This window comes from Rhinolophus sinicus, linkage group LG05 (genome assembly GCF_036562045.2).
Source record: "Rhinolophus sinicus isolate RSC01 linkage group LG05, ASM3656204v1, whole genome shotgun sequence".
Classification (NCBI taxonomy): domain Eukaryota; kingdom Metazoa; phylum Chordata; class Mammalia; order Chiroptera; family Rhinolophidae; genus Rhinolophus; species Rhinolophus sinicus.
In genome coordinates, this window is record NC_133755.1 from 95,261,886 (window position 1) to 95,322,833 (window position 60,948).

The window sequence follows — 60,948 nt, forward strand, 5'->3', positions numbered from 1 at the left end:
CAACAAGAATGGATTACAAGGCATCTGATTCCTCATCTGTATCAAAGACTCATATGACTGCACCTGATGGATACAGCCTAGGTCTCACAGGTTTATGCTCTAGATCAGGGGTGTCCAAACCTTTTTCAATGTTTTTCACCAAGGGCCATATGCGGTAAAATACACAAACAGCCAGGCCACTCACTCGAGGTGAAGTATGTATTGCCTCACCTGGTTTATTTAAGTAAACAAAATATATTTTTGGAATTTGCTGCGGGCCAATTAACAATGGATTGCGAGCCGCAGTTGGCCCGAGGGCTGGAGTTTGGACACTCCTGCTCTAGATGGTAGGAAGTAGGGAAAGTGTTTCTGACTTCCATGTTGAGAAAGCACAAACAAGCAACTTGTGAAATTCCCCAAAGATAGGCTTTTCAAAGGTACTGTTCACCTAAAAGCCTGGCACATCTCCACTAGATGGTCGTCAGCATATGCGTGGACACTGAAGTCACGGATTTAAATGCGATCAGCCAGGAAAAGTGGATGGTTCAATTATTCATCTTGCTTATTCACTGTGATTTGTTCCTTATGTTGTTCCTAACAGAGAACTTGTGTGTTACTCTATTTTTCAGGGCAGAGTCTATTTTTCAGGGCAGAAGTATGTGGAGAGATTCAGATAGAAAGAGAGATATCAATAGAGTTGTGACCCTGCAAAAAAAACAGTGCAAACATGTATTTTACATACAATGGTTTGAAGTCCTTTATATTCCTAAGAGCATCATTATAAAATAACTTATAAGAGGAGATAGAGTGGGACCTCATTTCTGAAAACACTGGAAACTAGAAGGTAAATTTTAATGGAGATTATACTTTTCAGATTATAGAGTTCAGGGGCAGATCCTGTTCTAATTGTTATTCTCCACCTCAGATAAGTTTCACATTGTGACAAAGGGAGTGAGTTTTTACAAGTAATATAGAAGGAAGGCTAAACACCAACAGTAACAACTCACAGGGGGAGAAGAAAGCAGTAACAATATTAACTTATCATCTTGACACTAGTTGAAGCAATGATACCTCAGATATGGCTGATTAGCATTGGGGGAATAGTTATACTTTTTTGTAGAGGTTTTTATTTTATAAATCTTAAAGAGAAAGCTACAGTGAGCAGTTGGCACACTTACTTCTGATGTGGAAAATAGAAAATATCCAAGATCCCCAAATAAAGAAGTTGCCAACTGCCCCAGGGCTCTCTCCTAGCGAGACCCATAGATATATTTGTTCTTTAAGGAAAATGAGCATTTATATACCAGGGATGCCCAAAAAATGTATACACATTTTCAGAGATGTTATCCTTGCTCAAGCAGTAGTTTGCTGTAATCAGAAGTGTCTGGACGCTGATGGTAACCACTATGAGCACCTCTTGTAATTGCAGACGTCAAATGTGACTTGTATTCATCTTTTGTTACTGGTATATATTGAGTATTACAATTTTAATACAGTTTTTTTTCCTTTCTTAAAAAGCATATACATTTTTTTGGCACACTCTGTATAAGGTGACATAAAATTAAAACTCCCTAGAACTTTATCATTCACTTTTAAATCTTTCATAGAAACCTCTGTAAAGAGAAAAAGAAAAGTCAAAATCTAACATGCAGAGTTTATTTATTTACTTGATGTTGGTGATGTTTCTATTTTGTTTTGTTTTTTATTTTGTGTTGGTTAGGTTATTTCAAAGACCACTGAGCTCTTTATCACACATATTGTCTTTCAATAAATTACCAAAATAGTACTTCCTGATGGGATGTGTCTAAAGCTGTCCTGGGCCTCTTTCTCTTCTCTCTATATATGATCTATTCAAGGAAGCCTAACTACTTCTATTTTAAAGGATATGTACATATTAATGAGCCCCAAATTATTCCCTGTAACGTAGACCTTTCATATATATACATATATAATCTTTCTAAAACTCCCCACTTCTAAATTAACATGGCAAAAAGGGAACTCCCGTCCTCCATCACCAACAAGTCTTTCCTTCTCAACAAACACTATTATAGCCGCATATGCTGTATTTTAGGTGAAATATGCAAAGATTGTTCTTGATTCTTCTTTTTCTTTTCCACCTTAATTACACCTGAATAACTGGGCTAGACTGCATAAGGAGTTCATGGACAGTTTTTGACCAAACTGGAAGTAGCCATCAGCTTAGATAAAAGTCATGCTGACTATGTTCCTTGGCTTATTTTCAGGCCAGTAATCTAGTATAAACTTTCTCAATACTGCCACCATGACATAAGTTTCAATAAATGAAGGCTGCAAGGAATATCACAGTAAGTGGAGAAAGGGAGTCCATTTGTTTTATCATAGGCTTATTCACTATAATATCTATCAATAATAATTCAATGTTTTATTTATGCTTCAGACAAAGTTTCATCTGGGTTAATGGAAGCCAAATGGACCTGCCCATACTTCCTGGTCTGGGAAGTAGAATGAACAAGTTTGTCTTAGATCACCCTAGAGAACAGAGCATGACATTCACATTACAACTCACCAACTATATCAACACATGCACACACCCTGTTAGTTTTAGTTTATTCTCTTTCAATGGGTATTTACTTTGTCTCTGGTTGTTTTGTGTGTTGGGGTGGTGGGGGTCATGTGGTTGCCTCAACAAGGGTAGTATAAACTCAAAACTATAATCAGTTGCTTTTTATTTTTCTGAGGTCTAAATTGTGCCTATTTGCTGTTCTTTTTCATTCTTATTTTCACGTTCAAAATGTGAGCTGTCTACTTTGATTTATGAGATACAACGTCCATACAAACTCTATCGACTTCAGAGGAAGGAGGTAGAAAACACATTGGAAGTCAGTTTGGCCCCTGTATAGACCCAACTGTTTTAAAGAATGCAATTCTGTTTCCATGTTTCTGCTTTCTTATCATTGCCTCAACTTTCACAGGACTAATGTGAAAATAAAAGAAAATATATAAGCAAAGGTGTCAACATAAAGATCTGTACTAAGATTTTCATGGGAAAGGGCAACATCTGTTTCCCTATCTTCCCTGAGTCTAAGCAGCCTAGACCTGTCCTAATTCTTCATGACTTTGGTTTTCTATTTGTATTTTAATTATTATATTTTATAAAGAATATACACATGCACACACACACACACACACACACTCACACACACACACCTCTTTGACCGAAGCCATTCTGAAACATTTTCTGAAAATTGGTGTAAGTTCTAATAAATTGACACAATAATATATTTAAGGCCAGGGTTTTCCTGATGAACAGAAAATGTATCCTGTAGCCAGCTTCCCTATTGCTACTCTCTATAATTTTCCATACATCTCTCTAACACAGGGATTCTCAACCAAGGTACTATTGACATTTTGGGCCTGATGAATCTTTGTTGTTGGGAGTTGTCCTATGTCTTGCAGAAGGTTTAGCAATTCTCTGGCCAGTACCCATCATATGCCAATAGCACACATACACCCCCAATTTTGACAATCAGAAATGTCTTCAGATACTCCAAATGTCACCTGAGGGGCAAAATCATACTGGTTCAGAAATATTGTTCTAACCGAATTAAGAATGGCTTTCCTAGGAGAAGACTTTCCTAACAGTTAAGAAATAAAATACGGAATTTCCAGTCAAGATGGTGGAGCAGGTAAATGCTGTGCTTACCTCCTCTCATGACCACTACAGAACAGCCATCGAGAATCTTTTGAAGTTTAGCTGAATAGAAGTCCAATAACTAAGGATAAACAGAAAGGCTACATTGAGACTGATGGGAGGGGCAGAGAAGTGGAAAGGGCTGGTTTAAAAACCACGTGTGGTGATTAAAAATTGAGAGGGATATTTCAGCTGCAGAGGTCACCCCTGATGAGCAAGAAGTTCCAGCCCCACATCATGTTCCCCAGCGAAGGGTTCCAATGCCAAGAAGAGAAGTCTCTATAATTTCTGGCCGTGAAAACCAGCAGAGATTGTGGCTAAATGAGGTGGAGGATGGCTGCAGTCTCAGGCATTCTTCTTAAGGGGACTGTACATGGATTTATTCACTGATGGACTCACTCACTCTTAACTCTAGCCCTGGAGCAGCACCTCGAAAGGTGCCAGGGACATACAGGGAAAAAATGGATTGTGTGGTTGCAGTGTGAGGGTTGGCGGGGGCAGCATTCCCCCACACAGAAGTGCTGGCAGAAATCATTGTTCCTTTGTTGTTGTAGGCTCCCTCAGCCAGCCTACAGATGCAGGTGAGCTCCATAGATGAGTTTCAATCAACCTAACACCATTCATCCCACCCTGATGATTCCGAGACCTGGTCCGACCCAAATTGAGGGCCCACCCCAACCAATTCCAGTGCCTTTCCCATAAAAACAGCCTGTCTTAGTTTGTGTTGGGGACTTTCTTAAAATCTCTCAAAGGTTCACAATCCCCAAACAAGCAGCATCTGACCTCCTTGTGCCCTGTACCTCTTACTAAAAAGCCCCAGGCCAAGCAGCCAACCTTGGTTTACAGCTTAGCCTCACTCTTCCAAGCCCAGCAAAAGTGACAACCACTTGTAGATCACTTTGTAGCTCATACCAAGTGGCCTGAGAAAGGGCACACTTAGTGGCTGACCTTGTCCTGCACTAGAGCCCCGCCCAACAGGCCACAGAATCAACATGCTCCATGGTTAGCTTCAAACCACACTGGAGAACCTGCAACCATGTAAACAACAAAATAAAAGGGCAGACTGGGCAGGCACCAGAGTCCTGCTAAAGTAAAGTAATGCTTCATAGGGTCAGCACCTGCACAACAGTTCCTCCGTTGTAGTCATGGCCAGTCCTCACAACCAATCAGCCTGAGGGTCAATCCTCCCCACTGACATGCACACAGCAACCAAGGCTCAAGCACAACAGGAGGACACAAACCCAACCCACACAAGAGACACATCTGGAGCACCAGGAGCAGATGACCAGGGAGTGTGTGTTACTGTGATCCACAGGCACCCACTATATAAAGCCACTCTACTAAGACTCAGTGACATAGCAGCTCTACCTATACACAGAAACAAACACAGAGAGGCAGATGAAATGGGGAGACAAATAAACATGTCTCAAATAAAAGAACAGAATATCACACCAAAAAATAACTAAACAAAATGGAGACAAGCAATCTACCAGATGCAGAGCTCAAAACACTGGTTATAAGGATGGTCAATGATCTCAGTAAGAACTTCAATAAAGAGATAGAAAACAAAAACAGAGACAGAAAACAAAAAAAGAACCACTGAGAAATAAAAAATACAATAACTGAAATGAGGAATATATTACAGGAACTCAACAGTAGATTAGATGAAAAAGAGGATCAAATCAGTGATTTGGAAGTTAAGGTAGCAGAAAACACCTTATCAGAACAGCAAAAAGAAAAAAGAATCCAAAAATAATGAGGATAATTTAAGAAGTTTCTGGGACAACATCAAGCATACCAAAATTCACATCATAGAGGTACAAGAAGGAGAAGAGAAAGAGCAAGGAATTGAAAACCTATTTGAAGAAATATGATGGAAATATGCCCTAACCTAATGAAGGAAATGGACATACAAGCCCAGAAAGCAAAGAGAGTCCCCAACAAGATCAACACAAAGAGGCCCACACAAGACACATTATAATTAAAATGCCAAAGCTTAAAGACAAAGAAAGAATCTTAAAAGCAGAAAGAGAAAAGCAGTTAGTTACCTACGAGGGAGCTACCTTAAGACTGTCAACTGATTTTTCAACAGAACCTTTGCAGGCCAGAAGTATTGAAAGTGACATGACGTATTGAAAGTGATGAAAAGCAAGGACCTACAACCAAGATTACTGTACCCACAACTATTATTTAGAAGCAAAGGACAGATAAAGAGCTTCTCAGACAAAAGCTAAAGGAGTACATCACCACCAAACCAGTATTACAAGAAATATTAAAGGGATTTCTTTAAGAAGAAGAAAAAACGTCAAAAATACGAATAATGAAATGGTAATAACTACATATCTATCAACAATTATTTTAAATGTAAATGAATTAAATGCTTCAATCAATAGACATAGGGTGGCTAAATGCATAAAAATAAAAACATGACTCTTATATATGCTGCCTACAAGAGACTCACTTCAGATCAAAAGACACACACAGACTGAAAGTAAAGAGATGGAAAAACCATTTCATCAATATGGAAATAAACAAACAAAAATAGCTGGGGTAGCAATATTTATAATAACCTGACAAAATAGATTTTAAAACAAAGGTTATAACAAGAGACAAAGAAAGAGTCAGTAATCCCACTTCTGGGTATTTATCTGAAGAAACACAAAGCACTACTTCAAAGTGATATGTGCATCCATATGTTCATTGCAGCATCATTTATAATAGGCAGGATATGGAGGCAACCTGGGTGTCTGTTAATGGATGAATGAATGAAGAAGAGGTGGTACATATAAAATGGAATATTACTCAGTCACGAAAAACAATGAAATCTTGCCATCTGAAATAACATGAATGGACCTAGAGGGTATTGTGCCAAGTGAAATAAGTCAGACAGAGAAAGACAAATGCTATGTAACTTCACTTATATGGGGAATCTAAAGAACAAAATAAACAAAGAAACAAAGCAAACAAACTCATATATACAGAGAACATTTTGATGGTTGCCACATGGGAAGAAGGTTGGAGGTTGGGTGAAAAAGGTGAAGGGATTAAGAAGTACAAATTGGCAGTTACAAAATAGTCATGCAGATGTGGAGTATAACATAGGAAGTACAGTCAATAATATTATAATAAGTATGCATGGCATCAGATGTGCACTAGATTTATGGGGATGATCACCTTGTAAGATATATAAGTGTCTATCATTGTGTTGTACACCTGAAATTGACATAAATATTGTATGTCAGCTGCAATTGAAATATAAAATAAAATTTGTAAAGAAATAAAATACATTTTATTACCAATTATATGTGTAAGACTAGGTAAATCTTGGGGACCTATTTTCAAAGCAGAATGGAAAAGAGAATCTAAGTGTCACTCCATCTATATGTTTCCTGTTCACCATCTTATTGAAAATAAATCAAAAACTTTCTATTGAATATTTATGATGAAATTAGAAAATTCCTAAGACCTGCATATGAAGTAAGATAAAAAGAAAAACTACATTTATTATTGAAACTCTTCTGTGGTCCAAGCACTAATTTGGTTGTTTACCTACTCAGTACAGTAGGTAGAAGCATGGGTTCTGTAGAAGACAAACTGGAGTGTGTCCCGTCTCAGCCACTTCCTAGTTGTGCAATATTGAACACATTGTTCAACTCCTTTGAGCTACAATTTCCTCATTTGTAGGTATGATTAATAATAGTTTCTACCATATAAGATTATTATGAGATTTAAATGTGACAATTCCTCAGCAAGTCAGCAAAATTCTATGCGGCAAATATTCCCAAATGTAAAATAGGAAACAGTAGTCTTCCATCATAGAAAAATAGGGCAATTTATAGGTCCTTTAAACTTCATCCCTGTTAAATAAAATTTTAATAATTTATTTTCTTCTGCTTATCTAATTTCTTTTTGCATACATTACTATTTTTCAAGTTTTTCAACCTCAGGAGATTAATGCTGTATGACAAATTCTGACAGAGTAAAAGTGATAATGCCCTTTGGTTTATTTGCAATAACAGTAATGAGCTATTTTGAATCCAATGTCATCTGTAAAAACAAAAGTCTGAATACTCAAGAGTGAATGTATTTTTAATGCACTCTATGAATAATAATAATGGATAATAAACTGACAATATGTCAAAGAGGGGAAAGTAGAAATCTCACCATTCCTTCTTTCCTGTTGTTTTTTTATCTTTGACATTATCATATTTATACAATTTTTAAAAAGCAGAAATTTAAACACCATATTTGAATTTAATGAGTATAATACAGCCACTTGAAATGCCCAATTTTTGTCAATTTTTGTATCATAGTGACATAGAAAAAAGCTAAGAGTGATGACCTACTAAAATTACACAGATAACCGCTTGACTTTTATTTTCTCTGCCTCTAAAAAAGCTAAATTAGATCTAGGGAGTAAGTGTAATATCATTAAGTTATCTCTTCAAATAGATGATTCTTTATAGCAAATTTGGGTAGGGATTCTAACAGTTGAATTTGGAAGGGATCTAAATCATAGACCATTTGAGGAGCAGCTGAACAAATTACATGATTCTACATAGTGCATTTTATATTCCAGTGATAAAAGTCTGTGGAAACACACACACACAAACACACACACACACACACACACACACACACACACACACACACACATAGCTGCATTTAATTCCAACTCAATTTAAATATAATTCATTTAGCTGTACACATTTTAATCTCAAAATTTTAAGGTTTATAAATATTATATATGGTACAGATCAGTTCATGACCATATCTACAGAACTACTAACTTGCATTTAAACTAAGATAGTATATAATTTCTACAGAATCCCTATAGAAAAAAAAAAACCTATATAAAAATAGTTTTAAAAACCAATCACCACATTAGAAAAATATAAATAACTTTTATCACTAAATCAGCTATGACCATAGTAGCTGACTATATCCCACATACCTAGGAATTATTTGAACCCTTTTTTGGCCACAAGAAACTATTTTAAAAATTATTCCAGTTACAGATTAATACCAGAGCTGAACCTAATTTTGGTACTAATTTTTTTTTTTTTTTTTTAAGATTTTATTGGTGAAGGCGAACAGGACTGTATTGGAGAACAGTGTGTACTTCCAGGCCTCTTTTCCAAGTCAAGTTGTTGTCCTTTCAGTCTTAATTGTGGAGGGCGTATCTCAGCTCCAGGTGCAGTTGCCGTTGCTAGTTGCAGGGGGCGCAGCCCACCATCCCTTGCGGGAGTCGAGGAGTTCAACTGACAACCTTGAGGTTGAGAGGACGCGCTCCAACCAATTGAGCCATCCGGGAGCTCAGCAACAGCTCAGCTCAAGGTGCCATGTTCAATCTTAGTTGCAGGGGGTGGAGCCCACCATGCCTTGCGGGACTCGAGGAGTTGAACCGGCAACCTTGTGGTTGAGAGCCCACTAGCCCATGTGGGAATCGAACCAGCAGCTTTCGGAGTTAGGAGCATGGAGCTCCAACCGCCTGAGCCACCGGGCCGGCCCCTTTGGTACTAAATTTTGACATGGACAACTATTACTTAAAGTTTATTTTCAAATTTATTATTGGGCATATGCATTTCTAAGGAGTGTAATGAAGGATTTCTTCCATATATGTTTAAAAGCATTCATTGAGTGCTCTGCATTTGGTTGTCATATCCTAGTAAGAGCACTGTATTTGCAGCCCAGATGCCAGAGTTTGTGTTTAGATTCTATTTTACTAAATCCATGAACTTGGATAAGCCACTTAATCTCTTAGCACATCTATTTACTCAATGTCAAAAATAGGGTAACTCCTGCGTTACAGGCTTGTTAAAAGATAAAACTTGATGTTATGTACAAGAAATACATCAATAAAATACCATATAAATGGATATTATTGCTCCCACCCTGCCACCAGTTTACAAGCACGGCTAAAACATAGTCCTTTAACTATCACCTAATTATAATCTCACTGGCCATATAAAACGATAATTAAGTGACACTAGCAAGAATTGCTGTAAGAGGATGGCCATACAAATGAGAGATTCAACCTGGGCAAAACAGTAAGAGATATTGTGTGAAGAAAAGTGAGTTAATCTTAGCACCTTCCCTCCTCTCTCCTCTTCTCCTCTTAGCTCCTTTCCTTCTGATTCTTTGCCCTTGTACTCAAAAACTGCTTCCATGAAAACAACATAAATGAAAACCCAGGATGTATATATAAAGCAAAGTTAAAAGAAGAGCCCAAACCTTGAAAGACTTACCACAAAGGTCTGATAGAAGGTTCTCATATGAGGTTAAAAAGCACATAGAGTTCATACTAGTGAGTGAGTTAATTTTGTTTTTTGTTTGGCAGTGGGGAGGTGAGGAAAGATTTAAAAGACAGTCCGCAGGAGGAAGAAAATATCACAGAATAGAATGGGATATTGTTAAAGGTTATTTGTCTAAGGATTTTTGTGGTCACATGTCAAAGTTTACAACTCATTTTCTACAGGAATTCTGAGAGCCTTTAATATGTCAGTTTGGCTTGTTCAGTTCCAGGAGCAAATATATCTGCAAAATTTAGAAAACTCATTTGGCCCTAGAAAGCTATTTGTAGTTTAAAAGTGTGGGGGCCTACAATTTTGTGGAAAACACAAAGAAATGGCTTCATGGAATCTAAGGGCACCTGGAGGAAGGGGGCATGGAGAACGGTTCAGAGAACAATGTGTTCACTAAAAGACTGAGCTAAGACCACTGTACAGTATCTCTAATCAGTCGTGAGGTGAGACCCTTTCAGAAACATCTCTGATCCCATTGCTGGTGTTCTGTAGCCTGTAAATATCTGAAAGGCTTGGTTTACCCTCCAAGTGAACATTTATAGCTTCGCCTTCAGCCTCTGGTTTTCGGTCATCCATCTCTGCACAGACACTTGAGTGTCCCCATTACCCACCAAGCAGCTCCCCTTGGACAAAGCCTCTTTATGATGACTCAGCGCTATGCTCTAATGCTCTGATCTCTTCAGTCACAACTCAGGGCTATGTTCTAATGCTCTGATCTCTTCAGCCACATCGATTTATGTTCTCGGCAAGAAGCTTCCAGCTTTGGTTTTAAGTCACTTCCTTTGTAAATAAGCCGAAGGTGTTTTGTACTTTGAATGTGGGAATTCTTGACATTAAGTGGGTGGTTCTCAGTATTTAGGGCCTTGGCCAAAGGGAGAGAGTACCAAATTAGCCTCCTGTTTTAAAGATAGTAAAGGATGCATTCATTCATTCATACATTAACTCATTCATTCAACTTAATTTATTGAAGATCAACTACCATTTGGGATCCACAGCAGAGAAAGAGGAGTTAGTGGGATAATTCTCCCCTGTTAAGAACAAAGGAATACAAGGTGATTACAGATGGAGTTAGTTTGTAAATTTGGTGACAGTTTAGGCTTACGTTTTATTCCTATCCAAATGTTTTTCCTCCCAACTGTATACAAAATAAATTAAAATATTGTATACACATGATGAGATCTTGGCAGGAAATAAAAACAAAGCATCATAACAATTGTGATGAAAGAGTAAATGCTCTTAACTTGAACATTGGATGGGATTAAATATATTATAAACTTACAAGCACAATCATTAACTAAGCCTTTTTATTACTGCAGTAGAAAAGTAATTTAAATTGGAAAAAACAATTAAATTAAAGGCTACAATTCCTATGCTTTCAGGCAATTCAGCATTCCAGGTGCTATCAATTTATTGCCCTCAAAAAAACGCTTAAAATAGCACACTGATTGTTTTAAAATATGCTCCAATTTTTAGTAAAACCCCGAGGAACAATTAAGAGAAAACATTTGTAGTCGGCAACTTATCTCATACATTGTACAATTAGACATGGGAAGATCTATTAATTAATTAGCCATCATCACTTACAACGTACAACTCTATGCCTTCTATGATTTATTTTTGTTTGGCTAAAAATGGAAAGAATAAAACTTATTGCATTGTGTATGCTGCAGAAGGAAATATTTAATATTCTCAGAGCATCATGTAGATATACAGATGAATGAGTTATTCCAGTAAGAAAAAATGTACATATGTCTTTGGAATATAAATGACGAAGGGAAAATTGCTTCCTACTCTGAAGTGAAAAAGCATAGAATTATAGAATTTAAAACTTTAGGATATCATTGAAACTGTTTCATTGTCAGAAGGTGTGTCTACGACTTCAGATTTTAGGAAAGCCATCATTTAGAACTACTCATCTAATAGTAGTGTCTCAAATCCCAACTCTAACACATGGGTATGACTAAACATTCTAAGGTCTGTTGTGGCTCCTTCCTTTCTGATAAATCGTAGTACCTATTTTTCATACCATTTAGAGGCAGAAATGCAGTTAAAACCACAGACTCAGGAATAAAAATCCCTGGGTTTACATTCTGGCACCAAAAACTCTTACCTAGAAGACCTTGGATTTAACCTTTCTGTGCCTTAGTTCCTTTATATGTTAAATGAAGATACTAAAGCATTTACTTCAGAGGGTTAAAGGCATGATACCAAATGAGGGGCCAATCCCACAGTCTACCTGCTACAATGCCTAATTCCTTATGCTAATGAGGTAAAATTGTAATATAAGAGTGGTATATGAGTTAGCAATGGGGTAATTGGGGTTTAGATTTTTCTAAGCTTATATTATTTGGGATAAGGGTAAATATATTGGTTAATTTTTATACTTTGTGAAGTATGTTAAAATCATATGAAACCATTAAAGGAATAGAACTAAAGAAGAAAAAAACAAAAGTAAGGAAAGCAGAAGGAAATAAGGAAGGAAGGAAGAAAGGAAGGAAGGAGGGAGGGAGGGAGGGAGGGAGGGAGGGAGGGAGGGAGGGAGGGAAGGAGGGAGGGAGGGAGGGAGGAAGGCAGGAGAGGAAGGGAGGAAGGAAGGAAGGAAGGAAGGAAGAAAACAGGAAGAGATGGATGGAGGAAGGGAGGGAGGGAGGAAGGAAGGAAACAAGGACTGACCAAATATGAGTATGATAATTGTAAGAAATCCAAATATATCAGTAACCTGATAAAACTAAGTGTATTAAAATTATATAGCTAATACAAAAGATAACCAGAAAAAAGCAGAGAACCATATGATTTCACTAATATGTGGTATATAAACCAAAAACAACAAAAGAACAAGATAAACAAATGAGAAACAAAAACCCATAGACACAGACAATAGTTTAGTGGTTACCAGAGGGTAAGTGGGGGAGGGGGTGGTAGATGAGGGTAAAAAGAATCAAATATATGGTGATGGAAGGAGAACTGACTCTGGGTGGTGAACACACAATGGGATTTATAGATGATGTATTACAGAATTGTACACCTGAAATCTATGTAATTTTACTAACAATTGTCACCCCAATAAACTTTAATTAAAAAAAAGATGATCAGTAAGTCTTTTTTTAATTCAATAGTATACAGATTACAAGAAACAAGTTTACATTATAAAAAGTTTGACAGTGAAAATGTAGAAAATTATATTAGACAAATCTAATTGAAAGAAAACTATATTAGCATCAGACAATAAGAACTTTAAGATAAAAAGAATGGTTAGACATAATGAAGTTTTCCACAATGAAAAAAGGTTTAATTCACCAGGAAGGTAGAAAAATCTATATTTCTATGTCCCTGTAACATAACTTTAAAACTGGCAAAAAAAGAAAAAAACATAGGAACAAATTGACAAATTACAACCCAATGGAGGACATTTAAAACATCTATCAGTACTTGATATAGTAATCAGTTTTTAAAAAAATTAATAATATGAAATATTTGAACTACAAAAATTAAAAACTTTGAACTAATTGACATGAATACATATAAACATCACATCCAAATATAATAGAATATACATTTTTGTCAATACAGACTTTATAAGTTAACCATATAATAATGCATAATAATGAAAATTTAAGCTATGGGAGTGGATAGACTGATCCAGTCCACATATAGGTAGAAAGAAAAAAGGAAAAGTTTTAAGCAGAACCCTGAGTACGAAGCTGAAAGTAAGGGCAAACACTTATTACTTCCGAATCTATTTCCCTAGGGCTTAACTGTTTTTTTTTTCAGCTCCAACTGAAAATATCCATCTGGTAGGTTGAAAATGTCCATCTAGTAGGTTTCTATAGATTTATCAAGTAAACTATTTCCCCAATTTAAATAATTATCTTATGTACCAAATGAATCCTCTTCGTACGTGCCCTATTTCAGAAGCTGAAACATCTACAGATTATGGTATATTATAGAGGCTTTCTTGCTTCTGACTTTCTGCTGGGTTTAGTTAATGGGAGTCTCTGAAAGGAGATCAAACCGTGGGAAGAAGAAGAGGGGTTAGGGTACTTATTGACCCACACCACTCCCAGCTCATTTCCGGCAATGTCTACCAAAGCTCTAGCTCCTTTCTGCCTAAGGATTGTAAATAACCTCTGCTATTGGGAGTGTCTGGTTGCCCAACCTTCCCTTGCTGGTTCCCACCACTGTGAACACACCTTAGCACACAGCTTTTCATTAAATTATTTCCAAGTAAACCCTTTGGAGTGTGCCATCTGTTTCCTGCTGGGGGACTGAATGATTCATCACCTATCAATTTCAAACGTAATTCTTAGACAAATGCAAAAGTAATCATGTACCCCAGTAAACAGAACTTGGCAGCCACTCTTCAAAACTACAAATAAGTGTTGAAAAGCAGGGGTATTTCCTCACAGAGGAACATGAATAATTCAGAAATTATCATCCATTTCTGAATAAGCATGTACTCCGCTGCATACTGTGATTTTTATTCTCTTGATTTTTTCCACACAAATTTCAATAGTACAGTGTTTCCTAGCATTTTTCATTTCAAGTCTGTTAAAGTAAAAGATAAAATAGTGAAATAGTCTCCTGATGTTTACAAATGTCTCATTTCACCTCTAAAAGATGTGTATCTTTGAATAGCAATTGTGAACACCAAAGCTATTTTTCCGTGGGGTTTTATTTCTTTTAGGCAACTCAATTTATTATTCTTTATGTTCGTCATTTCTCTTTTTCAGTGGGAAATTCTCAATGTCAGTTCTTTTTTGAGAAATAATTTATCTCTAGTTTGCTGTCAGGACCCTTATCATCTGTGGATTGAAATCTATGCCTCCCATAAATCAACTTGATTTAAACTTGCCGTCGGCTTCCCTTTTCTTCATCCCTCGTTCTTTCTCTAATCTTCCTCTCCCCAGTGTCTTGTTTCCTTTTGACTATTTATAGGACACATAGTTAGACAGGCCATAAAGTTGTATGTTAAGGATGTTTTTCTAAGCTGATTTATCTTAGCCATTCAGTGTAATATCCCTGAAGTTCTAACAAGGAAGCCTCTCAAAGTCTTGCTCACTAGCTCTGTCGATAGAAACCTGAGAGGTCAATTGTATACAATTCTCAAAACCCTGGAGTGACTTGTTTCTGTTCCTTTGGGAGGTGAGGATAATCAGAGTCATTTTTGGAGATGCAGGAGAGGTTAGCTCTGATTATAACCTGCCAATAGGAAACTGTTGAAAGACCAGAATTGTGTTAGCCCAGTGCACTGACCACTTCTAGTTCCAGAAAAACACAAGAAACCTGGAGAAAGACTGGGAGCATTCAGAGGTGTCATCCTCCTTCTCTCTCAGGAGACAGATTTTTTATATTTTGCTGGGCAGTATCCATAATGTGAGTGCACAGAAGGGTCACTATTAAAGGCATGCACCAGAGAATATAACATCCAACAGATGAGCATTCTACTAAAAGTCACAATTCTTCTCTCAATTTCATATTCCAGGAATACAGAATGGATTACTTTTATTGCCTAGGCATTTAACAGTAATGTAATATATGATCAAAACAAATTTAGTGCTTTAAAGTTTAAGCCTTTATTAAAACGATTACTCCTTTAGATTCATGGAAGAAATATACTCCAGAGGATATCATCTAACATAGCAAACTATTTGTAACAAAAGGCTTTGTTAGTGCCCCCAGTCTTAATCATTGACTTCGTTAAAAATGATTTATATATCTAAGTGATTTCTCATCCTGAGAGTTCCAAGGATACTTCTAACAATAAATGAAATAGAGACTCTCAACTAAAGAAAGTCATATTTGTAGCATTTAACTGAGGGTCTCATACTGTTTCTTTTTCTCTGAGTATAATTTGTAATTTTCTCATCTAACCAAACTCAGCTGTCTTATATCTTTCTAATTTCCAGTGCAACCTTTGTGAATATAACCAAAACTATATGTATCTTATTAATAGTAGTTTGAGATTTTGGACACTCACTGGAGAAATCAACAGAAGCAGTCTTCATCATCTCACCCTGAAATAGCTTTCCTACTCCTGGCAGTCTCAAGATGGTGCATCCAGTCTCCTAAATGGATACTAAAATCTTTCACTATTGCCATGTAGGCTGGCATCCTCCCTCTGCATCTCTGTACCTACGTTCCGTTGCTCTGGGATGGCACCAAAATGGCATGAGCTGACACTGGCATGGTTTTGATCTATGCAGTAACTTATCTAAAGCATTTGTGTTATTTCTTCAAGGTCTTTCCTCTGTCCATGTGCCAGTTTTCTTCCCTTGCCACCTACTTTCTTCTAGCTGAGGTGTCTTGATTGTGTAATGGACTTTGTTACTAGTTCACCAAATGGTCTCTCAGTTTCTTGAAGTGATAAAGGTACAGTTCTTTTTACTCACTCTCCTAGTTCCCAGGCAAATAGAAACTGCAGGCACATCTGCAGGGTTGGGTCAAAGAGCAAAGCACAGTGGCTCTTTCAAAAAGTATCCTTTCCTACTAACAATCCGCGAGTCATTCTGGACAGAACTCCTCTATTCCACAGCCCTGTGGTGGTGATTGAGGCCATAGTAAAGCACTTGGAACTTAACATATAGTAGATGTATAACAAATATTATTATCATTATTATATATTATACTCTTAATGTTATAGTCGGCTTGTTGTAAGGATAAGAATACTGGGTTTCAATCAAGATTTCAATTCTACACCTGAAACTAATAAAACAAAACAAAAAGATTTTAAGGCTACTCTCTGTGGAATGATATACAAGCCACTTAACCCCTGCTTAGCCACCCAGACCCTAATCAAGATTTATCTACATAAACACTTGAATACTTGAATAACTCTCCCCTAGCCAACACAGTAAAGTCCAAATTCCCATGTGAGGTGTATAAGACCCTTGACAATACGAGCCTTGACTTTTCGTTTTCACACCACCTGGACATACCACCACCAACAGATTATGCACCCTCAGCGGTAAACCCTATGTTGTTTCATGTCTGTGACCCTTCCCATGCCATTCTTCACTTAAAATGCCCTTCACCTCTCCTTCTCAAAATGTATTTTTAATTGTGAAAACCCAGTTCAAATAGTCTGTGAAACTCTCAGAATCCTCCCTTAGTTTCTACTTCTAATATGCTCATATATAGTTCCATACATATTTATATTTTAGTACTTATGTTGCTCTGGGAGTATTTACTGTTTATATCCCTAACACAGTTAAAGTTTTCACAGAAGGATGGAAATTTTCACTTGCTGTTTTTGTAACTTCATCAACTGGTGCTGCTTTCAGCACAAAATCAGTCCCCAAACATTGGTAGAAAAATAAGTGAATGAAAAAAAATGCATTATTTTAGACCTCAAAACTCTTACGTATAAAATTAGGAAGTTATGGCTAATAATCATTTAGGTAAACTTTATGATGTCATTCATAAAAAAATTTTCTTTAAAAAGATAAATGTTTCAATTGGATTAGAATTGCTTCATTCAAACTAAAGAAATGTATTACATAATATATTAATTTTGTTATATCCACAGTGTTATTGCTACAGAATAGACAATACTGAGAACCATTATTATAAAGGTGTTGGTTTAAAAAATATGACTTGGAGACCTTCCACTTGAAAGTGGGATGAAGTAGTTTAGCAAACCAATATTTCTGCCAAGAACTACTAAGAAATCGGAAACAGTTTGAAGAAGTTACCAGTTTCAAGGTACCGGGGAGCTGCAGAATTAATGAAGTCCAGAAGGGCTAAAATTATAAAGAAGAGCCTCAGACAAATTATCTTATGGACAGACCACCTTTCCCTGTGGGTACTTGCCAGTTCTGAAAATGGAAGAGCTGTTCAGAATTCAGAGTTTCCTTGGGAATAGGACTGCCTCCAAGGGACATAAAAACCAGCAAAACTTTGGTGATCAGGTGAAGACAAAATGATATAACAGTAAAAATAAGAGATCTTAATACATGGCAGGCTTCTCCAGAAATATGCTGAATTATTAAGATACACAAAACAAGGGATTAAAGAAATAAGCTTTCTGAAAAAACTCTGAAAAGCAGAATGAATTTTCTAGTCTTGAGGCCATAACTTGGAAGGCTCCAGGAGTCTTCCAGGGAAACAGGCCCCAGTGAACATACCAGATTATCATGTGGAGCCCCTGGAGGCTTGTGCCCTGGGAGCAGGGAATGAAGTCAATATAGATGGAGGCATGCTAAAAAGCAAGAAAAAACACAATCTGAAAAAGAAACAAAGCAAGAATCAGAACCAAACTCAGCTACAACACAGATTTTGGAATTATCAAATAGGGAGTTTAAAATCACTATGATTCGTATGTTAAAGAAAAATGAGAAAAGTAACCAACACGCAGGAACAGATGGATAAGATAAGCAAAAAGATGGACATTCTATGAAAGAAGAGAAAGGATATGCTACAAATATAAAACTCTGTAGCAGAAATGAAGAATGCCTTCATCTGCTCATTAGTAGACTAGAAGAGTGAAGGCCAGAATCAGTGAGAGTAAAGAAATGTCAATAGAAACTTCCCAGACTGGGTATCACGGAGACTGCATATGCTTAAACAGTGTTTGTAGCCTTGGCAACAAAGCTGGGCAAGTAGACACTGATTATAAGAGAAAAGAACTATGTTTGAGATTCATAAGGGGATGAGAAATCAGGCAGGGAGAGGTACATAGACTAACCCTTTTGGAATAGAATGATGTAGCCCCTGCCTGCAAACCCAACCTCATCTCATGTCGGTCTCCCATGTTTGGTATCAGTTGGACAAGTCCATTCAGAGCTTAGGAGAAGCTAAAGAACAATTAGACCTGGTGCCATACACTTTCCAAACAAACTTACCATCTTCTATAGACAGAAATATAGTTCTAATTGTGGCCACATCTTTTTCCCTTCTGAGACTGAATGGCAGGCCCCTCACTTCTTATCGGAAATACATTTTTCCCATTCTTTGTCGGGCTCAACTTCTCCCTTTCTAATATTAATAGTATATATTTCAATTAAGTATTTATTATACTATTTACAGGCTGTTTCTCATTTTATCTTGACACAGGGTCATAGAGAATTTCCCTTACTCATTGTTATTTTATAAAGCATTTAGTATGTTTGATGTAGTGTGTTCACTACTGTGGATAAAAATATAATCAGAGTTCAATTCTTGCCCAGAGAGTTCAAATCTACTGAAGAAAATAAACATGTTCATAGATAATGCTAATATTATATTATAAATTTCATAAGGGAAATAGAGCGAGAACCCAGGGGTTTATTTTTCCCCATAAACTCTTATTTCCTTCACCTCAATATTTAAAACTCTTAATAGTACCAAATTTAATTTTACATGTCAAATGTCCTTGTCTATTTCTGCATCAAAAAAATAGCATAAATTGGCCATAAACAAAAACCAAGTGACATTTTTATTATTTTACTTCTTATCCAGACTCATCTTCTCCACTTAAAGATATTGCACAAAGGGAAAAAGAGTTTGCCATATATACATCACTTTGAAGCTTCAGGAATAATTATAATTAAAGAAATGCTGTTATCTCTTAAGCACAGCTGTTTAAACTCTATCAGAGGGTCTTAGCATTGTTTTGCTTAATAATGCAGTTCCTAAAATATGTACAAATTAATTGAGTGAATTTAGTTCATACATATGTTGTAGCAATAAGACTTCAGAATGATAAATATAATTAACAAGAGAATACCAATAAGGCATAGAGTATCCTATAATTCCTACCCATTTGTTATTAACCATAAAAAAATACCACCAATTCATTATCTCAAATTTTCATGAAACTAAGTGATTATAATTAAGAGTTCAATGGCTCCTCCATTTGTCTGTTAAAGTCTCATGGGACTCATTGAAGCATGATTTGAGAATTGCTTTACTGGGGAAAATAACAGGATAAGCAGATTTTTAGATTAAAAATGTCAGAAAATGTACCAAATGCACAAAAGAAATAAAATAAAATTTAAAAGATAATGATGTTCTTATTTTAGCTTCATTAACTACCATTAATGTCTAGGATTTTCTTCCCTTTGATAACTATAATGTATAGGCTATTTTCAAAGTGGTCTTGATTCAGCAAAACTTGTGCACTGAATAACATTTGAGTTAATGGACAATATTTCTACAAACTTTTTAGAAAACTTACAAGAGAAAACTCCAAGGATGAAATTCAGCGGTAGGACAATGGCCTTACTGGAGATTCATGACTAATACTTAGAAATATATATGATCTTCCCTCATAATTCATTTTTGCTTTCAAATGCTTTTTGTTTCTGAGCATTGCTCTTGGCCTGTCCCCGTACTCAGTGGCTGCCACTGCTGCCATAACGTGATTGTTATTAGGCCAACGACCAAAGAGTCAAATAAGGGACAGATGGGTAGGCAAAATTTTTGGAAAAGTACATAGCTAGACATCACAGATGAGAAGCAAAGAAGTAAAAATTATCTCTTTAAGGGCATATGCCCATGCAAATATACATGTAACTAGTAAATGGAAGAGCTAAAATTCAAAATAGTAATTTTAATCCAAAAATCTATGTGATGGCCTTCTTCGGGATGGACCCAAATGATCCCTGGTATTCATGTCCTGTGTAATCCCTGCTCACATTGTACCAGCAATGTTCTGTGTGATCAATAGAAGATGGTAGAAATGATGAAATGTCACTTTTGAAATCAGGTTATGAAAGACACGATGGCTTCTATCTTGGTTATTGTATTTCTTGGATCACTTGCTTCTGGAGAAGCCAGACATCGTGTCATAAGGAGCCCTATGGAGAAGCCCATGTTGTGAGGAACTGAGGGCTTTTGCCAACAACCATATATGTGATCTTAAAAGTAGATCCTCCAAGAAAAAGGAACCATCACACACTGCTGGTGGGAATATAAATTGGTACAGCTGCTATGGAAACAGTATGAAGTTTCCTCAAAAAGTTAAGAATAGAATTACCATATGACCCAGCAATCCCTCTCCTGGGTATCTAACCCAAAAATCTGAAAACATTTATCCATAAAGACAAATGTGCTCCAATGTTTATTACAGCATTATTTAAGGTGACTAAGACATGGCAACAACAAAAGTGTTCTTTGATAGATGATTGGATAAAGATGTAGTACATAAATACAATAGAATAGGATTCAACCATAAGAAAAGATGAAATAATACCATATGCAACAACATGGATGGATGTTGAGATTACTGTGTTAAATGAAATAAGAAAAAGTCGAGAACCATATGACTTCACTCATATGTGGGACATAAGACTGACAGCAACAAAGGAACAAGACAAATAAAGAAACAAAAATTCATAGACACAGACAGCATGTTTGTGGTTACCAGAGAGTAAGGGGGGACGGGGGATTGTAAAAGAGGGTAAAAGGGGTCAAATATATGATAGAAGGAGAACTGACTCTGGGCGGTGAGCACACAATATGATATATAGATGATGTATTATAGAATTGTACACTTGAAACCTATATAATTTTACTAACCATTGTCACCCCAAGACATTTAATTTAAATAAATAAATAAAGGAATTCTCCAGGAGGACTGCAAGCCTTCACACGACTACAGCCATGGTCGGCAGCTTGACTGAAACCTCATCAGAGACTCTGAGCCAAAACAACCCACATGCCACTCCTGTATTCTTGTACTGCGGAAATTGTGAGATGATACTTGTTTTAAAGTTATAAGTTATGGGGTAATTTGTTATATAGCAATACATAGCTAACAAAATTACCTTGGGCCTCATTTTAATAAAAAGCTCTAAAACATAAATGGGTTGGGGGAGAATGGTATTACTATATATACTAATATCTGAAAAATAACCATCTTGATGGCAAAGCTAAGATCAGTGTCCGAGGGTACTGAGCCTCACAGGAAAATACAGACAAGGATCAATATTTGTAGCCTTAAATTCAAGCTGTGCAAGTAGATTCTGATTATAAGAGAAAAGAATTACTTTTGAGATTCGTAGTGGATGAGGAATCGGGCAGAGAGAGGTGCATAGACTAACCCTTTTGGAATGGAATGATTTAGCCCCTGCCTGCAAACCCAACCTCATCTCATGTCAGTCTCCCATAGCTCATCACATTGTAGTCACATTGGTTTTCCATCAGTTTTTTGAAGGGGCAAACTCATTCCTATCTCATGACCTTTGTAACGCTCTTTAGCAGTTCTTAACATAGAAGGCCCCTTTTCTGACTACACTCTGTAAGTCAATCTACATTCTGATCTTCCTCTTCCAAAACTTACCACAATCTGCAATCATTTATGTATGTGTTTGCCTGCTTCTTAACTGTTCTCCTCATTGAACAGTTCGATCCAGGATAGCAGAGACGCTTTCTTTTTAAGTTCCCTCATATATTCACTGAGCGTAGCACATTTCCTGGCACATAGCAGCTACTCAGAAAATAACTGTGGAATCTTGTTAGAATTCAGAACAGAGGTATAACAATTGCTAATACCAGAAACGGGCTGTTTGCCCTCTGGCTGCATTTAAAAAAATTTATAGGAGCAGACAAGGTTAGCAGATGAATGTGTTTCCCAAATGAGTTGGATGCTCCCATGCTGATAATTTCAGCAGAGAGCTGTTTTGTCTAAAGTAAGGCAATGGTTCTCAAATGTTAGCATGTATCACAATCGCCTGGAGGGCTGGTTAAAAAGCAAAATGGCTAAGCCCCAAGACAGTTTCCGATTCAGTAAGTCTGGGATGGGGGCCCAAGAATTTGCACTGCTAACCATTTCCCAAGTGATGCTGACGCTGCTATTAAAATGATCACACTTGGAGAACCACTGATTAAGGAGCCTTTATAGTACCTATTATTATTTCCAAATGTCCTTTACCACCCCATCTTTGTTCAAATGGAGATACGCAGATAATAAAATTTACATGGCCACAACCTAGGCTTTGTTTCTGGTGAACTTGGAAAAAAATGAATGGATCTCTCAAAACGGAAAAATAATAATACTTATTATTTATTATTATTATTATTATTATTACTATTATTATTTTAAGCCAGGAACAAAAACTATTCACAGACTATTCCATCTCTCAGCAAAAGAAATAATACCTCTTTGTTCTAAGAAAGCAACCTACATAGAACTGATGTGGTTCTTGGAAATATCAGCAAAGGTCATCATGTTTGTTTTATGTACAAATTGCTTGTGAGATTTGGCTTTGGGTAGACGAATCCTGTTTTACAGAAAATTCCACACAAAATCACATTTCTTTAAGACCTACATATCTATGTCTTAAAATTCTGCAATTCCAGTCTAATTGTCATGGAGATTTTTATCCTTAATAAAATAGGAATATTAAAATTATAATTATACTAGGACAAACGTTTTGGGCACATTCGAAGTGTGAAGAGGACCTATGTTGTGATGTCAGTAACCAGGACAGTCTGGGACCGGGGACAGTTGAACTGCCCTGCAAATTTTAGTGGGTGTTCTTGATGGGGTGGCCCAAGAGGCCCAATAAATAGCATATTTGTTCTCTTTCCAAATACTTAACAAATTTAGAAATAGGAGAAAGTGATCTGGCAGAGGCCAAAAAATCACTGTAATAACTCATAAAGACTAAACTGTAATGGAGAACTTCATGTGAGAACTAAATGGCCTTACTACAAATAACACATGCCCAGGTTCAGACTTCCTGCGTGAAAAGGTAAAGGGTTCTCAGCTTGGGTGTAACTTCTTTGCAAATTTATCAGAGATAAGCCACCTCTTTCAACTGGAGTAAAGTAAGTGGTGAAGAGGTGGGGAGAAAAATTCAGTTTCAGCCTCTTCAGGAGGAAACATTAGGAGTAAGAAAGAAATGTCCCCACTAATAACGTACTTTTCAAAGTCATCCATGTTTTTGTTTTTATATGAAGAGGAATTTCTGTATTTAGTGTTAACAAAAATGCCTCAAGTTCCTCACATTATGTTTCCCCCATATTCTTTAGCATGCCTGCAAGGTGCTTCACGATCCCGTCCCCACTCACCTCTTCAACACCATGGCTCATCACTCCCTGACAGCTTTCCGCCCCAGCCTGGACTAGAAAATTCGCTTTATTCTTTCCTCAGGACCCACTCTCTCTACCAGCTCCATGTCTCTCCAACATGGAACTGCAGAAGATATTGACCAGGGAGAGCACATTGATTCTTCCTTAGGCTGACCCATCTGTGAGAGTCTTCATGTTGCAGAGTGCTACATCTCTTCAAACTGGCAGACTTTCAAAGTCTTCCTGTCAACTCTGATCTTGTGGACAAAGAAATTACAGCAAGGTACAGAAACTAGCCATGGAAATTGTCTATGAACTATGGTTCTACATATTTATTATGGGATAATTGCCATAAAAGTGTACCTCAGCCAAATCTTGGGTTCCAGCTGAAACTTTCTGAAGTTAACATTTTGGAGGATGGTACCTGAAAAGCTCTTTTAAATTGATTAGGCCAAATAATTAAGTTTCCACTTCCCAGAATTATGTTCATAAGCCATATCAAAGCATGAATAGACTTTGCAGTAAAACACATTTATTACCATCTTTCAGGCCCACAGTGGAGATCTCTTACATTTTGATTAATGCCTAAAAATGTCACTAAACCACTAACAGTAATTTTTAACACTTGTGGTGTTTTTCAGAAATGTATAGATACTATGAAGGAGTTTTTCATTTAGGCATTTCATTAAGAAATATTTCCCAAATTCCTCATAGATGGTATGCGAAACAGCTAATACCTGTCTACTCAAACTTTACAGCGATAACAGCTAGCTGAAAATTGGAAAAGATAATCAAACTATCACAGACCCAGATATGATTAACTCTTAAATCAATATAACAAGTTACCTGTTTTATCAGGAGGCCATTTGATCTGTCTGACAAGGTAGTAACTTACAACTCCAAAGAGAGAAATCTCGCTATTGGTAAGATTCTGGAATCAAGGGCTCCTCCTTACAGCAATGAAAATGGATGACTCTAGCTTCAGTTAATAAAGAAAGAACCACAGCAGATTGCCATGAAATGATAAATGAGTTGGGAAACTGCTTTACCTAATGATAAATACACAGGATCTATAAAGTAAAAGCATGCTCTGGAAAGCTTCAGTAAGAAAGACAATTAATGACTCCAAAGATAGATTCCAGGATGTGTTCACATAATATATCAAATTTAGGAAAATGAAATGGGGAACCTATCTGTACCTTTTGGAAATAAGCCGAAATTTCTTCCAGAAGGCTGCATAGTATATAACATATGTATTTCTTTCAGTATAGATAGACTTTCTTCTTTTTGCTTGGAAATACATTCCATTAGCTTCTTTAAGAATATTTTAATAATAAAAATTTATATATTTGGTATTACTATAATTGGTATTTTGAAATATATGGTGTATTTGAATGATTATATATATTATTACATATAGAAGTTGAGATATAGACACCTTGATTTTCCTAGTCATATGTGAAATTTAATGTTTGTTTTTGATGCTCCCTTGTCCTTATTTTAAGTATCCTAGTTTGGTACACGTACAATTCCCTGAGCTCCTAGTGCATTCCTGCTGCCTATCGCTACATACTGCTCTCATTGTAGTGCCATACCAAGTCCTCTATTTTCAGGACACTTCCTCTAGCTTAAAAGCTTTCTGTTTGCAGATTGCAAATGTGCAAGCCCTGTATTGTCTTCTAGCACCATAAAGTATCATAATTAGAACCTTATGGGTCATCTAGCCCATTTTTTTGTAGAGGAGGAAAACAATTTACTCTTGACATCATTGAGAGACTAACCGCTTATTTTTTTTTCCTTTCATCAATTTTCTTTTCTTTGATTACAGAAAAATTATACCTTCAGCCAAATGAGGCACATGTTTGCTAGAGGGATCCAAACATAAATAACGGGCATTTCTGTATACATAGGTTGCAGGGTAGACAGGCAACCACTTAGAGCCTTTATATGCTACCATACGTGTAGCTACATGCCTTAATGTTGAGTCTAGTAAATTTTGCTGAAATCACATCACAAGTCTCTCAGATATAGATATAGATATAGACATAGACATAGACATAGACATAGATATAGATATAGATATAGATATAGGGAGAGAGAGACTTGTGATGTGATTTCAGCAAAATTTGTATCTATATCTATATCTATCTATCTGTATGTGTGTATATATATATATATATATATATATATATATATATATAGAGAGAGAGAGAGAGAGAGAGAGAGAGAGAGAGAGAGAAAATTAGTAAAGTAGTGTTTACACCTTGGTAGAAAACGATTTTAAGTATCCATCTACAGGCACTTGATTAGATTTTTAACTCCTGTCAGCATGTGTTAGGAAGGAATACAGTTAATTATTGAAGGAAACTCAGTCTCCTACTGAACTGGAAAAAATCTAAGAAATATAAATTTAGTTCTTAGTAATCTCTATAAATCTATCTGTATATGTTGAGTGCCTGCGGTGTGCAAGTCGTGCTGTGCTCTAAGCCATATTGTCTCTCCACTCAAAGAGCTTACAATTTATTTTAAAATATAAATAATGAAAAGTGAGCTAACTACCAGACTGTACTACCATCGCTCTCTAGTGTTATAACATGATGAATCATAATAATCTTATCAACATAAAGTCTGCTCTGTGAGCCCATTCTCCTATTTTCCAGTTTCCAGCTTCTTATGGCCTTCAAATTGCACAATTATGCTTTATAATCTTTCCTCTGTAATTTTAACGTCTTTCAGAATATACAATGTAATCCTTAGAGCAAACAAGAGCATAATTCAACACACTTTTGAAGTAAACATAGAATATTCTCCAAGATAAACTATTATGCTTTGTCATAAAACAAACCTCAACAAGAATAAAATAACTAAAATCAAACAAAGTATGTTCTGTCGCCACATCAAAATGAAACAAAAAATATTACAGAAAGATATCAGAAACATTCTCAAATATTTCAAAGTTTAAAAAAGCCAAATACTTCTAAAAAACCTAGTGTCCAAAGATAAACTGTTTGGGGAAATTAGAAAATATTTTTAATTGAATAAAAGTAAAATCATAACATATCAGAATATATGAGAAACAGAGAAGTACTTAGAGTTTTATAGTATTAAATGTTTACATTAATAAAAATCAAGGTCTCAAACAATCTGCCTTAATAAGATAGAAAAATAAGAGAAAATTAAACTCAAATCAAGCAGGAATTATAATACTAGTAGTAATAGTAATAATAATAAATATTACATGAGAAATCAATGAAATAGAAAACAGAAACCATAAAGAAAATCCATGAAACCAAAAGCTGGTTCTTTCAAAAGGTCAATAAAATTAAGAACCTCTAGCAAGAATAACCAAGAAAACAATGAAAAGATACAAATTACCAATATCAGGAGCAACAAGAAAAAAATGGCTGTCACTACTATCACAGACATTAAAAGAACAATAAGGGGAAATAATCTGAGTAACATAATGCTCACAAATTCAACAACCTAAATGAAATGTACAAATTCCTTTAAAATCTCAAACTACCAAAATACAGCCATGAATAAATAGATAACCTAATTTTTTTCTGTCTATGAAATAAATTGAATTGGTAGTAAACAACTTTCCACAAGGAAAACTCCAGGCCCAGATTGTTTCAATGGTGAGTCAGACAAGACATTTAAGAAGGATGTAATACCAATCCTACATAAGATAATCCAGAAAACAGAAAAGGAGGGAGCATTTTTCCACTCATTTGTGAAGCTAGGATTACCCCATTACCAAGGCCAGACAATAAAAATAAAACTACAGACCAATATCATTCATGAACACATATGCAAAAAAAACCTCAACAAATATGGTGAAATTAAATCCATCAATACAGAGAGGTTAAAAATACCATGGCCAAGTGGGATTCATCCTAGGAACGCAAATTTATTTCAACATTTGTAAATCCAAAATATAATTTACCATATTAGCAAACGAAAGAAGAAAAACCACAAGGTCAGCAAAAAGCAGAAAAGGCATTTTACGAAAATCAACATCCTTGAAAACGTTTATGAGAATAACTATGTAGCTAGGAATGCAATGCTGTAATGCTGAATGCTTTCTCTCTTAAATTGGGAAGAGGACAAAGATGTCTGCCCTCAACCTTTCTAGTCATCATCATACCAGAAGTCCTGACAGAGCATTAAGGCAAGAAAAATAAGTAAAAGGCATACACATTGAAGAGGAAGAAATAAATTTCTTGTTTTACATGGCATGACTGTCTAAAGTAAAAAATCCAAAGGAATTTAAAAAACAACCTTCTGAAACACGAGTATAAGGTCAATAAGAACACAAAAAGATATTCAACATCATTAGTTATGTGGGAAATAAAAATTAAAATCACAATGAGATACCACTACACATATATTAGAATGCCTCAAATTAAAAGAAAAAAAAAATATATATATATATATATATATATATATATATATATATATATATATATATACATAATACTAATTTCTGGTGAAGATGAAGGCTAACTGAAACTCTCAGACATTGCTGGTAGAAATGCAAAATGGGACATCCACTTTGAAAAACAATTTCGGCAGTTCCTGGTGAAGTTAAGGAAGCTCAGAACTTACTACCTACTTGAATGGTGAAAAAGGGAAAACTGGAAAATATAAGGAAAACTGAGAGTAAAAACTTAAAAATGTTTCAGTCACAAGTTACTTAAGATACGACAAGGTGTAATAGAGTGGATGTGAAGTGTCTTGAAGTCTCCCATCTGCTTATTTGAGTCCTTGGCCATGCTCTCTATGCCTAAGATTTATGTCCACAAAATAGAACTAGTAATACAAGCCAGCCAAGAATATTATAAGATTCAAATCATTTAATAAATTCTAAATACATTTGTAGGTTTTTTAAGAGTCAAATGTAGACTTATGATACTTCGATGATCATACTGAAAAAGTTGAAACTGGCTTTTCTGTAATCTAAAGAGAGTCACTCTGCTCTCTACAATAAGAAAATGATTCATTTTTAAATGTACCGGTATGCTGATGGATATAGGCTTTACTTGCTCCAGAAATGTTACTTCATATCCATTTCAGTGGAGAAAATGGACTTCCTCAGGGTAAACAAAAATTAAAACTGGCCATCAAAATGGGCATTATAGTGTTGAAATGAGTTGAATGAAATGACCACTTAGTATGAAATGGCTATAGAACAGAGAGAAAAGCATAGTTCTGATACTTTTCTGAGCACATTGATGTATAAAGAGTTAAAATTAAGAAAAACAAAGCTGTATGTTAAAAAGAATTTCACTGAAATGTTATAGACATTCTTTTTTATGTCATGTAATTACTTAAGTCTATTCAATTTCACATTGTGTTTTTACCTGTTAAGTTTTCTTTGTCAATTTTGTGTATATGTGTGTTTGTGTGTGTGCGCACGTGTGTGTGAGTGTGTGAGTGTGTATGTGTTTGTGTGTGTGTGTGTGTGTATGCGTGTATTTAAAGGCACCTTCAGTCATAGCAGAACTGCTGGAAAAAATAAAAGTAGGTAGCTGGACAACCTTCATGCTGTGCAACTGTGAAACTGGATGTTCTTATACCTTCAATCTACTTATTGAACCATGTGATTTCACTGATATGTGGTATATAAACCAAAAACAACAAAAGAACAAGACAAACAAATGAGAAACAGAAACTCATAGACACAGACAATAGTTTAGTGGTTACCAGAGGGTAAGGGGGTTGGGGGGTGGGAGATGAGGGTAAGGGGTGTCAAATATATGGTGATGGAAGGAGAACTGACTCTGGGTGGTGAACACACAATGGGATTTATAGATGATGTAATACAGAATTGTATACCTGAAATCTATGTAATTTTACTAACAATTGTCACCCCAATAAATTTAAAAAATAAATTAAATAAAAAGAAATAAAAGAGATTTGCTATAATTTAGCTATAGAATAAAATGTAATGAAAACTGAAAATTTTGTAGAAATGCCGTCTATCAAGTAGAAGGAAAGACATGTATTTTGTATAAATCAATACAGTGGCAAAGAAGAAGGGACATGAAAACAAGGTAAATAGTTGATAGGAGAAGAAAGACATTTAGCCAAACATAGCTTGTGAAAAGAAATTGTTATATAAAATTAGCAAAGAGAAAACTTCATTCAATTTTAATAGCTTTCTAACAAAGTCTATGAGTAAATAATATACTACATGTAAAAAAGTATTAACTGCTACAACAATTAGAAAACAAAATATTGGACAATATTTACAATGAATCCTGAAGACAAATTCTACCTTCATCTTCGATAATTTTTGGTTAACTTCTCTTCAGTTAAAAAAAAAAAATCTAAGCTACAAGCCTTCCTCCTGACAGTTAATATTCTTGATTTTTAGCTTTAATATAAATTAATAATTTCCTCCCCAAAAGCCTTCTTTTTATTTTTTTTTAGCTAACCTTTTAGTGACCTCTCAGGTAAAATTAATGTTTTATTTCTCATTGTACATTGAGAAATAGCTATTTTTTATGGTTAAGCTGGTTCCTTGATTTCAAGCTTGCTCTCATTTATTTAATCTAATTTATTTATTAGTTCAAAATTAATCTGCAATAAAAATGTACATAAGATTCATTCCAATTACAAAGCTAATTCAACAATTTCTCCAAGACTAAGTTTTCATTAAAATCCCCAGGCTAGCCAGTCAAAATGGCACAGTAGGTAGACGCTGCACTCACCTTCTCCCGTAATCACATCAAAATTACAACTACAAAACAACCATCATTGAGAATACCCTGGAATCTTACTAAACCGAAGCCCTGCAACTAAGGACATACAAATGAAGCCACCTTGAGACTGGTAGGAGGGGCAGAGAAGAGCAGAACAGGCTGGTCCCACACCTGCATGTGACCATTAGAAATTGGGAGGCAGGGATAAGAAAAACAGTTGTAAAGATTTTGTAGGGTGTCAGATGGGCACATGCCTTATTAGGGAGACCACTTCATGGACGGTGCAGACGCTTGACCACTGCACTGTACACCTGAAGCTGAAGCTGAATAATATTGTATGTCAACTATAATTTTATATATATATATATATATATATATATATATATATATATATATATATTCAGAGGATGGAGTACAACATAGGGAATAATCAATGGAATTGTATAAGATATATGTGATGCCAAAGGGGCAATAGATTGGGGGAGGGAGGGTTGTCACTTTGTGAGGCGTGAAATGGTTATTACATTGTTTTGTACACCTGAATCTAGTAATAATAATAATAATAATAATAATAAATTGGGAGAGATAACTCAACTGCTGCAGAGGTCCCACCTGGAGGAGCGAGGGGACCCAGCCCTTCCCCAGACCAGGGTTCCAGTGCCAGGGAAATAAACCCCCATAATTTCTGGTTGTACAAACCAACGGAGACTGTGGCTGAGTGAGATAGAGAGCAGCTGGAGTCCCTAATACTCCTCTTAAAAGGACCACAAACGGACTTACTCACCGACAGAATCACTGGCTCTGAGCTCCAGCACTAGGGCAGCAGCTCGAAAAGCAGACATACAAGGAGGAACTGAATTGTCTAGCTTCAGGGTGAGGGCTGCAATAGCAGCTTTGTCCCTGACAAAGGAGCCAGCAGAAGCCATTGTTTCTTTGTTGAGCCCTCCCCCTTGTTGCATTTCTTCATATCTGTTCGTTCATCATGCCCTGGTGGTTCGAAACCCCATCCTGCCCAACTTTCCAGAACACCCAATCCACTTCCAGTGGCCTTTTCATACAAACCACCTGCCTTGGCTCATGCTACAGACTTTCCTAGGGTCTCTCAAAGGTTCATGGAATCCAGAGAAGCAGCATCTGGTTTGAGAATGTCACGTGGCTTTGACTGAGCAGCTCTACGCCTGGCACTAGCGGCAGCTGTCCTTGGTTCAAGGCTTGGCCTATCAAGGCACCCCTAAGCACAGCACAGGTGGCAGCCATCTGTGGATTCTTTTATGGCTCCTGCTGGGTGGCCCCAGGTGGGGTCGAGCTGCAGCTGAACTTGACCTATATTGGGTCCCCTCCCAGGTGGCCCTGGGGCTGATGCAGCTAGTGGCCAGCTTCCAAATGAACTGGAGCATCATCCAGCAGCCTCCAAATACAACACACCCAAGGCATGGATCGGGCAGACACCAGAGCTCTGCTGAGGCAGATCCTGCTCTGTAAGGTAGGCCCCTGCACCACAGTTCTGCCACTGCAGTCAAGGTCAGTCCTGACAACAATTGAGCCTGAGAGTCAGTCCATCCCATTGAAGTGCAAATAGCAATCAAGACTCAACTATAAGAGGAGGGAACACACAACCCACACAAAGGACATACCTGGAATCTGCAGCACAGGTGACCAGGAGACTGCTCCACTGGGCCCCACAGCACACCTACTACATAAGGCCACTCTAGTAAGACTGGGAGACATAGCAGCCCTACCTAATACATAGAAACAAACACGGGGAGGCAGCCAAAATGGGGAGACAAAGAACCATGTCCCAGATAAGAGAAAAGGACAAAGCTGCAGAAACAACTAAACAAAATGAAGACTAGTAATCTACCAGATCCAGAGTTCAAAACACTGGTTATAAGGATACCCACTGATCTCAGGGAGAACCTCAACAAAGAGATAGGAAACATAAAAATGGAGATAGAAAACATTTAAAAAACAGTCAGAAGTAATGAATACAATAACTGAAATGAAGAATGCATTACAGGGAATCAACAGTACATTATATGAAGTAGAGGATCCAACTAGCGATTTAGAAGATAAGGTAGCCTGAAACACCCAATCAGAACAGCAAAAAGAAAAAAAATAATCTAAAAGATGAGGACAGTTTAAGGGCCTCTTGGACAACATCAAGTGTAGCAACATTCCCATTATAGGGGTACCAGAAGGAGAAAAAAGACAGTAAGGAATTGAAAACATATTTGAAGAAATAGCAATGGAAAACTTCCCTAACCTGGCAGAGGAAACACAGAAGTCCAGGAAGCACAGAAACCCAAACAACATGAACACAAACAGGCCCACACCAAGATACATCATAATTAAAATGCTACAGTTTAAAGACAAAGAGAGAATGTTAAAAGCATCAAGAGAAAAGCAGTTAGTTACCTACAAGGGAGCTCCCATAAGACTACCAGCTGATTTCTCAACAGAAACTTTGCAAACCATAAAAAAATTGGCACAAAATATTCAAAGTGATGAAAAGCAAGGACCTGCAACCAAGACTGCTCTCTATCCAGCAAAGTTATCATTTAGAATCGAAGGACAGATAAAGAGCTTCCCAGACAAGAAAAAGCTAGAGTTCATCACCACCAAACCAGTAATACTGGAATAACAAGGAATTGTAGAGGAACTTCTTTAAGATGAAAAAAAAAAAAAAAAATCATAAATATGAATAGTAAAATGGCAATAACTACATATCTATAAACAATTACCTTAAATGTAAAGGGTTAATTGCTCCAATCAAAAGACAATGTGGCTGAATGGATAAGAAAACACGACTCATACATATGCTACCTACAAGAGACTCACTTCCAATCTGAAAAAACACATACAGACTGAAAATGAAGGGATGGAAAATGATATTTCATGAAAACAGAAACAAACAAAAAGCTGGGGTAGCAATATGCACACCAGAAAAAATAGACTTTAAAACAAAGGCTATAACAATAGACAAAGACCTAGTAATACCACTTCTGGGTATTTATCCAAAGAAACTCAAAATGCTACTTCAAGGGGATGTGTGTATCCATATGTTCATTGCAGCATTATTTACAACAACCAAGATATGAAGGCAACCTGGGTTTCCCCTGATGGATGAATGGATAAAGAATAGGTGGTACATATATACAATGGAATATTACTCAGCCATTATAAAGAATGAAATCTTGCCATCTGAGACAATATGAAAAAACTTAGAGGGTGTTATGCTAAATGTAGTAAGTCAGACAGCAAAAGACAAATGCCATATGATCTCATTTATAAGTGGAATCTAAAGAACATATTAAACAAAAATATGAAGCAAGCAAACAGATACAGAGAACAATTTGATGGTTGCCAATGGGAGGGGGTTTATGGGTAGGTGAAAAAGGGGAAGAGGTTAAGAAGTACAAATTGGTTTACACAGTGGTCATGGGGTGTAGGGTATAGCATAAGGGATATAGTCAATAATATTGTAATAACTATGTATGGTGTCAGATGGGTAAAGTGGATTTGTTGGGTGGTGGGTGGGAGGGGCAATGGGGGCAAGGTGAAAAAGGTGAAGGGATTAAGAAATATAAATTGGTTGTCACAAGATAGTCATGGGTTGTAAAGTTAAGCATAGGGAATATAATCAATAATATGGTAATAACTATATATAGTGCCAGGTGGGTACCATTCAGGGGGATCACTTCCTAAATTATATAAATGTCTAACCACTATGCTGTACACCTGAAACTAATATAAAATAATATTGAATGTCAATTCTAATTGAAAAATTAAAAGGGGGGAAGATAAAGAAGAATAAGAGGTTCATATTTCCAGGTATAAAAGAGTAAGTCTTGGGGATGTAATGTACAGCATAGGAAATGTAGTCCAGAATATTCGATAGCTTGGTATGGTGTCAGATGGCTGCTGGACTTATCATGGTGATCACTTCTTTAGCATAGAGAATATAATCAATAATATGGTAATAACTATGTATAGTGCCAGGTGGGTACTGTTGAATAAGTATGATGTACACCTGAAACTAATATAGTATTGTATGTTAGCTATATTTTAATAAAAATATTTTTTAAAATTAAATAAATAAATAAAATCTCCAGGCTGGATTTCATACCTTATAATACTATAAAATTGTTTGGTTCTTGATGCTGAAGTAGAATCATACTTTAGTGTATCCAAAAAAAAAGGGGGGAGCAACAATAAACCTACTTAACAATAGAAGGTATCATAACTTCAAAATATTTAGACTCTAAGTAAAAGTTCAAATTATTTTAATCCATAGACATTCAAGTTAGGTCGCTGATCTACTGTAATATCCCCACTCAAGTCCCTCAATCTTTTATTATTTTAACAAATGCTATACGTGTTTTCATTGTTATAGGTAAAGCATAGGATATAAAGAAATAACATGCATGATTTCTGTCCTACAGGAATTTACAATCTCTTTGTGAGTTGAAACCTCATGTGAAAATTCAAATAAGAGTAGCATTAACATTTGAAAAATATGAAAGCTAGTCCTTAAATGCTAAACAAGTAGTACACATAATAAACACATTTGAGTTTAGAGGAGAAGATCCATCTGAGCTGGAGTGTTACAGGAGCACCTCCGTGATCCAAGGACTGTGTCATACGAGTATGGCAGGAACCCAAAAAGAGTATGATATGCTCCTTTTCGAGGAGATTTCAGTCAAGTTCATAGACTCACAAAATGTAATCACAAAACAATTCGAACTGAGTCTACAAGTATATGCGAGACTTAAACATATACACAAACAAGAGAGGAGCATTGCAAGTGTAAAGAACAGCTGGTGGGACAAAGCCTTGTAGCAGCGGCGTAGGACAAGGCGGTGGGGGTTACTCATTGCAGTTGTCAGGTGACCTCTGTTTTCAGTTTTAGTTTAAAGTCCCTCCATGGCCTTTTGGAGTCTCTTGGTGTGTCTCTAGAGTAAATCTCAATTACTCTACACTTCACTAATGTTGGAGGGTCAAGAAAAAGGAGGAACTGATTTGGGGTGAAAAGCTTTTTTTCCCCACTAGGTATAACTGTAAATTATATTAAACTAAACTAAGAAAGAATAAAATAATAAAATTAAATTAAAATAAAATAAAATAAAAAGTAAAATATGGGTGAAAAGAAAACCAGAGCCTTTGGACTTCGTGAAAGGTTTGCAGGAATACCTGACTCAGCAGATGCATCATGTGAACATGATTTCTGGATCCGTTAGTGGGGACAAAGAAGGGAGCTGGAACAGATGGTGATCAGAATAGACTTGATCACCCATCTGCTGAAGTCTCCCTGGATGAAAACCCTGGAATGTTAGTAGTGGGTTTGAAAGGACCTTTCATGGGAAGTTCAAGAGTCAGTACTGCACCTATGCCAGCAAAGGAACAGCCTGGCTTATTGAATGTATTAGAATCCACACAGGTGAGAAACCTCATAGGTGTCACTTGTGTTCATTTGCATGTGCTTACGGATGTCATCTGGAAGCCCATATATGTTCCCATACAGGAGAAACACTGTACACATGTGAATTATGTCCCTTCCACTGCAGTAATAGAAGTAACCTGTCCCATCATTGAAGGTGCAAGCATAAAATGGTACCAATGAAAGGTACTAAGTCTTCCTTAAGCAACAAAATGGGGGCGGGGGGGGGCAAGATGGCGTTTTACAGAAAACAAGTAATCTTGGCTATAGCAAAAGAGTACATTCAACTTAAGTCCACCTTTTATGGTGGTTCAGAAACCAGACTGCCTTAACGATTTTACTTATGAACTCCCAAACCTCCAGACTGACTCCTATGAAAGTAGGGCAAAAACCACGTCAACTGATGCCCTACCAAGGCACCCCCGAGAATTCCGGGTTGACAGCCCTATAAATCAGCTCTCCACTCTAGCAGGACAGTTGTCAGTTTGACATCAGAAAAACCAAAAGCCCGCATCCGCTGATGTAGTAGGCTGCCCCAAAGAGAAGCCTCTCAGGACGCTGCAGCCCTCTGCCCAGACAGTAGTTTCTGCCGCGTCAGCAAGCATTCCCCAGAGCTCCTCCCCCACAAGCCCCGAATCTGCCATCACATAGTCAAAGGCACGACAGTCCGGTGGCAGGTCCAAGCAGTGAACCAAGTGCCCGCACAAGTACACCTAGCACAGGAAAGGGCCAGCCAAGCACTCCGGCTCGGACCATGCAGGTCCAGGCCCCGCAGCTGCTACACCACTGCCAGCACTGTGACTTGTACTTTGCAGGCAACTTCCTTTACTTTATTGGTGTGGATGTCATGGCTATGAGAATCCTTTCCGGTGTAACATGTGCAGGTGCAAATGTAAAAACAAGTACGATTTTGTCTGTCATTTTGCAAGAGGGTAACATAACCAACGCTGCTTGGAAATGATCACATTATGCTTTACTTGGTTTTGCCTTTTTGTGTTTTGTAGTTTTATTTTTTATTTTATTTTATTTTATTTTATTTTATTTTATTTTATTTTATTTTATTTTATTTTATTTTATTTTACTTTATTTTATTTTATTTTTTGAGAGGGTCCATCCCTATAAGGTGTCTGCTAATTTAAAATTTACACATTATATTTATAGAAAACAAATTTGACAATGGAAACAAAATCTTTTCCTCTTGTTTTTTCATAAAAGTCTGGTCAGGGTCATTTATGTATTTGAACAGCTAGACATATTGGTGTCTATTTTCCCCTTTTAGTTAGACATTTGAGAATTAAAGTGCAAGATTAATCTTACAGGTGTTCATTTAAATTGCCCACAATTATGGCCCATAAAAACTTCAAAGCTTATCCACACTTTTCGTGTTTCAATATATATTAATACATTGCAACTACATGTTATTTCTGCCCATATATATATATATATATATATATATATATATATATATATACACACACACACACCGTGTTTCCCCGAAAATAAGACCTAACCAGACCATCAGCTCTAATACATCTTTTGGAGCAAAAATTAATATAAGACCCGGTCTTATTTTAGTATAAGACCAGATATAATATAATATAGTTTAATATAATATAATATCAGGTCTTATATTAATTTTTGCTCCAAAAGACTCATTAGAGCTGATGGTCCGGTTAGGTCTTATTTTCAGGGAAACACAGTATATGTAGGGAAACATACAGAAATGTGAAAATAAATATAAAATGCACTTAAACGTGATATTTGTTTATAAAAATACGACTTGCTAAATAAACCTAGAGTAATTTTGAATAGGAAGCTATCGTTTATATATTGCATAATAACTAGCTTACTCTGAAGAAATCTTGGTCAAACAATAAAATACTCGTATATTGTTACTGTTGGTTTCTGTGTACTTTACAAAAATTTTATTTTTAATTTAGTTCAAATCTTGAAAGTGTTACTAATTGACTTCATAAAGAGACTATCTTAATTCTTAAGCATTACTGACCCAAAAGGACTGCTACTCTTAATGTAAATAAAAGGGAACATTTTCACAAACACCCCTACGTGCAAGTTAATGGATTTTCTGCCCTCCCACATGCTAGAAAGCCATTAAAGTGACTTCCTATAGTTTAATATCCAATCTAAACTAATCTCAGTTGCATTGTTCAAAGACACAGCATCTCAGAGTTCCTCCGAACAACTATAACTCTCTTCCTTGTCAACTCTGAGGCTTGTGCATCTGAAATTCAACAGTCCTGCTTCACTCTGTTTCTTAACTTGCTCATTGCTCAAGTCAGTTCAGTGCAGCCATTTCCAAACGTACAACTTGCACCTAGTGCTTATTTACTGCCAGAAAGAAACAGGTTGCCATCATTTGGAAGCTTCTGTGAGTAGTTTTTCCTTCTCACATTTTATTTTATTCTTCAAATAAAAGCAATACCCAAAATTAAAAAACTGAAAGTTTTCATTAAACAAAGAGATAGAACTCTCTTGCTAAAACCAGTTTATTAACTGTACACCCTGGGCCAAATTGTGAAAAATACATTTTTTTCTCACAACTAACGATACATGTTCTGAAGGTGCATTTTAATTTAAACATAGAAAAACTTTTTTTCATAATTACAAACTAGAGTGTATAATTCTAATTTTTCTAAGGTTTAATGAGCTCAGTTGGTATTCCAAAGGTGTTGATTCTTGAAAGGTATGATTCTAAAGGCACTAAAGTTTTTGAAGCAAATCTTAGAAACTTTAGTATTGTATTTTTTAAAAGATTTAGGATTTTAGTTAAATCTTCTGTAAGTTAAAGGCTGTATTTGGAAAGATGTTAATATCTTTCATTAAGTATTGAATATATTTGTCCCATTTTACTTTCAATCAACTATTTTATAGAAATGAATTGTTGGGAAAAGTTTAACATGCACTATTTATCATACTTTGCTGTTAATAGGCAATGTTCTGAAACTAAATTTATTTTTGTTCAGTACACATAAGTTTAGATTTTTAAAGTTGGTAGATAATTTATCTCCACTAATATTTTTTAAAGAAATTGTAAGGAAATTAACAGGGAATAATTTTACTTCAGATTTTAGTAATATAGTATGTAGCTACAACTTCTTGAAATTCAAGTAAAGACTAGGCTTCTAAGTTGAAAAAGTTCCATTGGATATTTCCCAGTGCTATTTCATGTTAGAAATAAGTGTTTGCCATTCATTTGCAGAATTGTCTGTCTCTTTTCCCAGGGCTTTCACCAGATTTCACCTCATAATTTCTCTATTGATTATTTCAAAATCATCGATTTGGGACCTTGATCATATGTGCAAAATCCCTTCACCTTTGCCATATAACAGCATAATCAAGGTGGTGACATCACATCACTTTTGCCATATTTTCTTTATCAGCAGCATGTCACAGATCCTGACCACAGATTATAAAAGGGCCTAATACCAGAAGGCAAGAGTAATAATGAGGAGGTCACCTGAATGTCTGTCTGCCATACCTTCCTTCATAAGTTGGACATATTCCCCTTCAACTTTTCTCTTTAGATTAAATACAGAAAGAAGAGTAGTAAAGGGTAATTTGGGGTACATCGCTCTTGCTTGTGTACATCTAGCTAGAGAGTAGAGATTTTTAAAAAGGAAGCATTTCAGTTGTCACATTTTGGTACATAGCCTCTGTCAAATTACTGCAAAATCTGGGTCCAAAAACCTCTTCTTTGTGAATCTCCAGCTGGAGAGTAATGGTATGAGAGAAGGAAAAAGGCCACATTTGGTAAGGGCAGATGTCAGTTACCAACTGTATTTTCATTCATGAACTTGAGAGTTGGACACTGAGCAGATACCAGACTCCGTTTTATGAAGCTCTTGTCACACAGCTGCTGTAGTATATTAATTGAGCATCATTTGACACACCAGAAGTTAGGATGCCCCTGGACACAATGCCATGTGGATTGCAGAAACAGAAATGGCAGGAAACAGTTTAAACTCCCTACGTCTACTAGAAGAGATAGTAAGTGAGTAGCCATTCTGTAGGTGATTTGTTTTTTTTCTTTAGTCAATTTTTTCATTTAATTTTTTATATTAGTTTCAAGTGTACAAAACAACATAATGATTAGACATTTACATCCCTCACAAAGTGATAACCCCAACAAGTCACTACCCCTCTGACATCGTATACAGCTGTTACAATACCGTTGAGTATATTTCCTATGCTGTACTTTATATCCTGTGACTATATATATTTAATTATAGTTGACATATAATATTATTCTACTTCAGCTTCAGGTGTACAGCACAGTGGTCAGGCATCTACACAGTCTGTGAAGTGAAGTGATCCCCTCAATAAGTCCAATGCCCATCCGGCACCCCACATAATCTTTACAACATTATTGATTATATTTCTCATACTGTATTTCATAGAGATACAGAGAAAAAACTGATGATTGCTAGATGGGAAGGGGGTTAGGGGATAGGGGAAAAGGTGAAGTGATGAGAAAGTACAAACTGATAGTCACGAAATAGTCACAGGGATGTGAGATGTAGATGACTTGTTTTAAGAGGGGAGAAGTTTGGAAAGGTTGACTGATGGGGGTGACAAAATGCATGCAATAGATAATTGAGTCATATGAATCTCACATGCTTTGTATAAAGCTTGAATCTCTAGTCTGACTGATGAGGAGGCCTAGAGGAGATGTTCACCATTCACTGGCTTAGTGCATGTTTGTTGTTATAGTTTAAGGGAAGCCAAACAGACTAATGCGTCACTATGATCCACACTAATGAGCCACCATCATGGTAGCACTTTTTCATGACAATTCACAGACTTCGTTTTCAAACACACAGCCAAGATCCATCCAAGCCCAAGGCTGGCTGCACCTCCAGATCAAAGTTGGGTCCACCATGACTCACATGTCCAGCACAGGGCTGACCCCACTTTAGACCTAAGGATACCCACTTTGCTCCAGATCCATATCGTTGCTTTTCTCTGATGAGCATCTCTAATCCAGACATCAGAGTGGCTATTGACTTTTATACTGAGAAAATTTCACCCTCTGAGTACAGGGAGAACAGAGGGTTGGCGCCTACCAGGATCAAACATGTTACTTCAAAAGCCAAATGTACCAAGGGATTCCAAATCCTCCATATAGAGAATGCAAGCTGGAAGGGTGACTGCATTAACTCGAAACTACCTACTGGACTACAACACACGCATAAACTACAATTTCTCTCTCCATCCATGCATCTTCTATTATAATGACATTCTGCACCAAAGAGAGCCTAATCTCTACACAGATTTTTTTTTAAAGCCATAAACATGTTTTAAAAAAAACAAAAACAGATTTTTTTTTTTTTTTAAGCCACTGACTTCGTAGTGTTCAGAGAATACTGGATCCAGTTACCCTACAGGTTTTGTTAAACCTAATTTAAAACCCTTAAATTACATCTTATTCAGCGCTTACCCCTTTGGGCTTTCTAGATATACCAGTCCCCTGTCCCCTAGGATCCTCTTACTGAAGAATTATCAGGCTCACAAGTCTTGGAAACAAATTTTGCTACAGAGAGTCATACTACTATGATGGAATTGTCCTGAAAAGTGCTGTCTCTATGTATTTCACCATTCCTGAAATTCTCTTCTTGTAAATCACACTGAGCATCACTGGCTTTTATTAGGGAACTGAAATGTACTGCTACCCTCCAGGTATAATGGAAAATAACCACTTTTCCCCATCTAAAATCTTTCAACGAATCAACCCAAAATTTTAAAATCTGGAAGCCATGCCTTTTGTATCATGTCACAATCATAGGCCCAATTGTAGAGTAAATTTTCTCTCAAAATCTTCTCTTGTTCCTGAAGTTTGATTATCATACTTTCATAGGATCATATCACAGATTCATTAAGTCAGTTTCACTTCTCTTTTTCCTAAGTGTTTATAAAATACCCCAGAAAAATATGCCAGAGAGATAAATAAAAAGAGATGGAATATTAGATACAAACATAGAGCAGACGAGTCCTTAATTTATTAAAGTTACTATCACTGGAGGCTAATATTCCCTAGAACAGTGTCCACATCACAAGAAAACCACCAATCAACTTTATTAAAAGAAAAATCAATCAAAACTTCTATAGCAAGCTACTGTGGTAGCTATAGGTACATATATATATATGTACCTTTTTTTTAAAAAGGCTTCCACATAGAGAACATTAAAAATACTATATAAAATGTTAAAAAACAACCATTTTTTAATGCATGGCTGGGTTCACTTCAATATCATAAATACCCTCAAAGGTAAGCAACAGCAAGGAAAAACTGAATCCAGAGAGCTATGCAGAACATTGAAGCAGGCACCTTCCTGGGCTTGAATACATGGGGCAAGAATAAAGCCTAGGGACTAAGAAGGGTGGAAGATCAAAGTGAACACCTCTGCCAAAAAGAAGGAACCCTGATGGGAAGGAAGGGCAATGCCTTCACAAGGTCTCCCAGCTAAACACTGGCCTACCGAAGACAAGGGTAAGTAGGAGATCTACCTTCACGCGGGTGGAGCTGGAAAAATAAGAAGGTCAGCTTGCCGGTTCCAACTCTGGGTAAGGAGGAGTAGACATACTTCATACACTGTCTCTCCCACTGAATGCAGCTATGAAACCTGGAGAGGGTGCATGGTCTCTGAAGGGTAAGGGATAGCAGGAGGATGGGAAGAGATGATTCGAATTTGAAATACCACCACACTAATGGTGAGTTTCTCTTTTTTTGTCCCAAGGTATCACCCAACCTGGACAGAAGTGCAGGTACATGGGAGCCACAGAGACAGTTCCAGAAACCTTCAAGTTCTATCTCAAAGAATGGGAAAGAAGTCTCATAACTCTCTGACAAATAGGGAGTGGGGAGGTGGGAAAGTGCACCTCCCTATTTCTCTCTGTTCTCTCCCACCCCAGTCACCAGGCCGTTCCACTGCAGTGTGGAAGCAAAAGCACCAATGGCAACAGCCAGGGCTCCGAGGTGCCTAAAATGTGAGGAAAGCGAACCTTTCTCTCCAATCAGAGGAGTGATCCTAATAGGATCGGGTAAGCAAACCCCCTTTCTCTGTCGTCACCTGACCCTCGACATAGGCACCGTCACAGGGGGTGGGCGGCAGAGCAGGATAAGTAAAGCCCGGCTCTAAGCCGAAAGACTGAAAAGTGTAGTACCACGGAAACTTTTAGGGAACTAAGAAATTAAGGGAACTCCCTTCATCTGAGAAAGGTAATCTATGTTTAGAAAAAAAAAGGTAGTTACAGTAAACATCACAGAAAACTGTGAAATGCTGAAAGTATTACATTGAAGTTTAAAGAGTCAGGTATGTCGTTATCATCACTTGCTTTTATTTTTTTAGGTGCATTGGTGTTGGCCTTATTACTACTGCTATATAAAATGCATATTGTGTTTTGGGCACTTTTATGCTTATGATATATTTTAGGAAAAAAGTAAAAAAAATATAAAGCAAACAAAAATGTGTGTTTGTTACTAGGTATATAAAGTCTGTTTTGTACCTAAGGAATGCACTATATCAGAAATTTGGAATCAAGGTTTCTACCCTCTACTGTCACTAACTTTTTGCCAGATTTGTACTGATCGCTTAACACTTCTGAGCCTCAATTTATTTTCTAGTAAATTAACCGAGTTGGACACAATATCTTTAAAATACAGTTATACATTCCACGATTCTTTTAAATGAATATGTCCAGGCTTTGGGTTTTCATTACTTAACATGAATACCTCCATGTATTTAGGGTATAATTTTGTATTCTTGACAAAGAATGACAAAACAAAATTATATAAAATTCAAATTTCAATGTCCACAGATAAAATTTTATAGAAACACAGCCGTGCTTATTATTTATGCATTGTCTATGGATGCCTTTGTATTATAACAGCAGAGCTGAGCATATGCAATGGAGGCCATATGTGGTATGCTCATTATTTTTCACTGTTGTTCAGTGCACAAATCACAATAACAGTTATAACTTGGCAGTTCTTCCAGTGCCATGTATATCACCATGTTGGGACTTTGTTTTTTTTTTATTACCACTGTATACCCATCCTGTAAAAACAAGAAAGGTGCATTTTGTACTTTTAAGTGTTTTGAAGTGTTTTGTTATTGAGTTAGGTCACCAAGCATTGTATTTGTCCTGCAATGACAGTATAGCTGTACTTAAAGCTTATACTATATGTTGATGTTACCCAATTAAACACTAATTGCAATATTGATTGCAGTAGAAAAATGTGTCAAGAGAAAATAAGCTCTTTTTTCTTTTGCAATTATTAACCTTTCTGTGAGAACAGTTGTTCAAAGAGTTGACGACATTAGAAGAAAAATCAGTCAGTTTTTTTTTAAAGGAAAATGATTTTGAGTGCTCTTCCTTAGCTCTTGACAAATTAAGAAATGTTACCTATGCTACTCAGTCATTTAAGGGATCAATGCTTAGTTTGAAGGGACTGAAAAATTAACCTCTGTGAATAAAGTGGTTGAAATAACTACATATGGGAATATTTTAAAAGAAGTTGAGAAAACCCTAATTTAGAACAAACTGAAATAGAATCTGATTAGATGTGCTGCAATTGATAATAGTAAAAATAGGGTTGGAGCAGAAAAGTGTTTAGTTGGACAATTATTTGCTTCTCAGGTTTAGACAAGAGCTCTGCTTTGAAAGTAAACCAACATATATGAGGATGGACAGTTAAGTTCACAAACTTGTGGCAACAATGTTGCTAACCTTTTTGGATATCACAGGGATTATTCATTATGAACTTGTACCAACTGGACAAACAGTTAACCAAGTTTACTATTTGGAAGTGCTGAAAAGGCTGCTTAATAAAATTAGACAACCTGAACTTTTCGCCAACAATTCATGGCTCTTGCATCACGACAAAGCACCAGCTCACATGGCACTGTCTGTGAGGGAGTGTTTAGTTTATTAGAATACCCTGTATTGGAATACCCTCCCTACTCACCTGATCTGGCTTTTTTCTTTACCCAGAGATAAATATATATATATAGAAAGGAAGACATTTTGATGACATCAACAGTAATACAACGACAGTTCTGATGTTCATTCCAGAAAAAGTGTTCCAAAATTGCTTTGAAGGGTGGACTAGGTGCTGGCATGGGTACATAACATCCCAGCAGGAGTACTTCAAAGGTGACCATAGTGATATTTAGCAATGAGGTATGCAGCACTTTTCTTAGGATGAGCTCACGAACTTAATTGCCAAAACTCTTTTTTATTTGCTTCACTAAATATACTAAATCTGGACTACCATCTACAATTACGGATAGTCACCCCTTAATTAAGTTTATTGTAATCTACTGTTCTACAGAGTCAATCTTCTATAGACTTAAATAGGTGTATAAAAGAATCCTTATCCTTGTAAAAAATCTTTTAAGGCTTTGACGTTGCCACTAATAGCTCTAGTTCTCCAGGGATCAGGTATTGACTTCATTATTTGGGTAATAACGGGAAATTTCTAGAGCTCCCACGTAGCCTTTCTTACTATAAGAACCTTCACAGTTGGTTAATGCGGGGATTCTATCAGTTGCTGAATTTATGCATTCTTATTATTATATTAACTCAGAAACTGAAAAAAAAAAATATTGCAGAAAATTTTCCCAGACCTATTAGCCTCACTGTGAGACATTGGGCCAAATGTCTCCATTTATCTTGAGTACCTAAATGTCCCCCACTTTGACTAGTGGTACTCAATAGCATTCTGAACCTGTTACTTCAGGAAAAAATGTTGTAAAGTGTCTATGAAGGTGTGGGTATGTCACTTTATCCAGTCTTCTCTTACTTTAGTAAGTGACTGCAGGTTTGTGGGAAGACTAGAGGAAGAAATGAAATATGTATATGTATTGGGTCCTCCTCAAGTGTATCTGGCCACTCTTCCATTAGAGTGGTGAGGGTCTGTGAACTGGCTCCCATTTTAGTTTGAGGAGAGCCCATAATTCCATTTTCATGACTCACATCAGCTTAAAGTACTTTTGTTTAAGCAGATCAAGGTAAGAACTTTGTAGACTTCTATTTTTTTCAGTTCTAGATATTGCATGATCAATTGACTGCCTCCACAGGTCAGTGAAATTCAAACCACTCTGATTCCTCGGGTCATGCCCCATTTTGGTAACCATGTGTACCTACACAGTAATAATTAAGGGATCTTCTTAGTCTAAATGAGGTTATTAATTTTACTGGCAGCATCTCCTACCTTGTCCCTCTCTCCAAGTCTAAGACAGCCATTATTACAGAAGGCTTCAATGAAGGTGGTATTCTCCTCATCAATGTAGCTCTTGGGATTTTGGTCAAAGTGGAAGTCTTCTGAGCCTTCTCTTCCTAAACATTTGGATTCCTCCCTCTACATTATTGTAGAACTTCAGACATCTCAAACTTCATTCAATATAGGCTTCCCTTTAGTCCAATTTTGGTTAACAAAACAAGATTTTCTCAGTTGCTCAAGCTGAAGCAGAGTCTCTTTTAAGACCCTCAGATGAATAAATCCAGCCTTATTTAAAACCATGTTCCCTTCCCCCTGGTTTAGCACTCTCAGCATCATTTCTACACAAATCTTCCAGATTTTACAAGTCTTACAAATCTTTTCATATGTAAACCTTTGTTCTCCGGTTTGAATTGACAATTGACCTCATTCACCATAGCTATTGTTGGAGGTCACTGAGAGAATATGACCACCTGTTGATGCCAAGCTGGACCCAGGCAATCAGAGGTTCCTCACCCCATCCCCTGTCTTTGGAATGTAAATTCTACCCACCTTTTCTGCAGCCAGGCCATTTTCAAGGATGCAGACTTGAGAGAGTAAATGCGATGTTGAGACCATCTAGACAAAATATGTGACTAAACCCAGCTAAGGCTGCTTTACAAACTTTTAAGATTCTGACAGTTGGGCTAGAAGCTCTTCTCTTGCAGCCCAAATCAAGTATCCAATATGTAAGTTCCCATGCTTATGAAAACTTGCCACCTACTAATCTGGAGTGGCCTACCTATTTCTCCGGTCTTTCCTTGCCCTCTGGGGGCAGTTTGCTAACCAACAGACATTCTGACTTGGTATATGAGAAGGCAGTGAGGAGTGACAGGGATTGCAAATAAGAATTGGCATCTGTCTGCCAGATAACAAGCTCATGTGAGTTTAATGCAGGGTCTTCAAGCAAGGTAGACGAGGTCCTCAGACAAATGAAAGACGGCTGCTACTGATATAGAAAATTCTGTGAAATTTTGGAGTTTGAGGTACTCAGCTATATTTGAATCCTACCCTTTCAATAAATCTTAACTTCCACAAGAGCTAGCTTGAGACTGTAAAATTAACCTATGTTTAAATTTAGGAAATGACAAAATCAGATTCTGCACCAGGAAATTACCTACGTAAACCTTGTGCGTAAAAGAGATGAGAATTTTTTAGTATAGTCATAGAAAATCTTTGGTTATCTTGATACTGTCTTGAGTACAGAATTAAAAGCCCTGATTCTATTATTTTTTTAATAGCAGAATTTGCAGAAACTGTCTTATTCCAGAGTGCTTGTATAACTTATGCCCATCATAATATGCTGTGTCAACCACCACTTGGTCTGTCCTTAATATTTTAAAGAAATTTATGTCATGCACTAATTCTCTAATGGTAACCTGCCTTCAAATCCAACGATGGCAAATAATAAATTCCTAATTACTATTCTTGATGTTTGCTGCTTACCCTGTCCTCTGGTACCAGATTCCGTATTGGTTCACTCATACAGAAAATACTCTGTGTTTTTAAACAGCAAGAAGTTTACTATAAGGAATTGGGCGTTCACAAAATTGTTGTGAGGATTAGAGAAGTTCTCTGTGGTATATTTTCAAAAATCCCTTCCAGGAAAATACCCCAGAACCAGTTTCCTGAGGGGACGCCTACTCTGCCACAACTAGGCAGCTTCCATCTCAGCTTTTGGCTTCAAGATGGCACAATCTTGCTACAAGTGAAGATCAAAAAGCTTCCCCCACAATCACGTGTTCAGTATGAAGTGTGGGTCCCTGGATAGCCAGAAGGCAGAAAAAGATATGAAATTATGTTATGCTAGGAACACAGAAAGAATTTAGGAAATAAAAGGATGAGAGAAGCACTGAACACAAACTTTATAAAATATTCAATTTTATGAGGGATAATTCTGAGCATCTGGTTAACATGGCAGAACACTGAATAAAACCATTAGGTAGGAATGCATATACCTCTTAAATGAATATAATCACAGCAATTTATTTCATAGTGACATTTTACGTTTTTATAGATATTGCTACTAAAATTCTTAGATTAGATAAAATGGTAAATAGAAAAACAATAGAAAATAGTGAAGATTTTTCATTTTGTTTGACTTCTTCATAGGCATTTACTCAAGCTCTCAATTATTTTTTCACTGAGTAGAAAATAAATATATGGACAAATATTGGACTCAAAAGCTGGGACTCTAAAACAAAAGCAAATAATTAATATAACTAAATAATTCCAGTAAAAACAAAAACAAGCATAGCAGTCAGAAAGTTCATAAACTCACAATATTTTTTCCTATAAAAGTCAAGTAATTGAGACCAAATGGGACGATATGTTTTAAGTAGGATTCTCTCAGGAGCAAATCCCGTGACAAGAATTTGAGGGAAGCAGTTGATCTGTGAGGTCACCTGAGGAAGCACCCGTATGGTAGAGGGACAGTGAAACCGGGAAGTGAAGGGAGCTACTAATGAACCAGTTACTGCTCTTGGCAGCACGGCTTCAATTCTCTTAGGGGCTTCTGGGGAAATGTGTAAATGCACCTTGGAATTATCCCACCCAAGGAACCCCAGTGTTTTTCCTCCAGCTCCCATCATCACTCATGTGATGGAGGCTGCTTCTCAGACCATCACAACCCAGAACTCCTAGTCTGTGCAGGCTGAGGACACAAGAAAAAACTCCCGCTGCAGAGTGCTTTCAGTAGGAGACCCTGGACTTGTCCTGCCTCTGTTACTTACTGAGAGAGAGTGTGTGTGCATGTGCGTGCGTGCGTGCGTGTGTGTGTGTGTGTGTGTGTATGTGTGTGTGAATTATCTCAAGAGCTATTTCAATCACTTATTTTCTTTTGATAATGGACACTGAACCTCCAGCAAAAAGTCTTAATTGATGAGTTAGGAAAGATCACAAATGAATTAAATAGCTGTCGAGGGAGAGAGTAACTAAGTGGTTAATTGTATTTAATTCTCTGTTCCCTAGGAAATTTGATTGTTTAAGTTATTACTTAAAAAAAAAAAAAAAAATCCGTTGTAAAAAATACTACCCTCAAACATCAGTCTTTCCCCTCACTTAAACACGTTACTATTCAATATCAAAAAATGACTGTGGAAAAAAAAACCTCCGAATTTAGTTTGCTTATTAAGCACAAAGTAAATCAAAATTAACCTAAGATGCCTTTTTTCTTCTGCCTTTAACTTTTGCTGCATTTTATGTCTACTATTCTTCTGTACTTTTAAATACCCTTTAGTTAACAAGAACAGCAAAACAATTCTAATGACTTTCTTTAAAACTGACTGTCAACATTGTAATCTCCTACTGCTATGATGTCCTTCAAGACACATATAAAAGACACATATAAAACGTTTCCACTTAATAATAACAATCCAATTTTACAATTATATTATTGCAATTGCAACATTTGTCCCTGGAATTTTTGTTTTGTTTTGTTTTTAATAAGAAATCAACAACACTCTTATTTTGGAGTTTGAAAATTCCATGGAAAAAAACCTTCCCGTTTGACTTTTTTTACATTTCCCTCTGTGACAGGAGGAGTTAAGGATGGCAATAAACAAATATTGAACTTTTTTTCAAGTAGTCTCCTTCCCAGAGGAGTCTTTTTCTAATGAAATTGATCAGTCTGGGAAATTTGTTCTTCATAGCTTTCCTCTAGAAAAACCATGCCAGTGAAATTCAGCAAGGAATTAAGTCATAAAAAAAAAAAAAAAAAAGCAAGTCATTCTATTGCTAATGAAGCCAGAGGTATCACTTTTGTGATTGAACTATAAGGAAATGTAAAATTGCCCTTACCTACCTGAGTATTATGAGGTCTGAGGAAAAAAATACGTATCATCTAGTTTTAAAAACAGACATATAATCATATATGGTAAAGGTGATTTCTCTTGTTCAAGGAAAAATTTCATTTACGTGGCACTGATCAAAAGGTGAGTTTTCGAAGTTAGTTAATTAGGAATCGTGCTGAATACAATAATTTTCTTAGTAGTGAAATACTATTACACATTTGGCAGTACTATTAAGGAGATAATTTGGCAACCTCATCACTAAAAATGGTTCCTCTCATAAAAATGAGTACCCAGAGAGATACTTATGCATACTCTAATTCGATGTTATATGCAAAGAGTTACTCTAGAGCAATATACCAGTAACTTCTAAGTGTTTAAGTAGACAATGGCGTAAGTCAAAATCTAGCAATCGGGGCCATAGTTTGGGGAAGATAAAATAGCAGTGGAAACCCATTTTGTTAGAACCACTGTTTGCCTACCTTCATTCTTACCCACAGACTTTGTACATACTGTCAATTTGCCAACTCAAATCAACATTTTTTTTAGCCTCCCTTGCAGAAATAATGACCATGTGATGCATTTTTAGTCAATGAGATATAGGCCATATTCTGCTAGAAGTTTCTAGAAATGCTTTGTATTACTAAGATAACCAGTTCTACTTTTATGCCTGGAATGTGGTCTGGAACTAAAACAGCCATTATGAATCCGTATGAGAGCCACATGCCAAAGATGATGGGGCATAAACTTATAGGAAGACCGAGACTTGGGTGGTTTCTTGGGGCTGCTACCTCAGATGAGGACCACTTGTGTCAATAATTTTTATACTACGCGAAAAATAAAATCCTTTATTGGCTAAGCCATTGTAGTTAGGTTTCTGTTACATCATGCCAAATGCAACCCCTAATTGATAACTATCCTCACTGTAACTACTAAAAAAGTATATAGCAAATTCCTTGAATGAGGACAGCTACTCATGTGGGCATTTATCATGGGTCTTCAGTCATCCTGCTGAAGGAAAACTCTCTACATAAGAAAATCATGACCTTCTGAAATGGTCTTCTCCTTTGATTTTTGTGCAGAAGGTTATAGAATCCGTCTTACTATAAATAAAGTAGGATAAGTTAATGTAAAATGATGCCTAAGGTGCATTTGCTACAGAGCCAAAGACAAGAGACATCCTGATAAAGCATCTTAAATGGTCATGGCTTACATTCCTTCCATCTCTTTTCATAAAATCCTTCTTCAGCTAGTCATGTTACTCTTTCTTCAGACACATGTGACTACCATCTGGATCTCTGAAGCTCTGAAAGTCTGTCATAATATTAATAAGACACATGCGTCTCAGAAGTCCTGTGGATGTTGGTCATGGCTGAACTTTGTGTATTGAAAATATTTTCTTTCTACTTAATCTACAAAAAGTGTTCTACTTTTCAATGTTATGATTTCAATCAATTCGTAAGGCAAAGCACTGTCATTTGAAACATTATGTTTCTGTAAAACAAAAAGGATTGTAATGCATTTTTAAAAACTCATCAATTTCATAGAGCTTTACTGAAAGGGTAATTAATTCCTTTCCTTAGTTCATATGTTGGATCTTAAACAGAGTGTATATTATGTGCTATTGTGTTTGTTTCATTATTGTACATGACAATGTAAGAAATCCTTTGATATATGTTTTATTTTTCTTCTATTATATTGACTGACTGTGATGTACAGCTGGCCCTCAGTAGTATGAAAAAATTCACCACATCCTAAGGTGCCAGAGAGTGAAATTCCACCATCTCAATCCTTAACAAGGAATTTCCAAATCTATGGGTCTTGCAGTCTATTCAGAAACCAGGCTCACCTTCTGTATAGTGATGTTGGATAGATAGCCAACTGGAATGATTTGGAGAACCAAGAACATTGGTTCCAGTTGCTTCCCACTAGATATCTTTTACATGAGCGAACTCACACTGGTGGACTCTAGCTCCAATCTATTTTATGTGGCTGTTACAGTGCTTTGATTTGAATTTGAATGCGTTTATGTAGGCCAGGTCCTCTCTATCTGATATAATGCCTACCACTTCTCATTGTCTTATATCCTGATCCAGGCAGTTACTACCTGGAGAACTCTACAAGAAATTAACTTTGTGTAGAAGATACTTCAGATTTCAAGAACTCTCTGTTAAAACTTTAAAGATTAATGATACCTACTTTTGGCAAGTGTGCAGAAAAGCAGCTACGTTTTGTACATTTTAGCTAAGAGAAAACTTTTCTGGAGAGGAAGGCAGATTGGTTATTAATAACTATAACATTTTTAAAATTTTCACCATGGACTTTATAATTCTGAGTCCAAGGAATTTTTTTCTAAAGAAATACTCATATAGGTACAAAAACTTCTATGTGCAAGAATGTGTTTGGCTGCATTGTTCAAAGTAGCAAAATCTTGGAAATAATCTAGATGTGTGTTTACAGAGAATGGTTATAGAATGGTTATAGAAATTATGATATAGTCATTACATATGTATGTATATACCATATATCATATATATCACACATATGAACATAGTGCATATATAAAATAGATGAGCATATATATGTACTATATGTGCTGGCAAGGAAAGTTCTCAAGGCATACTGTTAAGCAAAAAAAAAGCAAGTGGCTGTTGAATGTGTATAGTATGAACCCATTTTGTACAAAATAAAAGTAAAAAGCATATGTGCACATACATAAAATTTATGTGAATAATTCATAAAAATTTAATAATGATTATTACCTTTGGGAAGATGAGAAAGTGATTTTCCAAATTTTAATGTATATCATTCTAAGTTGCTTAAATCATTTACAATTAGAAAAATTTTGTAGACAACTTGTATTGTAATAATAATAAAGACAATTGGGGGGGGGGTCCTCTGTTAAAATAAAGAAAATCCTGGAAGGAATACATTATTCATTAACCACCAACATCTTAACATGCTTCTCAGCCCACACTACTTTTTCCCTCTGCCTGAAATTTTCTCCTTGAATTACTAGTCCACGCCTGCCTCCCCATCTAGTTATTTTCTGCTAATTCTTCAGGCCTCCCTCAAAGATCATCTTTTCATGAAAGACTTCTCTAGCCAACCCAGTCATATGCTCCCAGAGACAAATTGTATTCCCATATAGTTCTTACCATGGATTATAATTATATTTTTATTTGGGAAATTGTGTGTGTTATATCCATCTCTTCAATTAGACTGTGAGCTCCATGAGGTCAGGGACCATATCTGTTTGGTTCACCGTTATATCTCTGACACCAAGAACAATGTCAGGTAAATTGTAGATACAAAAAATATTTGTTGAATATGTTAATCATGAGTGATTTATTGGTTAGCTGCTATTATCTGAAAGGTTAAGACAAATCTGATTTAAAAAGCCACATAAAATGAGTGAGAAGAAAATCAGATTTTGAAAAAAAAAGGATAGAAAGATAACCTAACAATTTCAACTGGTTTGAAATTTCACAAGCCTTGATTAATTAACCCTTACAGGTATTTAAACGTATCTCTGTGTACAGAGACTTGGCATTAATTTATTCATTCAATTTATTCATTAATACCATTTGTTAAGCTTTCAGCCTTTTCAGACGAAGAAAATCATTCAGGCAGTCTTAGATTCATTGTAGTGTTTCCTCTTTAGTTTATAATCAACTGCCTAAGAAGAAAGAAAGCCTCTTTTTTTTTTTTCTTTTCCAGCTTTTAAAACCACTCTTTCCAGTTCTTATGAGGCTTATTTACATTCTGATCTTACTGGGTTTTTCCACTAATAGCTGTACTCAATCCAAAAAGCGTTTTATTCAGCGTAGCTCTGATTTTGTTTTCCCATTTTCATCCTTTTTAAAGCTGTTTATTTCAAGATTTTATTTATTTATTGTCAAGTTGACTTTTTATTGCTATTTTCCTGACCTTGGGTCTATCTGAGGTTTTTAAGAGGGTGATATCATTAGATAGTCGTTAAATCTTACTACTTATTCTGTTTAATCTTAGAAAATGTGGTGCCATTTTACAATAACTACATCTCATGCCACTCAAGGCAGGTCAGTGCATGAATTTAATTAAGGTAAAGTCCCTAGATTCTTTTGAGACAGAGTCCCCCACTCACAACCACCTACCAAGTAGAACTCACCCACATACCTAGAAGGTTGAATAACTCTCCTTACTAAAGAGGATGTGACCTAAGGGCCTTGTTTTCAGAAAATTAGTTTGTGCCCAATGCTCTTAGTTATGTCACTCTCTATTAGAAACATGGTAAACGATATTCATTTTCTATTACTCTGTAGGTACATTCTTTGCCAATAGTTTAAAATAATGTAAAATATGTAGAGAAAATACTGCATGCATATCACAAGTAAGTATGTTGTCCCTCGCTGATATATCCAGGAGATAGGTGACTCACTAGCACTTGAGAAAGTTGTAGAAGAGATTTCTGTCCTGGGGGGAGATGCTCTTAGCTGCTATCAGAGCCTGTCCAACTTGGTAATATTTTATTAGGGCCAGTCTCCAGATTTTTTAATGAAGGCCCAGGTGATTTTCAGGGACAGAAACTTGTTTCTTTCCTTCGACATCCTCTTTCATTTGGCAGTTATGTATCCCAGTGGTACATGAATAAAACAGCAATCAGAGGAAAGGCACTGGTGAAAGAACTAATGAATCACAAGAGAGAGGCCCTTTGTTGCAGTGCATTAACAAAAATCATGGATGTAAGTGCAGCCTGCAGGTTCTAGGGAATATTTTTAATAATTAAAAGCTATGCCATTAGGTAATATCTCCTGGGTATTATGCTTGACTTTGATGATATCTTTCATTAAAGAAGATACACCCATAGGTAAATGCTGGCGTATACTAAAGAAGTAGGACAGACTCAGGTTGTCCGAGGTGTAGATAAAGTCATTGATTTCTTCTCAGGGACTTATATTTAGAATAACTTTGATAAAACCAGTTACCATGAAACTCAAAAATGTGGACATGAATTCCAGAGCGCTACTATTGCAATTTAGAGCTACCTGTCGTCTGAGTACACAGTTCTGTTTGCCCGTAGTAACTCCTAAGGTGTGAAGGTTGGGATGAAAAATGGGAGAATCCAGGTTTTTCATTCTTTGAATGTTTCTCAGGCACATGGCTAAAGAAAACTTCCATTCGAAGAAAGGAATTTGATCTTTTTTCCTACATCATGAGTCACATGGACACTGATATTTTAATGACTACCTGTAGTATTTACTAAATACAAATGTCATTATGTAATGGCTGTCAGTAAGTTTTGGCATTACAGAGTGAAACAAATATCTTGGATTCTCATAGAAAGTAGTATATCTTTTCGTCTATTTTATTTTTTACCTAACCTCTCATTTCTTATCTAGATCTGCAAAGCCTTTAATTCTTACAAGTAGCACAAAATAAATATGTTTGACAGAATTTACCAGTTATCAAGTTCAAAAGTTTCTGCCAAACTGAGACAGAGAAGTCTCCTGAGGAGTCTCTTTTGCAAACTGTAATAAAGGATTAATTAAACTGATATTCTAGGTACTCTGCTTGGGCTCAGGGTATACAAAGATCAATAAATAGCTCTGCTGACAAGGAACTATCATGTATGAAGAAAAATGACCCATAAATAGATAAAGTTTTATACTCATAGATAAAATTTTGAAATAGGTATACTGATGGAGACACACATGTGTGTTACAGGTGCTCTAGAAAGTGGCCCCATTTCTCAGGCCACTGGGGTAATGGAAGGGTTTCCTGAATATCTACTTGAGCTGAGATCAAAATATGTAGGTTTGAACCAGGCAAAAGGGTGGGGTCTGCGTGGAGTAAAATAAGGAAGGACACACCATGCAGAGGTGGTAATATGAACAAAAGGTAAACAGAGAGAAAGTACAATGGGGAAGTATGAATGCCTCTAAGTTGCCAGATTGTAAATTTAAAGCAGAAAGTGAAGGGATATAGAGCTATAGAGTTAGTCAAGAGCAGATCATAGATGAGAATATTTGCACATAAAAGAGTTTTACCTTGGAGAGTTACTGAAGAATTTAAAGCAATCAAGTGGTATTATCAACCCTGAATTTTAATGGATCCCTTTGGTGGTCCCATGGAGAATGTATGTACAGGTGTAGAGCTGCAGGTTGAATGGAAAACTTTGGGAAATAGGATTTTTTTTTTTTTTTTTAAGAAATGCAAAAAAAAAAAAAAGACCTCACAAAGAAGGCAAAGGGGATAGGAAGAGAAATATCAAGAAAACCACAGACTGTGTTGTTCTTATTGTCAAAGAAGTAGATGTTTTGAAAAGTCAAAACAGATCAACAGTAGCAAATGAAATAGCCATCCAAGGAGGCAATTACTGAAAAATGTCCAATCGAATTCTAATCAAGAAATCAGTAATGCCTGTAATCCGAGCAGTTTCATTTGAGCAGTAAGGGCAGAAGTAGACTGCCTTGGGTTATGGTGTGAATGAGGGGCGAGGAAGAACTGGTGACAGAGGGTGAATAAGATTGGGAGAGGTTTTTTCGAATTAGTATTTGGATTTTTATGTCAGATGGGTAGTAGATGATTGAGGGTGGGACTTATCACTTTGTGAGGGGTATAAATGTCTAACTATTACATTGTTTTGTATACCTAAAACTTAAAAAAAAAAAAATTGAGAGAGGTTTATGTAAGAAACGGAGAACTATTGGGTGTCAGAGAATGGATCTGTTAGCACGGGTATGAATAGAGGCCAAGTGCAACAAGCCAGAAGAGAGGGAAAGGCTGAAGATACAGAAAAGAGAAGAGATATCTTAACAAGTAATGTCCCAGGAAAGATGTGAGAAGGTGAAACCTTAAAAGATAGAAGAGGTGATACAAGTAAAAGGATTGACCGGATGTCAAAGACAAGTTTGGTTTGTCTGCATTGTCTATTCTTGATAGAATAAAATATCAGGCTGGCACAAGATAATGTTGTTAACAGTTCCAAAGAGCATCTGGAAGATCAACCTCTTACCACTAACATAACATACCTTTATCTGAAGGGTCTGAATACGCATCTTCTCTAGGGAGATGTACTCACCAAATCCAATACAAACACATTCCCTTCATCGCTGGACCTATGTGGATGCCCAGAATACCTGTGCAGTCATCTCCTATTTTAAGCCTTTACATGCTATTACAAAGTCTTGTGACAAAGGGAAATGTCAGTTTTTTTTTTCCTCTTTAAGGGTACTGTTAGAACAGTCGGCTCTTCTTTAATTAGCATTGATTTTTCTTGAAACAGACTATTACTCTCAAGTCACAATATCTTTTAATTGCTTGACATGAAAACAGCATTACATCTGGTGAGTAAAAGGAGCACTCTTTCTCATGTCTCCTGTTAACTGAGGACTTTGCTGCTTGTTTATATCTCGTTCATTTTGTGTTTAGATCTGAATATTTTTCTTGTAAACAGAAAATTTTGATGAGTGATATCTAATTCGTAATAGGGATGAGAACATAGTATTATTAATCAAATCTTAAGTTTCTCAAACTAGCAGATACATATATCATGTTGTACTCATCCATGAGCTTTAAAAAAAATTAAAAATTAGTCTGGTCAAGACGGCAAAGTAGGTAACATAGTAATGGCCTCCTCTCACGACCACACCAAAATTACAACTAAACCACAGAACAACTGTCAGGCAGGGTGTCATGCGGGGTCTCAGCTCCCGCTCCCCGCATAAGAACACAGGATATGGTGAGGCCAAAAAGGAACACCCACGGAGCCATAGATAGGGGGGTCATACCGCTATATTCTCGCTGGCAGCTGGGTTGGAGACACAGGAAGTAAGAGCCACATGATCTGCAGTTTGCCGCCTGCTTCTCTGCCAACCAACCTCACTTGCTAACTTAGCCACAGCATTTATATCAGTGGCTAATGGCTAACCAGTAATAGCTGATGGCCAACTAGTCACAGCTGATGGACATCTACTACCTGAGCCAGCACCTTTCCACGTGAGGCCGAGAGCCTGGAAACTGCTTGGTGGGACTTTCCCCACAACAACCATCTTTAGGAATAGCTTGAAGTCTAGGTGAACAGAAATCCTACAACTAAGGACATACAGAAGAAGCCACATTAAGACTGGCAGGAAGGGCAGAGAGGTGGAATGGTTTGGTACCACACCCATGTACGGCAATTAAAAATCGACAGGGACACCTCAGCAGTCAAGGTCCCCCTGCGGAGCGAGAGGTCCCAGACACATCACTCTCGCCAGTCCAGGATTCCAGTGCCAGGAAGAGAAATCTCCAAAACTTCTAGTTGTGAAAACCAGCAGAGACTGTGGCGGAATGAGATGGAGGGCAGCTGGAGTCCCAGGTGCTCCTTTTAAAGGGCCTGTGCACAGACTTACTCATTGATGGACTAACTCTCTCTGAGCTCCAGCTCTGGGGCAGCAGCTTGAAAGACACCAGGGACATACAGTGAGGAACTGAAGTGTCTGGATTCAGGACAAGGGCTGGAGGGGCAGCTTTTTCCTCACACAGAAGCGTTATCAGACATTATGGTTTCTTAGTTGAACCCTCCCCCCACTCCCAGCATTCAGACTTGGGCTGGCACCATATCTGAGTCTCCATCTGCAGTGCCTACCCTGCTGCAGGGACCACTCCTGCACCTGGCATGGACTGTGCAAGCCAAGGCACAGCTCCTCACTGGTCTGCTCCTGGAGCTGCCGCAGCATCCCCTCACCCCTTCATGTTGAAATCTATCAGGTGAGCCCCTCTGAATGAGGGGGTGGGGAGAAAGGAGGCCCTTTGCAAACCAAAGCCTGGGTTTCATCTGCCACAGATGCCACTCTCCACCTTCCTCGCTGCTCCCAGCACCTCCAGAACACAGTCTCCCACCCAGATGTCTAGAGATTCTCCTGTCTCCTCACGGAGACCCCTCCCATCACTGATCCTACTGCCTCCCCTCCACCGGCCTGCCAATCACTTCTATAGTCAGTGCCAGCCCCTCAACCAGCTCCTCTGCAGGCTGGGCTCCCCAGCCTGCCTCGGACACGGAGGTCACCACCATGGACGGCACTCCACTTTCCCACCTCGTCATTGGGGCTCCTGAGGGGCAGCAGCAAAAGCCACCACCTTGCACAGCTCTGCCCAGGCCTTGAAACTGGCAGCTCCAGCTACGGCTCAGGCTCAGCCCATACCCTCTGCTCCAGGCCAGCAGCCTTGGCAAGTGCCACACAGGTGGCTTCAGGGGACTTGTTACCCACAACTTCCACCGTAGGTACCCACACCAGCACCCAGCCGGCCATGGCTACCACCCCAGTGTACGCCCCTCTGGCACAGCCACTGCCTCTGGCTTTGCAGCTGCCACCCACGTGCCCCGTGCTGTGACTAATGCCGGACCCAACAGTTCACAGGACCCTTCACAGGGGGGGGCACAAGCTCCGCCCCCATCACATTGGGGATATAAACAGCACCTGGGGAGTCTAAGACCAGCTCAGCAATTGAAGACTTGAGCTGTATCTTTGCAGAACTCAGCACTACAGAGAAAACTAGTGGGGCCCTGAGCACCAAACACCGCTCTAGAGGAAGGTCGCGCTTCAACACCTGCAGCCCCCCTAGCCACAGCTCCGCCATGGTGACCCCAGGACCTGGGGCTAAGAACAGCAGGTGGTTGCAGGCACTGCAGCTCCCACTTCAGGTCACATCTGGGGAGGTGCACCCAGGCAGAGCCCCCTTCCTTCCAGCCCAGGGCCCAGCACCACGGCCAGCAAGCCTGCCTTGAGCGGCGCGTCGTCTGTCTGGGCCTCCACCTCCAGCCGCCGCCTCTGCCATGGGCACAGGCAGGAGGAGCTGTGCCCCGAGGGCGCCCTCAGCGCCTGTCCAGGGCTTGGCTGCACACAAAACTGTTGGGCCATCTGACCAAGTCGCTTTCCTCCAGGTCAGGATCCACTCTCTTGGGGCGGAAGAGGAAAAGGCAGGACTGAAAGAACAGCTTCTTGCTGAAAAAGCCAGTGTCCCCCTTCCTCCCAGCTGGACTGCAGGGGGGGTCCCGTTTAGCCACTCAACTCAAGTCTAACCCTGACCTCTGTGATCTGGAAGCAACCTGAGTGCCCAGAGATAAAGTGTCTCATTCCCAGCCCTGCCCTCAAATCGGGGTGGTTTGAGGCAGTTGGGGTACTCAGGACAGTAGACAGATGCCCTTGTCACATTTCCCTCCAGTCCTGCAGCAGGCAGCCACTCCCCCACACACACATTTGACTTTCCCCAGTTACCTCTCAGAACCCTGTTTCTTCTCCATAACTTGTAATAAAGCCTTGTTCTTGTTCCTCCAAAAAAACTAATAATAAATAAATAAAAGACGCATTTATGGGACACAGTGCATTTTTGAAACAGAGATGTTAAACCATTTCTCTGAATTAACTTACCTCTCTCTACCTGTCTCTTTCTTCTTTCTTTCTCTCTTTCCCCAAATGTGATTTCTGGGACTATTGCACCTTAGAAGCCCTACGGCTCGAATGAGAGTTTCCTGAGGCCCATTGAGAAGGATCCTTGAAGGAAGGCCGTGCCAAGTTCATACGCAAGAAGAAACATGATATCCATTAGGGAAAATCAATTTCCAGCAAAGCTCGAAATACCTGCCATTCCTACCACGTGCTGGTACTGTGCTAGCTACCTGACATATGTTTCCTTTTCATGTTTCTTCTCACAGTAACCATGTTGATGGAGACACGCATCTCAATTTGCAGATGAGGCTTAGCTGCTCACGATCCCACAACTCACAGGAACCAGGGTTAAGTCCCACACTCCAAATCCCCTGGTCTT

At 37.3% G+C, this 60,948-nt stretch overlaps 1 pseudogene; it reads left to right on the forward strand.

Moving 5' to 3' along the window:
- Nucleotides 1–32,085: 32,085 nt before the first annotated feature.
- On the forward strand, nucleotides 32,086–59,514 carry LOC109448869 (zinc finger protein Pegasus; annotated as a pseudogene).
- The last annotated feature ends 1,434 nt before the right edge of the window (nucleotides 59,515–60,948 follow it).